This window comes from Cupressus sempervirens, chromosome 9 (genome assembly GCF_028749045.1).
Source record: "Cupressus sempervirens isolate cs-2001-9-10 chromosome 9, ASM2874904v1, whole genome shotgun sequence".
NCBI classification, from domain to species: domain Eukaryota; kingdom Viridiplantae; phylum Streptophyta; class Pinopsida; order Cupressales; family Cupressaceae; genus Cupressus; species Cupressus sempervirens.
In genome coordinates, this window is record NC_143126.1 from 87,777,254 (window position 1) to 87,849,342 (window position 72,089).

Genomic DNA, 72,089 nt, shown 5'->3' on the forward strand with positions numbered 1-72,089 from the left:
AATGACTTTGCATTTAAAATATTTAATTCATTAAAGAATTAAATAATATAAATGCAAAATAATTTGTAAGTTTTATATGTTTCTAATCTCTCAAAGGGGAAATATTTAGGGTTACAAAACCTTAGATAACAATAATATAAGGTCATTTTTGGCTTCAAGGGTGTTTCTCCTAAAAAACCCCATGGCGTTATTGCCCCTTGACCCCACCCTATACTACGACAGGGAGCGCACCTGGGGCATTGCCTCAGGACCCCATAGGGGTGCTACCCCCATAGAAATAATCTGAAGGGAAATCATGTTGAATAAACCTCTGAATCTAATTAGGCTCCATATCACAACACTACAAAGCTATCAAAGCTTTATCAAGTAGTTCGGGAATAATTAGAGAATCTCTTAAGGTTTTGGTCACAAACAAAAGGTAAAGAATGAAATTTTGTACCTAGCTACATACTGACTCACTCATTGTATACCTCTAGAATATAATATAATTTTAGTATAGATAGGTTACAAAGTTAGAATCTCAAAACAATTATTATGGGTACTTTTGAGACTCTGTTTATCTTGTATGTAGATCGAAAACACCATATTTATTATTTTATTTCTATGTACATTTAAATATTCCCTAATCTTCATGTGTATCCTTATTATCATTGTTCATTATGAAATTACATATTTAGCGAAGGATCATTGTTCAATTTAGTGTTTGATTTACTACTTGAGCATATTTGGGAATCTTTCTTTTGAATGTGTAATCTTGGATAAGAGAGGCAATACACACGCATGCACGCGCGCACCCACACACACACACACACACACACACATACCTATTTGCATTGAATCCTCAAAAATCTCCTAATGTTGCATTTTTTGACATTAGTATCTTGGAAATCCTGAACATCTTATTTCTATCATATTATTTTTTTACAAATCAACTTATCAGTTTTTGAATTTGAAATGAAACCAATTTTTCCTCCCTTCATGCTAGAGCCTTCTAGTCCTCAACCAATTCAAGCTTATAAAGACTATCTATTTGTCAATCCTAATAGAAATTCAAAATATAAAATATTGGTGAGCTTAGTAATCCTAAGGATATTTCCTGTCCTTTCCCTAGAAGTGGACTTTGTCCTACACCTTCCACACCTCCTCTATATGCTTTTCTTCTATCGCCTATATCCTATAATGTTCCATTGATGTTATCTCTCAACCTAGTGTGGTGCCTTTGTTCTTCCCCCTAAAAATGAAAAGGACCCTATGTTTATTTATCTTAAACCAAATCAATTCCCAAGTGAAAAATCAAATGCAACTATTGTGCTTGTAACTATCATCATAAATGTCATGGTAGATCCCTCAATCGTGCTTCCCAAAATCTTTCCTTCCCTAAGATACATAATGATATTTTGATATCATTTGAATGACATTAACATAGCCCAAAGGAAGAAGTTATTTGAAAAAGATAAAATTGAACAAACATGATAATTCTACTTGTATCTTATATCCTATCACAATTAATTTGGATGAAGAAGATACTCTTACTGATGATGATGATGATGATGATGATTTAAATCCTTTCAATGGAAATAATGATATTCATGATAATTATTGTGATGATATACATGATTTTATTGGTGTTAATCATGATTTACCAGCTATATTTGCAATATAATTATCTCTTTGTCCTAATGAAAAATAAAGTGATATATCTATATAACATGGTCCTTGTTTGGAACTGGCCATTTTTGGCATAATAAGTTAAGAAGTTGAAGGTGTTTATTGTTGGTATAAGGCTGACATAATCACAATAATAAGATATATTATTATTATTGATGTCAAACTACTCAGCATGTTGTTTTGACTTGTTACCACATATCTATATGAAGAAAGATTTAAGTTGCAAGATGAGTTATCGTACAAAGATAGGTGTGACTTCCACGTAATCTCATATATGAACAATTTGAGGCCATAGAAAATACCATCAGACCAGTTAAAAAAAGTGGTGCATGGTCTAAATAGTTCTAGGGAGAGTTGTCAAAGTAGAGGAAACGAGATGTTGCCAGTTAGCGAAAACAAGGAGTCTATCCAATTTGACCTAAATTAGTTCATGTCATTTCCTATTATTTGACTAGTTAAATGGAAGCCCTTAAATCTCTACATCAATGAGATCATTATGCTTAATAAAGTCTTCTAAATCTTGCATAATCTTTGTGAATTCATTCATCCCTCCCAATTTTTTAGAGGGGTAAGGAGGAGAGTTAAAGTTTCCCATACGTAGAAATTTATTGCCCCTATTATTATTTATGAAGGTAGAGATAGCCTCCCAAGTCTTAATTCTTCCAACTCTTGTGTTGGGAGTATGTACATCTAAGATGTACTAGTTTGTGAACTGTTGTAAAAAATTTCAATAGTGATAAAACCTTTATCTTTCCATAATTTTGTCCCTCAAACAACTCTAGGATTCCAAAGAATTGCCACACCTCCTAACGCCCCATCAACTATTAGAAATATTTAGAATAACTGAGAAGGGGGGTGAATCAGTTACAAAGGGTCAATATGTCACTCTTTCTCACTCTTTTGAAGTGAGCTCTATTAGGAGCCAACCTTATTAAATGTAACAAAATACACTATTAGATGTTACCTAGTTAGAGGATTTAATCACTATGTTAGGAGTGGCCTTGTAAGAGGACTTTGATCATTTCATTTAGAATATCACCTAGTTAAAGGATATACACAGATTGTTAAGTCTTCAAATGATTGTTAGGTCAACCTTTGTTAAAAGGATTTCAATACAAATTGTTTACAATGACTAGAAATAAAACAATAGGTTTTGATTTGTGTGATTACAACTCACTTTTATAGATTCAGATCTCTATTTGGTCTTCATGTTGGTTTACTAATAAGCCTTCCATTAACATCTTTGATCTTGATTTGATTAGACAACCTTCAAGCAATCAGTCCACTCTTCTTATCAACACTTAAGCCTTCAACTATAATGTACTTATCTATAACAACATCATATCTGTAAGCTTTATTTGTTAGCTTCACATTCACTCACACTCTTATGTGTTTATGATCAACCATGCTATGTATGTCTCTCTTCACATACAAGCTTCACACATACACACACTTGTACTCTCTCACTCTATTTGTTCAGATCTATACCTCTTTAAATAGGTAATTTTTTCTTTACCAGTTTCTACTTCCACCATAGATCTTAAGGTTTATGATCAAATTCAACTTGATTCACTATATCTGTCCATCTTCTTGATCTTCCTCTAGAAAGTTCTCTAGAATTCATCTGTTAGGTCTTTACCTAATCCTTTCCTTGAATTTAATAATACAACTCATCAATCTTATCTTCAACATGGTTTACATCTCCCAAGAAATCAACTGAGTCAGTTTGATTTCACCACTTCCTTGAACTCATTCTTATACTATCACTCAGAAATCTCTAAATTCTAGCACTCAGTCAACACTAAAATACTTGATCATTGTAAAGATTTATGGCTTGTCATCAATTTTCTTGCTTGGTCAATACTATATTTTCTTGGCACTAACTGTACCTCATTTTACAAAAGCATTACTCAACACTAACTATATTTTATAATTCTACTCAACTTTGCTTAACTTTCTTGACATAAACAATCACTTTTCTTTATCAAAGTCTATCTAATCAAATGTCCATTGTAATTTCATTTTCATAACTCAACCTTTCTTCTAGGTGCTATTGTTATGTGCAACTTCTCAAATCATCTTCATCAATCAAATAGATATGACATTTAGATTAGGTAGCAATATAATTCATCAATGGATTTGTCATCAATGACAAAACAACAATTGTTCCAATTGTAAGTTTCCAACAATCTCTCTCTTTAGCATTGGTGGCAACATCTCAAACATCTTAATACTAATTGTAGCTTAGTTGCCATACAATCCAAAAGATTTTGTTACTAATAGTCTCATTCTTATTTTCTAAATTGCTCTCTCTGAAATTTCTCTTTGGAGTAATTACCCCCTCTTTCTGTAATCTCTCCTTCTATAAGTTTCTGAGTTTCTCCCTCTTAAGTAATCTCTACCTCTTTGACAACAATGCCAAAGACATGTAGCTATCTCAGTGTGAAAGTCTTTCTACATCTAAATTATGTAGATTTAGCATGTTGGCTAATATTTTTCATCTTTCTATAACTATTATGTTATGTTGTATTGAATTATCTACCTTAGGCACTTCTCAAAGTAGAGATATATTGCATCATTGTGTAGGATATTCTGATTAGTATATGTGATGCAATGCACCTTGCCTTCTTAAGTAGCTTTGATTAGGGGAATCACCCCTAGTTTACCTCTAAGATATTCATGTGCACCTTTAGGTAAGGTTTTTGTGAATATGTTAGCAATATGTTCCTTGGTATTCACATATTCTAGCTTCACTTCTTTGTCTTGAACTAATTCCCTCAAGTAGTGATACTTGATAGCACTGTGCTTTGTCTTAATGTGCATTACTAGATTCTTTGAAATGTTGATAGCATTGGTGTTATCACAATTGTTGGTGTAAATAAGTATTTACTTATTACACTTACTTAAGTTTACTTAGGTTAATGCATTATTTAATTATTTTGCATTATTTTATTATTTTTATTTGTGAGACACTTAAGAGTTTGCACACCTTTTTGAGTTGTCATGTAGACAACACAGGAGTATGCAACTCTATTTAAGCACATGGTGTCTACAACACTATTTTGTGTGTCACACCCTTCTAGGCTTATCCTCTCATCACCACACTTACTTCCGTGCTTAATGGAGAATAACCCATATCTGGTGGACATGTGCTTGGTTGTATGACTTATCATGGTGCTGATTACGAGACATTCTAGATGTATCTCAGAGGCCTTTATATACAAGCACTTCTAGTGTACTTTTGGATTGCATTAATTATGGCATATTGAATACATTGTCATTCTGATCATACTCTCTCTCTCTCTTTGGTCTACTATGTGCTTGTGTTTGAGTTCTTAGTTCATGGGTGAATTTTTCCTTTAGGCAAATTCTTACATGGTATCAAAGCATAGAGACTTTCTCATCACATAGTCGTTCAAGACCACACTTGGTTCATCACCTCAACCCAAATCCAGAGTGCTGCAGAAATTGGGAGTGTCTAGCATCAAATCTGATGCAGGAGCATCTTGCATGAGAAAATTATTGAAAAAAAAAATTTGAAAAAAAAAAATCTTGAGGAGAGAGAAAGTGACGAAAATTAGAGGAGAAATAATAAAAATAAATAAAAAGGAGAAAAGAAAGGAAAAGAGGATTTTTATTTTCGAGGTGCATAGGTGGCATAATAGAAAAAAATAAAAAATAAATAGTTGTCATTCCATTTATCGAGGTGTGTGGGAAGAATTCTAGAAAGTTATGAATATTGTAGAAAGTTGTGGATATTGTAGAAGGTTATGGAAGTTGTAGAAGGTTGTGGAGGAATTCTAGAAGGTTGTGGATAAGTCATGTATTGGGTGGTAAGTGCCTATTTAAGCAAGGCATATGAGCATTTCTAATCAAGCTTGAGAAGGAGAAGCTTGAGAAGTAGAAGCTTGAGAAGTGGAAGCTCGAGAAGGAGAAGCTTGGGAAGTAGAAGCTTTGGAAGGAAAAGCTTGAATGTGTGAAAGTTGGAAGGTGTGAAGGCTTCAAGGTGTGAAAGAGAAAGAGGAAGTGAAGAGTGAGTTTTCCTGAGTCTGTGGACAGAGTGCTGAATGTGAGGTAGTTTACAACAAGATTATGGTGGAGTTGCGAGTGTAAACAAAGCGTCGAATGTGAGGCAGTTTACGCTTGGATCTTGGATAAGGTTGGAGAAGAGCTAGTGGCTATGGTTTAGAAACAAGGAGGTTGCTTGGTGGCTTCCGAGCACAAAGTTGAGATCTCAGAGGTTTCTACCAGAGTGTGGATCTGGACTGGCTTGGGTTTGGATTGGATCTTGAGAGATCTTGTAGAAATGTTATTGTAATTGCTATTGGATTTTCAAGTATAACAAAATTGTCTTCATATTGTTGCATTCTTGGTTGTGAGTTGGTAAGGGTGGTGTAGTACTTCATCAAGTGGTATTAGAGTGGCCCTTCATCAGTGGTATCAAAGCGTACCTTCATCAAGATTTGACCTCGCCATTACGTCCGAAATGCTAAACCTATAAAAATCGACTACAAACTTGGCTACTTTGGCCCAAAGTCAACTGTGAGGAAAAAAAATTTGCAAATTGGAATTTGGAGGCCTCAATTTGCACAACGGGTCATATGATTATTGTGAGTGGACAATTATTTTTCAAGCCGTAGCAGGTCGTACTACACATTCTGGAGACCTAAACTTCGCCGACGGGCCAAGCCCAACCCATACAACCTGTGGCTCTTTGTTTTATTGCTCGCAATGCTTGTTTTTTAAACAATTTAATTGTTGTCACCCCACCAATGTGGGATATATAAATCCCACTTTCGTGGTATCTACAGTATATTCTGGGCACTATTAAAACCTGGTGGTTTCACATTTTTTGGCACACGACTCTCAACACTCTGGCAATGGACTGTTACCTCCCACATAGTGATTAATTTTCCCAGTAGACTGCAAGTTCCCCGCAACTCCCATTCCAGCTCATCGTCAAAGATTTGACTGTCGCAGAGGGTTTCCATGATTCTAGCAATAGTGAAGGTGACTATGGTTTCAAACTCCAATGAGTGATAATCCACCTCTTGCCAGTGGTTTCGACTTTTAATACTTTAGTTTCTACTGTCCGTGGTATTGGCAACGGTTTTGGCGAGTGGGATGCTAGTGGTTTAGGTGACAACATTTCCCGCCCAGCTGCTTTCCTTCTCACCCATGACTCCTTCGGTGAGCGCTTGAAGACCTTTGGTGATGGTAGATTTATTTTAAAGGACAGCAATTACATTGCCACATGTCCTCTCACGGTAAAGCCTCCACGCGGATCTAGCACCCAAACACGTCACTAGTCACTCAGACCTTGCCACGTGTACTTGATGACATGTCGTCAAATTTGAGACTATCACATCACCTGTGGAACCCAGTCACTGCCATGTCAGCATATTCCGTACAGTATGAAATTCCAATCAACAGCCCCATCATCTGCCACGTCATCACACGGTGCAGGTTTTTTTGCTAACAACATCAATTCCCTATGTTAAATTTGATGACCATTTGACCGTCATTTTTGGGTGTTTTACAACTACATTGATGGTCATTTGACTGTCAAATTTAGCATCACAGTTTCTCTTCTAGACCCCTCTCCAGATTGCTTTTCAGTTTGGTAGCCTGACTTTGCAAGCCCATATCTTGGACATCCGGACTCTGATTTAGGTGCAATTTTTTTTGAAATTGGGTAGAATTTCTTAAATTTTCTAGTGGTGGTGTTGTTTTATTGTTTTGGTGCACATATTTTGCAAAAATTCCTTTTTTTGGTGACTATACCTGCATAATCCTACGTTTTGCAACTTTAGAAGCTCCGTACGGGCACATTTGATCACTTTTTTAGGTTCTTTTTTTTTTGAAAGTGCATATTTTTCCGTCTACTTTCTAGATCTAAAGTTAGATTCTGGGTTGTGTGGACCAAATTCTCACTTTCAGAATTAGGCCTTTTTTGGCATTGTAAAGCTTTGATTCTTTTTCAAAATTTTTGTAAATCTAAGCTACAATGCTTAAGTGATAGATTTAAGCCTCATAAGGCTGTTGTAAAATCAAAATCAAAAAGTCCACTTTTTTCATTTTGACAAGTAGCCCATTGTAAACACACTACTTATAAAATGCCAAAAGCATCTTTTTTGGGGGGGTCTTTTGATTGAATGAAAAGGGGGGGTGTGTACTATGTTTTTTGTGTCTCTATTGTGTGCTCTTCTCATTTCTGCATCATGGGTTTTAAATGTCCTCCTTTAACTTTACGCAACTATTCTACATGGAAAGATATTGCATGGAGTAGATTAATGGAGAAAGGATATAGTCTATATGTTGATGGTACAATTACCGAACCTATTAATGCTAAAGAACTCATTGATTGAAAAAGACAAGACCAACAAGCTTTAAGTGTTATCAGGAGTTGTGTACATGGGGATCTTCTCTTTCACATTAAAAATTGTTCAAAATCTAAAGAAGCTTGGGATAAACTTGAATAGTTGTATGGTAAAGCGGATGAATAAAAGGGATTTCAGATTGAGGATGATCTACTTCTCTTGGATCCTAAGAATTATGACACAATTCAGGATTATATCATCAAAGTCAATGAGTCTAGGGCACTTCTTAAAGATTGTGAAAATCCCATGAAGGATGACAGGTTGATTCATCATATCCTAAAAAGGCTACCTTCTGAGTACGCTAACTTCATTTCGAGTTTTAATACTCATAGGTTGACCATGGGATCTGCTTACCAAAAGCCTTACTTTGATGGATTTGTAGACATGTTGATTGTAGAACAATCTCAGTTGGTGGATTTTGGACTTCTCAACTCATCAAAGACCAAAGCCTTGGTGGCTAGTGATGATCACAAATCAACTCAAGGGGGAAAAAGCAACAACAACAAGAAGCAGTGGAAGTAGAAAACACAATCTGAGACACAACAATCCTCCTCTCAACAAGGCGGTTCTTCTTCAAACAAGAAGGGAAGTAATGAAAAGAAGGACAAACTCTTTTTTTCACACTGCAAAAACCCAAATCATGACGAGCATCATTGCAAGACAAAAAGAATCAATGAGTTAGAAAATCTACTCAAGAAGAACAAGATTCATGTGCTAGGTACTTCCAAGGATTCAACTCCAACCTCTTGAAAAGGTAAAGGTCAAACACTTATGGCAAACACAAGTTCTTCAGAATGGATACTTGACTCATGTGCCTCTTACCATATGGGTTCTTCAAAGGAAGACTTTCCTTCATTGAAGCAATCACAAGTGCCCCACATCTTCGTGGGAGATGATGCTAAGATGGAAGTTGAATGGAAAGGACATGTGGAAATGGAAAATGGGGAATTCAAAGATGTTCTCTATGTTCCAAATCTAAGCTCCAATCTACTATCAATTTACCAAATCACTCACCTTGGAGATGGTCATAAGGTTGAGTTCCTTCCAGATTTTGTAATGGTGTGAAGTCTCAAAGATGATTCATTGGTAGCAGTTGGGAAAGTCAATGATGACAAGAGGCTTTATTCCTTCTCCCACTTTGTGCCTAAGAGTCCTTCCCAAGCCTTGTTAACTCACTCTACTTCAAACATCAACCTATGGCATGACCGGTTTGTTCACCTTGACTTTCGCTCTCTTCAGCAACTTTGCTCTAAACATATGGTCAAAGGTTTACCTAATATCAACTTTTCTAAGGGAGAGTGTTCATCTTGTTCAATGGATATAAATCTCAAGAAGAAGTATAATAAAGGGAAGTCTTCTCGAGCTCCAGTTGTTCTTCAGCTAGTTCACATGGTATTAGCGGGACCCTTTGCAGTGACTTTAGTAAGCCAAGGCCACTACATACTCACATTTGTTGATGACTTTTTGAGATTCACTTGGGTCTTCTTCCTTCATCATAAGAATGAAGTGGTTCATACGCTTCAAGACTCCAAGACTCATGTTGAACACAAGTCAAGGAAAGCCATCAAAGTATTAAGGGTGGACAATGAGAATAGATATGTAGACAAAAGACTTAAGAACTTTTGTAGAATTGAGGGGATTGATCTTCAAAACTCACCAGGATTCAGTCTGCATAAGATAGATGTTGTAGCTATGAGGATTAGGACTCTCAAGACCATGGTAAGTTGCATGATTAAGGCCAAGTCTCTTGATTCTACACTTGAAGTTGAAGCCATTAGCAGTGCTACTCACATACTTAAGAAGTCTCCTCATCCAGCCTTAGATGGCAAGACTACTTTTGAGGCATGGTGTGGTAGAAAACCAGTTGTAAGTCACCTTAGAGTCTTTGGTTGTTCAGCATGGGCAAACCTTTCTTCGAGGAGTTGCAAGGCACCGGCACCTAGGCCTTGTACTTTCATCGGCTATGAAGACAATGTGAAGGCTTACAAACTAATGGATCTAGAGACTCACGAGATTTTTGTGGAGAAGGATGTTCACTTTGAGGAAATTTTCCCAGATTATCCTCTAATTCTCTCTGCACATCATACACAATAGAAACTAATAGTGACACCAGTAATAGTGCTTCAACAGGTTCAGACATGTGGAGTTCTATTGACAGTTGTAGTGAGAGGTCACATCAGTTCAGTCCACATGCTTACATTGCCACAGTGAAAGGTCCATCTCAATATGGTACATCTCGTCTTCCAACTCTAGCTTTAGTTGACTTGGGAGACAGACTTGAGGACTTACATCTTCTCATTGATGAAGGTGATCTTTCTAGAATTGTTGTAAGGGCTCACTCTAACCCTTATGTCCATTCTCTACATGATCAATCTATACAGGTTGGCATGATTGTGGATCCTTATGAATAGCAATTAGTGGAGGTCTCTTTGTCAGTAGAGGAGACAGATGGTTCAGTGGAACAGGTTCAACAGACATCCTTGCCCAATCTGCATTCATCTTTTTAGTACAGTTGGAAGGGGTGAACTTCAACATCAATACAGGGATAATTGAGCAGGTTTCAAGGCCAGCATACATATTCAGGAGTGTACCTTTGGCATTGTTTCTTTGTAAGGGGAAGAACACCATTCTGCATTCTTGGACCAGCTTCTTCATCAGAGTAGCTTTCACTTGTCAGCATTCTTCTTTTGGGGGGGGAGCCTATTCTGTCTCTCTTCCTTCTCTCATTCTCTTATGTATATACTGGATGTATGTCGTAATGGGGGGGTCTTGATTACTCCATCCATCAATGCATCCTTCTTTATCTCTCTTTTTTGGGGGAGGGTTTTTCCCATGAGGTTTTCCCTCTTTCCCCACTTTATGAGAGATTTGCATTTTCATTATATACATGGGTACCTAACATGGCCTAGTAGTCGGGACCCATTATGCATCTTCATCCTAGTTCATACACTTAAGGGCATTCCCCTAAGTTGCACTTAAGGGGGGGTGTTGGTGTAAATAAGTATTTACTTATTACACTTACTTAAGTTTACTTAGGTTAATGCATTATTTAATTATTTTGCATTATTTTATTATTTTTATTTGTAAGACACTTAGGAGTTTGCACACCTTTTTGAGTTGTCATGTAGACAACACAGGAATACGTAACTCTATTTAAACACATGGTGTCTACAACACTGTTTTGCATGTCACACCTTTGTAGGCTTATCCTCTCATCACCGCACTTACTTTCATGCTTAATGGAGGATAACCCATATCTAGTGGACATGTGCTTGGTTGTATGACTTATCATGGTGCTGATTACGAGACATTCTAGATGTATCTCAGCGACCTTTATATACAGGCACTCTTAGTGTACTTTTGGATTGCATTAGTTATGGCATATTGAATACATTGTCATTTTGATCATACTCTCTCTCTCTTTGGTCTACTGTGTGCTTATGTTTGAGTTCTTAGTTCCTGGGTGAATTTTACCTTTAGGCAAATTCTTACAACAATAGATAGCCCCTAGATTTGTGATTTCTTCTTTCATACCTTTCAGTAACTATTTGATCCACATAATATTTGAATAGTTCACTGCAGCTGCCACATACTTGGATTCAGCTGTAGATTGGGAAATACAATTTTCCTTCTTGCTTGTCCATGACACCAATCTCTTTCCTATAAAGAATGCACCTCCAGTAGTTATTTTTCTATCATCAATATTTCCTACCCAATTTGAGTCAACAAACACCCTTAGTTCAAACTTATCATTTCTTTTGTAATACAATCCATAGCCTCTTGTACCTTTCAGATATTTCATTATTCTTTTCACCGTCATCATGTGATTCTCATTAGGATTTTCTAGAAATCTAGCAACTATCCAAAGTTCCAAAGCAATATGTGGTCTACTGTGAACAACATATTGCAATATTCCAATCATGGATTTGTATAGGGTTTGGCTCATGTCAATAGAATCATCAGTCGTAGATAGCTTATGTCCAATAGACATAGGTGTACTCACTAGCTTTGAATATTCCATATTAAATTTCTTTAGTATCTCCTTGATATATTTTAATTGTGTAATGAAAATACCAAACTTCATTTGACACACTTGTAGTCCAACGAAGAATTTGATTTCACCAAACATAGACATTTCAAATTCCTTCTTCATCTCATCAACAAATCATTTGCATAAAGCTTCTCTTCGTCCAAATATAATATCATCAAAAAATATTTCAAATAACAATACTTCATTGTTCTTACCATTCTTCAAATATAGGTTACCATTATCATTTGTCCTTTCAAAACTAATCTTCACCAAATAGTTGTGTAATCTTTCATACCATGCTCTTGGGGCTTGCTTCAATCCATAGAGGGCTTTGTTCAATTTAAATACCATGGCCTTCTTGTTTGGGTCAAAAAATCCTTCAATTTGTTCAATGTATACTTCTTCCTTTAGTATACCATTTCAAAATGTAGATTTGACATCCATTTGATATACTTTAAAGTTTTTGTAGGCTGAGTATGCAAGTAGAGTTTTGACTCCTTCAAGTCTTGCCACTGGAGCAAACGTTTCTCCATAATCAACTCCTTCTTGAGCATAACCCTTGCATACCAATCTTGCCTTATTTCTTGTTACTTCTCCATTCTCATTGATAATGTTCCTAAAAACCCACTTTGTCCTAGTGACATTTTTTTCTTTAGGTCTTAGCATTAAGGTCCAAGTATTGTTCTTCTCAATCTGGTCAATTTATTCGTTCATTGCCTAGATCCAATCTTCATTATCTAAAGAATCCTTTATTAAGTTGGGCTCAAACTCATAATGTAAGCATGTATTATCTTTGAGTCCTCTTCTTATCATAACATGTGATTCAACATCACCAATGATTTGTTTAGGTTTATGATGTCTTCTCACATATTTTGTTAGCATAGGTAGTTTCCTTCTCTGATCTTTTACAAGTTCATCTTGAAAATTAATGTCAAGCTCATTTTCCCTTCCTTGCTCTGGTTTAGGTTCAGGTTTTTCATGCTTGGAATTTTCTACCTAATGGTTGACATTACCTATCTGAGACTCGACATCTTTAGTCTATTGCTCAGCACCCACTTTCTATTGCTCGACAATTTGCATTTGCATTCTACCATTTCTTGTCTAATGGGAACTTGCAGCTTGACTTGTTTTTTCACTTTGATTTTTGGGAGCATCATCATCCACATAGATGGATGTACTATAGCCTTCAGGTTCTTCATTACATGAGGTGTCACTTTTTTCTACAAACTCATCAACTCTCACATTTGCACTTTCCACAACTTTGTTAGTGTTAGAATTTAAGCACTTATAAGCTTTGCTTTAGTGGAATAACCTAGGAATAAGCCTTCATCACTTTTTTCATTAAGATTTCCATTCCTATCATCTTTTAGTAAATAGCATCTACTACCAAAGAGTTTCAAATATTTAACATTAGAAGCATAACCATACCATTGTTCAAAAGGTGTAGCATTTGTACCTTTATTGACTTGTACTCTATTCAAGGTATAAACAATAGTACTAACTACTTCTCTCCAATATATATGTGATACATTCTTCTCCATCATTAATGTTCTTGCACAATCCATTATTGATCTATTTCTTCTTTCAGCTCTTCCATTCTAAGGAGGGGTCCTTGGTGTTGGCATCTATCTTTTGATTCTTCTATCATTGCATAATGTGTTGTGTGCTAGAAAATGTGACCTACAAGAAGCATGGGTTAACAAACAAACACTAGTTTAAAACTTTCAAAATGCATCAAACACTCATCAAAACGCAAGGAATAAATATCAACTAATGCTTGCTTGGGTTTTGCAACCCTAAGCAACCAACAAATCTAACCTTCTAGCCACCTCTACAGCTCAACAAAGGCACCCATGAGAGGCCTTGTTGGTGTGTTAGGATGGGGAGGTATGTTTGGTGTGCTCTCCCAAACACAACAATAATGAAATCTCTTGAGTGAGTGAGTGCAAGTGTGTATGCAAGCAAGATATGTATCTAGACTAAATGAGATGAAAAATACCTCAAGAAATGGCTATGGAGAGAGCCATTCTTGAAGGCATTCAAAGATGAAGATGATATGCAATGAAAGAACTAACTAGATATGCAAACTATGATAAAAATGCAAGCTAAAATGAAGCTACAAATGCATGTAGAAACTAGATTAACAATGCATGATGTAAACTAAATCAGCTACCAAATTGTTAGTATGAACCTACAAAATCACTATGAGAACTCTACCAATGCAAGCTCAAACTACCATGAAAGCTCAAACTATGAATGCAAACTCAAATCTCAAACCAACATGATAACAATGCAATAAAAATGAGATGCAAATTCTTGAGACAAGCCTTCTATTTATAGGCTTGAGGGAGGGCTTGGTGAGGTGGCATCCAAGTAGGTGCCACATAAGGTGACATGCAAGCCATGCAAATGGTCAAGAATTCAAAGTTTGCTCACACATGTGTGAAAAACTTGAGAAGAAGAGTGGGAGACAAGAGTGTGTAGGCATGCCATCTCACACATGTGTGAGCACACTCTTAGGTTAATGAGGGGGATTAGAGAGATGATTAGGAATGATTAAGTGGGATTAGAGAATAAATAGGCTTAAGAGGATGAAAATGATGGGTGTAGACTAGGCTCTAGGTTAGGCTTAAGACTAAATTAAATGAAATTTAGTTTAATCATAGATTTAGAGAAATTAATAGGATGTGGGAAATTTAAATAAATAAAATTTATTTAAAAAGAGGGAAAGATGGAGGATCATGTGTTAAATTAATTTAACACATTAGAGCTAGGAGTATTTAAATTAAATTTAAATACTTAGGAGAATGAACTTATTTAATTAATTAATATAATTAAATAAGTAGAAGAATGTGAACAATGTAATTAATTAATCAATAATTAATTACAATGTCATGGGCGATATTAATAAATTAATATAGTCTTTAGGGACGATTTTAAGCGTCTACATGTATCAAACTCATGTGAAATGAATTCACCACCTCTATCAGATCTCAAACACTTCAGACTGTTCCCTGTTTCTTTTTCAACTCTAGCTAAATAACACTTAAATAACTCAAAAGCATTAGATTTAGCTTTAAGAAACATCACAATCATCATTCTAGAGTAGTCATCCACAAATAGAATGAAAATTTGATCTCCACGGTAACTTTGAACACCAATGGGTCCACATAGGTCAGTATGAACCAATTCCAAAATATCATTAGTAGTATATGTTTTGCTCTTAAAACTAGACTTTGTCATCTTTCCCAATTGATATTGTTTACACATAGCATTTTTAGGCTTCTTTAGTTTAGGCAACCCTCTTACTTTTTTCATCTTACTGATATTCACCAAATTGTCAAAGTTCACTTGACATAATCTCTTGTGCCTTAACCAAACATCTTCTTATTGTGTAAACAAACATGTCTCATTTAATAGGTCTATATAGAATAAGTTACCTCTTGTCTACTCATTAGTTCCAATTAGCTTACCATCGCCATCGTGTATCTTGGCCTTTCTATTTTGAAATTCAACTTTGTAACTTGATTTCTTTAGCTATGAAACACTCAAAAAATTGTAGTTAAGTCCTTCAACCCAGTAAGCATTGTCACATGTTATCTTGTTAATCAGTTGAATAGTACCTTTACCTTTTATAACACATGGGATATCATTACCAAATTTAACACATCCACCATTGAATGGACCAATCTCTACAAATTTATATTTATCACCATTCATATGATTGGAACATCCATTAGCAAATATCCATCTATCACTTTTGTTCACATAAGAAATTAATGTAGTTTTATCATCTTCATCGGAATCTTCTTTCATAACAACATAGACAACTTCATTATTACTATTCCTAGATTCATTATCAGTCTTTTCTTCAGTAATATAACAAGATTTCTTACCTTTGTCATCCTTTCTTCTCTTGTAGTCTTTATCATTTCTTCTTCCTCTATACTTTCTTTCCTTCCTTTCATCCTTATCATCTCTGTTAGGACATCTAGCAACAATATGACCAACTTTGTTGCATAAAAAATAAATGATAGGTAATTTACCTTTGTATTTACCTCTTCCTCTTCCAAACCTTTGTGCAATGAGGGCTTCAAGTTCATCAATCTCATCATTAGAACTATCACTTTCACTCTTCACATATTTTTCTTTCTTCATCCTAAGAACTAGTTGTGACATGAAAGCAGATTCAATAGTAGCAGGTGTGTAGTTATCAAATTTAGACATCTCAAAAGTAGTATGTCTACCAATTACACCTTCTAAGGTCAAATTGTTACTTGGTGTGCATCTCAGTTCTTGGATTGCAGAGACTCTAATAGCATAAATAGGGAGTAGAGTCCTCAATACCTTACTTATAACTATTTCATCTTTAATTTCTCCATTTTCCCCTCAAATAGCATTAAAAACCTCTTTAACTCTTATGTAGTATTGTACTATGTACTCACCTTCCATCATTCTCACATGTCATCAAATTTACCTCTCACAATTTCTAATTTTGTTCTTAGAACATTGCCATCACCTCCATATATGATCTTCAATTTGTCCCACATCTTCTTTGCACTATCACACTCTTTTAGGTCATCAAACTCAACATAGCTTTGGGCTAAGGCAATCTCCAATATTTCTTGGTTGTGTTCTAGTTTATGTTTCAGTTGTTCAACAATTAGTTGTGTAATTGCTACCTTTACATATTCATTGTCCTAAAAATTGACAATAGCATCAGTGTTACTGGATATGTGCAACATCATCAAGGTCTACCATGTAGGAAAGTTCTCCTTGTTCAACTTGGGTACATCTCTCTTATTAGTCATGATCTTTAGGTTTAAGTACCTTAAAAAATCTCTTTGTAAGCACTCAGCTCTTATACCAATTGTTAGAAATGTTTAGAATAACTGGGGGGGGTGAATCAATTACTCAAGGTCAATATGTACCACTTGAATAATTAAACAATAAATACTTCATTGTTTTACTAATCTTGTTGTTGCTCGGTCTATACTGTAAAACCATCATAAACATATCTTGCATTGCATAATGAAAACATTATCAAATGTAAACACAAAGAATTCATCACAATTTTGACACTAGGATTTTACGTGGAAACTCAATTTTAGAAAAACCACTAGCAACACATCACTCTTTCGAAGTGAGCTCTATTAGGAGTGTCCTTGTAAGAGGACTTTTATCATTCCATTTATAATGTCACCACGTTAAAGGATTTACACAAACTATTAAGTCTTCAAATGTTAGGTCAACCTCTATTAAAAGGATTTCAATTCAAACTATTTACAATGACTAGAAAGAAAATAGTAGGTTTTTTATCAGTGCGATTACAACTCACTTTTGTAGAATTAGATATTTGTTCAATCCTTATGAAGGTTTACTAATAAGCCTTCCATTGACATCTCTAATTTTGATTTTCTTGGACACCCTTCAAGCAATCAGCCCACTCTTATCATCAACACCTAAGCCTTCTTCTCTAATGTACTTATCAATAACAACATCATATATGCAAGCTTTTCGTATTAGCTTCACATTCACTCACACTCTTGTTTGTTTATGATCAACCTTGCTCTGTATGTCTCTCTTCACATACAAGCTTTGCACATGCACACACATGTACTCACTTGCTCTATTTGTTCAACTTTGTACCTCTTTAAATAAGCAATTTGTGCTTTACCATTTTCTACATCCACCATAGATCTTAGGGTTTACGATCAGATTTAATTTGATTCACTGTATCTATCCATCTTCTTGATCTTCTTCTAGAAACTTCTCTAAGATTCATCTATTAGGTCTTTACCTAATCCTTTCCTTGAATTTAATGATACAACTCATCAATCTTATCTTCAACGTAGTTACATCTCCCAAGAAATTAACTGAGTTAGCTTGATCTCATGATTCCCTTGAATTCATTCTTATACTATCACTTGGCAATCTCTAAATTCTAGCACTTGGTCATGACTAAAATACTAGGCCATTGTAAAGCTTTCTGACTTGACATCAACTTTCTTACTTGGTTGATGCTAATGTTTGGTCAACACTATATTTTCTTGACACTAACTATAGCTTAGTTGATACTAGGATTACTTGGCACTAACTATATTTTATACTTCTACTCAGCTTTGCTTAGCTTTCTTGACATAAAAAATAACTTTTCTTTATTCTAAATCTATATAATCAAACGCCCATTGTAACTTCCTTTTTATAACTCAACCTTTCCTCTAGATGCTATTGTTATGATAAACTTTTCAAACCTTCTTCATCAATCAAATAGATATGAAATTTAGATTAGGTAAAAGTATATGTCATCAATATATTTGACATCAATGACAAAACAACAATTGTTCAAATTGTAAGTTTCCAACATTAGCATCAGTATAGCTAGCCATAGCCCGATTCCATATTATATCAACTAATTTGGAAAAAGCAAAAGAGTATGTTTTTACTTCCTAAATAAGAGGAATATCAATCCTTAAAGAATAAATTGACTTCTTGAGAGAAAATTGTTTTTGAGGACCATGTAGTCCTCTCAATTCCATGAAAGAAACTTCATTTCTTACCTTTCATAACATTGTCCAAGGTTGATTGCTTTCCATTTAACAATCTCTCTTGTCATTTTCTTAGTCCTTGTACTCTTGTTGGGTGATCTCTCCTGGTTCACCTCTATGCCCGCATTCACTTTCTTACCTACTATGGTCTTTTTCTTCTAAATATGCCACTCATTAGCTTCACTGTCATGCTGAGATGAGGGAGTGGAGAACATGTCATACACCAAGAGATTGGTCATCTCCTTAAGTGGTGGTGATAGGACCTTTAACATGGACTCATTTTTAGGAGGACTGTGATAAAAAATATCTCCCCATTTATGTTGTTCCACTCTCATGGAAATACTAGATTTCATAGTTCCCATCCCATTATTCCCTTCTTCCATACCTATCAGATCTAAGATCTCTCCTTCTTCCAAGAGGGTAACCCTCTAGGTAGATCTCTTCTTCATTTCTTTATTTGGAGTCTTCAACAAGTCATCAACCCTTGTAAGAAGGGGTATTCATCAACTTTGTTTTGTTCAACATTCACCTTAAGTTCAACACCAATCTCTTTCTATCCAATCTTCTCTTCGGAGTTATTCTAAAAAGCAAGACTAAATCTCCACTTGGCCACTCTTCTCAATCTAAGGCTCTTAGTTGCCTCCCTTACCATCCTTGGAAGGGGGATGGGAAGAGGATTCCCCTTTCAATGATTCTTCCAAGAATATCCTTGGAGAACCCACCTTCTCCTTCTCCTTGGTTTGAAGAGCCTTACAATCAACAACCACATGACTAAACTTTGAACAATTTTGGTAGTACAACCCAACAATCTCATAGACTAAGAGTTGATGCATCCTCCCCCATTTTGTGTTAAGGGTAACAAATTTAGGAAGTGATTTGTTAATCGCCACATTAACAAAGAATTGGGCATAGACAAACCTTTAGTTTTGAATAGTAATAGTATCAACCGAGACAAAATGACCAAAGGAATTTGCTTTCCATCTAAATATTTTTTCAACCTAAAACTCCAAAGGTAAACCTATAAGTCTTATCCAAACTAGGACTAACATGTTCAATCCCAAAGCTAGATCAAATCCAGGGTGCCATTTAGCGATTGCCAAGATGTGCTTCCCATAATACCAAGTTCCAGAGAGAACCATTGACATGTCAATTATCACAATAAATTTGAAGAGGAACAACCCACTAGGCATAACAGAGACACCAACACTTCCCTTTCAATTTTTAGAACCCATTTCCTTACCATTTCAATTGAGGCTCTAAAAGAAATGAAATGTCCCACTAGGTAGAGCTGCAGGGAAGAAGAAATATAATCCATCACATTGTCAATAAGGAAAATTTCTATGCAATTTGCTCCAAGATAAATCTTGGGATCTTCATATGGAGGGGGACTAGTGCTATTTATTGTGATGTGGAGCCTAATTAGACTCAGAGGTTTTATTCGGTGTGGTTTTCACCCCATATTATTTCTAGAGGGGTTTGGGGGTTGTGCCCCCAAGACAAGGTCAAGGGGCAATTCCCCAGGTGTGCTCCCTGTCACAGTACAAGGTGGGATCGAGGGACAATGCCCCCGAAGTCAAAAATGCCTTTATATTGTAAAAGGCATCGACTGTTATTTTTCCTATTAGATGACTTATTCTAGCCCTAATTTTGTAAGTGGCAAAAGCTTGTATAAAAAAGGCTTATTGTTAGGGATTTCATAATGTAATGGTGATATTGTAGCTTCTTGCAGTGGTATTTAGTTGTAAGGGATTGTAGATTGTAATCATTGGATAATAATAATATTGGACTTGTTGTTGGTGGACATAGCTCGGGGATTGGGTGTGTATATGAGGATTAGTAATGCAAAGAACACTAAATATCAAATCAAAAGTATTCATAAAACTAAATAAACGTAACTTCAAGATAGACTAAGATGAGCTCTCAATTGAGAATATGAGCCATTAATGGGCTCTCTCAATGAGAAGCTCTCTTGTTGAGTAGCTTTGTCTAATTAGATAGGATGTATGCTCGATTCTCCAAAGGCTTCAATGATGTTCTTGATGGATTTTGGCTTGGGTGAATGGATTTGATGTAAAATGGCATTGTGGCTTTACTTCATGATCAAAATGGAATTACTTTGTTACTATGGGTGATTGTGTTAAAATGGCTTGGGAGAGGATTCCTTAAATAGGCAAAGGGCTTCAGGGATCAAGGGCTAGGATGCAAGGATGGGAGAAAGCTTATGGAAGGTTTAGATTGAATGAGAGGAGAGTACATGGATTGTGCTTCCTTACAGCCAATTAGGGAGTGACACATGTCACAGGGTCATTGGTTAGAGCAAGAGGGGTTGAGGGTCAACAAAGGAGGCTCAAAGCTCATAAAGACCCTCATAATGGCTTGTAAGAGAAATGAATGGGCTTGTAAGAGTCATTTATTGCTTTGTGGGCTTCATAAAGTTTTATGGTTGGGATATTTGTGAGAGAGTTGAGATATTTTGACTTGGGTTGGATTAAGAAAGTCTTAAGTTTGACTTTGGAATGTGCAAAGGATTAAGGCTTGGATTAGGCTTGGGTTAAGATTAGATTAGGCTTGTTAGAGATGGGCAAGTGGATGGCATTTAATGAGGGTGGGTGAAGGAGGAGATATTTTTTGGCTTTGGCTTGGGTTAGCAAGTCTTAACCCATGTTTAGAGAATGTGACAAGGTTAGTGGGGGATTAGGATTAGGGTCAAAGATAAGGATTGACATCTTCTAGAAGAGTCTAGGCTTTGGATGAGGATGAAGACTTTCTAGAAGAGTCTAGAACTTCCTAGGATGAGGATAAATAAGGTTTTTAGGAAATAAATAAAGTTTTATTTATTTCAAGGGTTTGGGTTGAGGAGATATTTATTAAAATAGTTTTAATAAATCATGGAGTGTGATCCAAAATAGTAATGCTAAAATCTTATACACAATATAATGCAAAAGTAACCACAAATCAAATATCATTTTTTGTACCTTCGTAAAGGAGAAATGTGAGACAACATCATAAGATCCTCAAGTTTCAAAATCAATATTTTAGTGTATACATTTTTCTTTTCGTCCCTATCCATTAGTTATTGTGCTTTCAAGCATATTATTGGTAGTGTTCACTCGTGAGATTTCATGGCAATCATGTACATTGTTGTCATATTTGGTAGAACAATCATATCAGTTGATTGTATTTTGAATCTTTCTATTGTAAGCTACTAATCCAATTGTGTTATATGACTTGATATTGTCATATAATTATTTCTTTTATGTACAATCATTCATTTGATTGTTACTATTTTCCATGTAATAACTTTGTGCATAACATATCCTACAACATGTATCATTAATACTCAAAAGTTAGAACAACATTCTCAAATAGCTAAGTTGCATATATAAATAACCAAAATAGAAATCTATATATACTAATCTAGATGTGTGAAGTTAACCACCCCCACCCCCACCCAAATTACCGCTTTTAAGATGCCCCAAAAAATGACAAACATGTACTAATAGCTGATAACACATGGTACTTGTAGTCAATCAGACATACTAATAGTTGATCATTTTTTAGCTTTCTTGGTTGTTGATTGGTCCATTTGTGCAAAAAGTACTATTTTTTTTTTTGGTGGGCAACTATTGGGGGTGAACAATACAAGTTCTAGATGAACATTTTGAAATGGCAATTTTTGACCACTTCGCACTCTATGAGCTCTACAAAGAGCTCTATAAATGTGGAAAAGCCAAAATGTAGGTTTAAGTTTTTTTACTCATCTACATAGGTTCACTGAAGAAATCGACAAATTTCAACGTACATATTAGAATTTCTAGATACCTGAAGTTTATTGGGCAGTTACTAGATCATCTCCCCTATTACAAATTTTATATATAGATAACCTACTTGTGTGTGCCCTCGGCTAAATAGCAGAACAAATGCACTTGATTTGACTATTTGTTGAATTTACTAATTAACTAGCTTATATATACCTCTATATATATTACGCCAAGAGTAATCGTTCTCGAGGCGCCTATTTTTATTTAATCCCAAAGTTATTTTAATCGAAGTTGGGATTTATGAAAATAAAAATAGGTGCCTCGAGAATGATTACTCTCGGCGTAATATATATAGAGGTATATATAAGCTAGTGGCAGTCGCGACGCAATAGGAAAAATATTTACTTATTATTTTTTATTTTGATAAGGTTATTATAAAATTGTTAATTAATTTTTAATTAGAGTTGTATGAAGTTACTATAAAATTATGCTTCAAATTTTTTTTAAAATTTTAATATAAGGAGTTTAATTTAGATAAAAAAATATATTTTTTATTTTTGGGATATTGTAATTTAAAATGTTATAGTCATACGTAGATATATATATATATATATATATATATATATATATATATATATATATATATATATATATATATATATATATATATATATATATATATATATATATATATATATATATAGAGGTATATTCTATCCCCCCCCCTCTCTCTCCCTGCTCTCTAGATACACCTCTCTCTCTCTCTCTCGATACTCCCCCTAATCTATCTCTGTCCATCTCTCTAGATACACCCCCTACTCTCTCTCTCTCTCTCTCTCTCTCTCTCTCTCTCTCTCTATATATATATATATATATCCAATTATAAAAAATATAATATTATTTCTAGTTTCTAGTACATATAGGGTTAGGTTAAGGTATATAATTTACTAAATGCTTAGTACAGTCATATATAGAGTAAGAGTTAGAGTTAGGATCCAAGGTTTATAGTTTTATTTATATGACACTAATGTTATGGTTAAGGTTAGTACATGGTTAAATGTTACACTAAAATAAGGGACATGGTTAAGGGAAGTATGAGATTTAGGTGTAGTGTTGGAGTATTTGGAGTACAACTATGGTCAAATTTGGGATATATGTTATACTAATTTTGAATCTGAATCTATGTCTACATCTAAATCTAAATAGAAAATAGAAATCTCCCCAGCAAAAAAATTACTCCAAAACTTCAATCTATTCCTGTTCAAAAACTCCAATCTAATCCTCCAATAATCTCCACCTCTTCCTACTTGCAAAAACATAAAATGAAAATGAAATGAGGAGCCTTTGTTTTATAGCTTGTGAGAGACTCCTCATCTCCCCCAACAGACATCTCTTCATATTCCATGATTTTATTTCAAATTCCCCCACTCTGCATTAAAAAAAAGCATGAATCTGCATGCAATATTATATTTAACAAAAAAAAAAATCATATTGAAATTGGTTTGCCCCTATTTTTTCGGGCCCTATTTTTTAGGGACATATTTTTTGGGCCTATTTTTTTGGGTCCTACTTTTTCGGACCCTATTTTTTCGGGCCTATTATTTCGGCCTCCATTTGGCATCCTTTCGGCCAGCTATTATTTCGGGTGTATTTTTTATTTTATGATTTAATAATTTAATATTTAATTTAGAAGTTTGTAACTCCTACTTTTTCTTTTTTATTGACAAGGAATCTTGGCATATTCTTGTGCTGGGCATTTGTGTTGCCATTGTATAAAACGCCTCTCTGCGTAATCAAAGAATCATGGTTTTGTAACTTCTTAATTAACTAGCTATATATACCTCTATATATATTACGCCGAGATTAATCGTTCTCGAGGCGCCTATTTTTATTTAATCCCAAAGTTATTTTAATCGAAGTTGGGATTAATGAAAATAAAAATAGGCGCCTCGAGAACGATTAATCTCGGCGTAATATATATAGAGGTATATATAGCTAGTGGCAGTCGCGGCGCAATAGGAAAAATATTTACTTTTTATTTTTTATTTTGATAAGGTTACTATAAAATTGTTAATTAATTTTTAATTAGAGTTGTATGAAGTTAGTATTAAATTATGCTTCAAAATATTTTTAAAAATTTAATATAAGGAGTTTAATATAGATTAAAAATATATTTTTTATTTTTGGGATATTGTAATGTAAAATGTTATAGTCATACATAGATATATGGTTAGGGACAAAGTTACCATTATAGTTGATGTTAACCTTAGGGATAGAATTAGGGTTAGGGTTAGCATTAGAGTTAGGGTTAGGGTTTGAGCTATGGTTAAGGTTAGGGATAGAGTTATGGTTATGGTTATTGATAGAGTTATGGTTATGGTTTAGATTAGAGTTATGTTTATGCTTAAGGGTAGGGTTAATGTTATGGTCATGGTTAAGGTTAGGGTTAGAGTTATGGTTATGATTAGGGTTAGTGTTAGGGTTATAGTAAGGCTAACGTTAGGGTTAGGGTTAAGGTTTGAGTCAAGGTTAAGGTTAGAGTTTAAAGGGTTAGGGTTTGAGTTAGGATCAAAATTAAGGTTAGGGTTAAGGTTAGAGTCCAATTATGGTAGAGTCAAATCCAAAGTTAGAGTTATGCTCATGGTTAAGGCTAGGGTCAGACTTATGCTTATAGTTAGGGTTAGGGATAGGGTTAGAATCCAATTATGGTAGAGTTAGAATTAGGGTTAGAGTTAGGGGTAGAGTTATGCTTATGGTTAATGTTAGGTTTAGAGTAATGCTCATGGTTAAGGTTAGGGTTAGAGTCATCATTATGGTTATGGTTAGGGTTATAGTGGGGATAGGGTTAGGGATAGGGTTTGAGTCAAATATATCTTTTAATTTAATATAAGGAATTTAATTTAGATAAAAAAAATTTTTTTTTTGGGATATTGTAATGTAAAATGTTATAGTCATACGTAGATATATGGTTAGGGACAAAGTTAACATTACAGTTAATGTTAACCTCAGGGATAGAATTAGGGTTAGGGTTAGCATTAGGGTTAGGGTTGGAGTTAGGGTTAGGGTTTGAGCTATGGTTAAGGTCAAGGATAGAATTATGGTTATGGTTATCATTAGAGTTATGGTTAAGGTTCAGATTAGAGTTATGTTTATGGTTAAGGTTAGGGTTAGAGTTATGGCCATGGTTAAGGTTAGGGTTAGAGTTATGGTTATGGTTATGATTAGGGTTAGGGTTATAGTAATGCCAGGGTTAGGGTTAGGGTTAAGGTTTGAATCAAGGTTAAGGTTAGAGTTAGGGTTAGGGTTTGAGTTAGGATCAAAATTAAGGTTAGGGTTAGGGTTAGTGTCCAATTATGGTAGAGTCAGATCTAGAGTTAGAGTTATGCTCATGGTTAAGGCTAGGGTTATGCTCATGGTTAAGGCTAGTGTTAGAGGAAGGGTTATATTTAGAAGTTTTCTTATGGTCACAGTTATATTTAGGAGGGGAGTAAGGGTTGGGATTTTAGATTATATTTATTATTATATAAGGTGCCCTATATAATAATATGTATATTCCCACCGTCATGGATAAGGTTAGGGAAAGAAGTAGGACCATGGTTATTAGTGTTACATTTAGAATTTCATTTAGGAGGGCATTGTGTGCTATTTTTTCCCCCTATTCAACCCATCACTGATGTCTGATCTGAGAGACCTTAAATGGGATAGGTTCTTTGCAGAGGGTTAACATCGCTAAATTTGGCGGCTAACATTTTGTGTTGGCTCGATTTCTTCATTGACCACGCTGGATCATTTTTTCTTGGTTGGGTTGATTCATGCTGCGAGATTCGATAACTCTTATTTCTTCGCGAGCTATCTTCCCATCTTCCCAAAAGTGCAAGATGTTGCCATGCATTCCCATTCTAACTTTTCTTTATATGCTAGTGTCTTCGAAACACTCTAAAGCCTAGAATTGCACAAGATGCTACCATGCATCTCCATTCTGATGCATCGTCATGCTACATTGTTTCTTCAATTCTCTGAAGCCCAAAATTGCATCATGCTACCACGCATTGCCTTTCCAACATTTCCTCACTCCACAATTCTTTCATGAGTCTTTGAGACCCAAAATTGTGCCACATGGAGGGGGTTCACACCTTTTGTGCTATCTTCTTCGTTTGTTGGGAGGAATCTCTTCACTACATCTTAATCATACATTGGAAATAAAGCCAATCTTGATCGACGAATGTGACTTAATCCTTCATTGGGAGGAGTTTCCTTGTTGCATCTTAGTCATCCTTTTTGAGGGGAGAATCTACATCGACGGTTGTGATTTAATCCTTCATTGGTGAGGATTCACGATGCATCTATGCCGTCTATTTCGAGAGGAAGACCTTCATCGATGACCATCATTCATTTTTGGGGAAACCAAATTCCCCCTTGGAATCAACCTTGCATTATTTGTGGAAGGTTAAGACATCATGTTATCTCTTTTCATAGTTTTTTGCTAGCAACATGAATGTCTTTCCTCTTCTTTCCATGAGTCTCCATTCTAGCGCCTCCTTACGCTGCATTGTTTCTGCAATGCTCTAAAGCCCAAAATTGCGTCATGCTACTACATGTCACCTTTCTGACATTTCCTCACTCTGTAGTGCTTTCGCGAGGCTCCAAGACCCAGAATTGTGCCATGTAGTGGGGGTCCCCACCTTTTGTGCTATGGTTACAATTTAGATTTTAGGGTTATGGTTAGTATCAAGGTCAATTCTAGAGTTTATAGAATATTTAGAGTTAAGATTAGGGATTAAATATACATGAGGGTTAGCATTGGATTGTATGATAATTAAAGTTAGGATTATAGTTAGATATATCATTTAGATTAGGTTTTAGTCAGGGTTTAATTAGACTTAAGATTAGGGTGAGGATCAAGGTGAAGTCTATATTAGGGTTCATATCATGGTAGGATTGAAACTAATGTTAGGGTTAACATTGAAATTATGATTAGGGGTAAGGTGAAGATTTATATTTGGTCATGATTGTGGTTTGTGCTAGGATTAGGTTCTAAGCTATTATTAATTTTATGATTGTACCTTTAGGGTTAGGGTTTTGTTTAAGTTTATGATTATGGTTACAACTATGGTTTATGGTTCAAGTTTAAAGTTGGGAATGTGATTAGGATCAGGGATTAGTAAATTTTTTAAGAGTTCGGTTATAGGTTTACACCATGGTTAGGACCTTGGGACTGGATTTAGAGTTTAATATCATGGTTATCCATATAGGTAGGTTTAGGATTTTGATCAATATTTTGGAGTTTGTTTTTACATTATGGTTAAGGGTTAGATTTTAGGGTTAGGACTATAACCAATATTAGTGTGTAGGTTTTTGGTTTAGATTATGGTTTGGACTAAGATTTTCGTTATGATTAGAGTTTAGAATATCAATAGGGATATGTTTTAGTGCTATAATTATAGTTTAATGTTGGATTATAGTTATATTGTACATCATTGTTGGGGCTAGGGCTAAGGTAGGGGTTGTTGTTAGGGTTAACTAAGGATGACAATTAGGATGGTTTATCTTTTCAAGTAGAAAAAAAAACTCATATTGATTCAAAAACAAAGAATTTATACTTCGAAAATATTTTTCTATGTCATAATAGATTCATTTATTTTAATTATTGTATTAGTTAATTAGTTGTTTGATGTTTCAAAGTAAACATGGCTTATTTTATTTAAATTTAAATAATATTATTGTTTTGAATTGAATTTAGCTTAATTGTTAATGATCATATTTATATTTCTAATATTAACTCCAATTTGATAAAGGACCAAATATATTTTTGGTATTTTTGTAAACAAACTTGCTTAACACTTCCCTATTTCAAAGTTAATAAAATATCATTTCTATTGTCTTAGATTTGAGAGTAAGTATATTAAATAAGTAATAATAAATGAACATTATGATTAATATATTTCTAAAATAAAAATATATTACTTAAAAAATTGTTTACTTTAGATGAATAAAGTACTCATTTACTTGTAAATTTTAAAAATAGAAATTAATCTACATATATATAAAATATTTATTCTTTTTCCTATTTGCATACAAATTAATTAAAATCTAAACTTTAATCTACATAAATATTTTTAAAATATATATCCATCAATAAATAGTTTAGAATAAAGTCAAATCTAAAAATTAGACACATATAGAATCTTTTTAATTTCTATATACATGTTTTTCTAATTTATTTCTACAAACATGCAACTGATATTTCTATTATCCATTTTTTTCCATTTAAAAAAAATCTAGATGTAAATAGAATTTTTTTAGATGCATGCAATCTTTCTAATTTTTTCTACATACATATATTAACATTTCTATTTTATATTTTGTTTTTACATTATGGTTATTTCAATCAAAATATGTAGATGTAAATAGAATTCTTTTCAAAAAGATTTATTTAAATTTAAATAATATTATTGTTTTGAACTGAATTTAGCTTAATTGTTAATGATCATATTTATATTTCTAATATTAACTCCAATTTGATCAAAGACCAAATATATTTTTGGTATTTTTGTAAACGAACTTGCTTAACACTTCCCTATTTCAAAGTTAATAAAATATCATTTCTATTGTCTTAGATTTGAGAGTAAGTATATTAAATAAGTAATAATAAATGAACATTATGATTAATATATTTCTAAAATAAAAATATATTACTTAAAAACTTGTTTACTTTAAATGAATAAAGTACTCATTTACTTGTAAATTTTAAAAATAGAAATTAATCTACATATATATAAAATATTTATTCTTTTTCTTATTTGCATACAAATTAATTAAAATCTAAACTTTAAACTACATAAATATTTTTAAAATATATTTCCATCAATAATTAGTTTAGAATAAAGTAAAATCTAAAAATTAGACACATATAGAATCTTTTTAATTTCTAGATACATGTTTTTCTAATTTATTTCTACAAACATGCAACTGATATTTCTATTATCCATTTTTTTCCATTCTAAAAAAATCTAGATGTAAATAGAATTTTTTTAGATGCATGCAATCTTTCTAATTTTTTCTACATACATATATTAACATTTCTATTTTATATTTTGTTTTTACATTATGGTTATTTCAATCAAAATATCTAGATGTAAATAGAATTCTTTTCAAAAAATCTAGATGTATATAGAATTCTTTTAATTTTTTACATACATAAAATCTTTCTAATTTTTTTCTACATACATGAAAGAATAATTTCTATTTTCTATTTTTTATTTTCTATTTTAAAAAAAAAGCTATCATAAAGATTGATAAAAAAATTGATTGCATATGCATTCTTTATTTTGTGCACTAAACGCACAAAATAAACTATATAGATTAAAACTTCCCGTGCTGGGCATGAGAATATACAATAGAAATATCAGTTAGCAAGAATAGTCGGCCATAAGCAATCAAATCTGCCTTGCCACTGGAAATAGCTTCGTTACCATCATCCCGATCATAACCCCCTGTAGCCAAAAATGTTCCCTTGAATGCTGTTCTTATGGGAATCAGGCTCTTTTCACTCGCTATTGTCGTCTGCGAATTATCAATCTTGGGCTCAAAGAAATGAGCGTACAATATCTTATATTTATTCAGAGCCTCTGCCATGTGAAGTCCCAGTGCCTCTGGATTTGAGTCATACGCTTCTGCATGATCCGAAAATGGAGAAAGCCGAATTCCCACATGCTCTGCTCCGATTTCCTCCACCACTGCTTCCACAACTTCAAGTGCAAATCTGCAACGATTCTTCAATGTTTCGCCATAGCCATCTGTTCGATCATTCACGCTATCCTTCATGAACTGGTCCACAAGGTACCCATGCGCCCCATGGATCTCAACACCATCAAACCCTATTCGTAAAAGGACTAATTATGTCAACAAAAGGAACATTCTCTTCTTCAAACCAAGATAGATCAGAATAAAAAAACATGCCTGCATCTATTGCATTCCTGGCAGCATTTCGAAAATCAGCAACTATATTGGGAATTTCCTCTGTTTTCAGAGGCCGGGGAGGAAAGAAATCTGCCACATCCTTTCGATTCGGAAGAGGGATCTTTCCAGAGATTGGTTTGCTTGTGGAGGAAACTGGAGATTGGCCATTAGGCTGATAATCTGCATTCCAATGCACCCATTAAATACACAATACACTGTTTGTTGTGGAGGAGAGCCAACCAAATTGAAATTAATTAAAATTGAAATCTAAATCAAAGTAGAATATTATAACTAATTTTGAATTTCAATTTACATCTACATCTAAATCTAAATGAAAATGTAAATAAAAAATAGAAATCTCACCTGCAAAAATGTTACTCCAAAACTTCAATTTACTCCTATTCAAAAACTCCAATCTAATCCTCCAATAACCTCCACCTCTTCCTTCCTGCAAAAACATAAAATGAAAATGAAATGAGGAGCCTTGGTTTTATAACTTCTGAGAGGCTCCTCATATCCCCCAACAGACGTCTCTTCACATTCCACGAATTTGTTTCAAATTCCCCCACTCCCCGCAAAAAAAAAGCATAAATGTGCATGCAAAATTATATTTAACAAAAAAAAAAATCATATTGAAATTATTTCGCCCCTATTTTTTCGGGCCCTATTTTTTCGGGTCCTACTTTTTCGGGCCCTACTTTTTCGGGCCTATTATTTCGGCCTCCATTTGGCTTCCTATTATTTCGGCCAGCTATTATTTCGAAAATTCTTTTTTAATATTTAATTTGAAAGTTTGTAACTGCTCCCAATTCTTTTTTATTGACAGGAATCTTGGCATATTCTCGTGCTGGGCATTTGTGCTGCCATTGTATAGAACGCCTCTCGGCGTAATTAATAAATTCAATAAATAGTCAAATCAGGTGCATTTATTCGACTGCATAGGTGTCGCCCTTGTGTGTCCCACATTCATATAAATTATTTCTTTAATGGCAAAAAGAGTATTCTTCCTTGACCACGTTTGCCGACCACGTTTAGGCGTCTCGTTTTGTGTGCAAAAGCGTTTGTCTCCTGATTTGTTCAATCAACTTATATTCGTACAACTTTAACAACCTAACGTTCAATTTTCCTCATGAAGTATGATTACGTTTCTCTCCTTCACAACGCATTCCTAGGCAGTCAGTTTTCTCTTTACAAATGTTATAATATTTTGACTAAATCTATAACAAACTTTTGACTAAACAAAATAAACATTAAAATATATTTACATGGAATGCCAATTTTTTCGCAAGAAAGTTAGGAGTGACTCATAGAGATAGATATTTCAACGGCTCCATTCACTCATATTTTATGTGTGACAATAAAGTTCGGATGAAAAAAAGGACCACCTCAACATTTCATTCATAATAGATGGAGGCCTACTCCTACAATCCCAAGGAGGAGTTGGGTACTTGTAGTCATAGTCCTAGTGTTCCCTAATCTGCCGTCATGATGCACTTCAGTGTCTCTTCCCCCTGCTCTTTTTACACTCCCAATATCCAACACAATCAATCAAATGGGAACCTCATCATTCCCATCTAGGGTAAAGTTTTCAACAACAATACCTATCAAGTTTGAAACATTTATGACTTTGCATGGCATATGTTTTTTTGGGGACTATTTGAGCCATGAAAAAGTAGGATCATATAAGCTATTTCTGGTATTCTTTATTAAGATATGACAGGAGATCTATGAGACAATGTATTTTGTATATATATGGAAAGTAGATGCTATACAATGTATTAAATTAGAGAATAGATATTTTATATGACAAGATATTCTGAAACCATGTTCTAACTCATTTTCATATACTCATGATTAAAGATATAGTGGCAGAGATAGTGGATATCTGGATGAGAGCAAATATCAATTAGTAATAAGATATTTGCACAATCTACAATAACAAGATGTAGTCATTTTTAGATTAAATTGTAATAAGATTTTAGCATCAATGCTTTGAAGTTGGATCACACTTCGCAATGCATCATTAGGATGAAAAGGGAGAAGAGAAAGAAAATCATGGAGTGTGATCCAAAATGTTGATATTAAAATCTTATACGCAATTTAATCTAGAAGTAGCCACAAATCAAATATCAACTTTTGCAACTTCATGAAGGAGAATTGTGAGACAACATCAAGAGTTCTTCAAGTTTCAAATTCAATATTTCAATGTGCACATTTTTCTTCTCGTCCCTATCCATAGTTATTCTACTTTCAAGCATATTGTTCATACACTTCATTCATCAGATTTCATGACAATCATGTACATTGTCATATTCAGTGAAACAATTAGATCAAATGGTTGTATTTTGAATCTTTGAAATGTGAGCTATTAATCCATCTGTGTTATATGACTTGATATCATATTTTTTTCAAAAAAAAATTGGATTGCTATATATTTATCTCCTAATAACTTTATGTGCATGACATATCCTACAACATGCACTGTCACTACTCAAAAGCTAGAACAATGACTTCAAATAATTAAGTTGCATGCATAAATAACCAAAATACAAAATCCAATATTCCATAAATGTCAATGAGCCCTTGGTCTAGCAGTGAAGTTGAAAGGTTCTTAAAGAGCCCACCGAGAATCAAGTCTTGTTGAGTGGGTGACTCCAACAATGAAAAGAGATGAAGCCAGGATCGTGCCCCGCCTGTACTCCCGTGAACTACGTAAAAAACAAATCCATAAATAGACCATAACCACTAGTGGTACACTTCCCTTCATAACCCTAATTACAAAGAAGGAAAGAGGAAAAGCCCCAAATGAATAAAGTAAAAGGAATCTGTTGTGCGGTGGGGCCCCGGGTGCAATCAGTGTAAGAGAAGGGGGTGAATGGAGATAGGAATCCAATAATAATAATAATAATAAATGAATGAATGATGGATGGAAAGCGCAAGTCCGCGTGAATGAGGTGAGGTCAAAGCGGGTGAAAGCGACTGGTGTCCTTATTCACGTGTGAAATCGCCAGCAAGGTCAACAGAGGCGGGCCCCACGCCTAACAAGGACAAAAATCATTTTATTATTATTTTATTATATTAAATAAACAAAGGACAAAAATCTTCCGCCTCGGATGTCTGCAGATTCGGCATTGTTTACCAACCTCGTTTTCTTTAATTTCTTCTTTAATCGAGTATTTTTCCCTCGTTGAAGGCGGCGGTGTTTCCCAAACCAATCAAAGTGTGGTTTTACATTAGAACCCCATGTTGTTATTATTATTATGATAAATGGGGAATATTTGTCCCAAGGGAAACTTACATTACTTCATCTAACTACTTGAGATGTTTTTTAAATTACAAAGTTAGGAAAATCGAACATATTCATGTTGGATTGTTCTTTTTTATTTGCCAAGTTGGCCTCAACGTGTTGTGTACTCATTTTTTTGGGGATTTCAAGGTGTGACCATGTAGACCTTATTAGAAAGTCTTAACATCGTGAAATTTATTTCTTGCGAATGAAAAGTTTGGGAAAAGAGAGTTCAACTTAAATTTACATTAGTTTTGGTGTTTTTTTGCGAGGTCATTTAGATTTAATTAGTGTTAAGTGTATTATTAATTTCCATGAGAGATAGGTTTATGTGAACTACTATTCATGAAACATGGTCAATGAGTGTTATTCAAAAACTACACATTTGAATAGATAGCAATATCACAATTTGACTTACTTTTGAAAATATCTCCTATTTATCAAAAGGAAAGGTCCTTTTATAGGCTACATGACAAGACTATCTATCTTTAGATCTATAGATGACATAGTAATATAAGACTATCTCGTACTTTTGGGTCTATAGATGACTTATAGAAGGATAGGACTATTCTTTTATTTGCATGGATTTGATGGTGGTTAAATCATCCTTTGAATTTGATCACGTATACTTTTTTTTATTGAAATCTAGCCTAAGTCACTTCCAGGATGAGATTAATCTCTACCCAAATGAAAACAATAGAGTAAGTTCGAGCAAAGAGAATCGAACCCGAATCTACATAGAAAATGATAGGAAATGTATTTTTAGAGTCTATTGTACCTGACTATCTAGTTTTTGGTTTGTATGTCATGTCCCCAAATTTTAATGTAATATTTTAATTTAATTAATTAATTAATTGGTCCTAAAATTTAAATAATATAATAAAAGGACCTTTAATTAGTTACTTTAATTAATTAAGATGGGGCCCAAGTTAATAATATGTGTATTTGTGGTTCTAATTGATTTAGTATATCTTAGACCCATTTTTTTATTTTTTTATTCCTGTAGGTGTGGTCGTCAGCTATCGTTGTAAACCATTAGGAAGTTCCTCCGAAGGGTATTTAAGCACATGTTGGTAATAGTTTGTATGTGATTTAGATTACTTCTTTGTAATGTGAATTCCTGTTGGAGTTCAGTATTGTTCCCCATTTCAGAAGTGAAAGATCTTCTATGTTTGGTTTTCTCTAATTTTGGTGCTATTCAACCCTCACCTATTTCGTCTATGTATTTCTTGGCTCAAATCTAACAAATCTAAACAATTTTATTATTAGCAAATATATATTCTCCATTGAAGTGCAATTGCTTATATTAGATTTTGTCTGTGGGTTTGGTGTTGCATATTCAACTTCCATTAGTATGTGTTTTGTCACTCTTCCCCACCGTACCTGTCCACCTTCAGATATCTCAACTCTGTACACCATTCCATCCTCACTGTGCAGATGTCCTTCCATCATCCTCTTTGTGTCTTGCTACCGTACGACATTCCCTAATCATCGTACAACCCCCCTCCACAACTATTGTATGACCACCTCCTCCACTATCATATAACCCTGCTATACTACTATACAACCCTACTCCAATAATGTACGTCATTGCTCCACCATCGTACAACATTGCTCCATAACTTCCATACAACCTTTTATGTTGTGTTTAATCTACTCCCACATTACTATATGACCTTCCTAAAGTGCACATGACACACTTTATGACTAGCTTATCTCCTTGGAAGTGACATTGGGAATGAATCATTATAGTGGTATCAGAGCCGATGATTCTGCTAGTCTTTTGGGAGAATGGAGAGCTTTGACTTGGATTACACTATGGCTCAATTTCTAGTTGATTAGAGGGCACATATGTTAGTTGAATACTCCAAGAATACTTTTGTGTGCCAACTATTGGATGGTCAAGTATAGGATGACAGATACAAGGTGGTTGGTGAAATCATTTACCACAAAAACACAGTCTACTTGGTACTTGATACCAAGATGAAGGAAATGATTATGGAAGAAGGTGCTTGCACAAATATCATTGAACCAACGTCCAACGATCAACTTGATGGAAATTTAGGTTCTACCAACAACCATTTGAATAAGAAAGCTCTATTTGTAGTTGTTCATCCTCCTAGTGATGTGGATTTGGTTGAGAAATATTTGTAGGAGCAATCTTTACAGTAGGTTGATTATGAAGTCTACTCCCAGGTGGCAATCATGATGGAGTACACTGTCATGTCCCCAATTTTTGCCCTTTCTTAATGACAACATTTCTAGCAAGGTTGGTCTATTATTTGGTTCACATAGGCCAGCAAACCATAGAGGGAACCAACCCAGGGGCTTTGAGAGTCATGCATGAGCTTCCCAAGTAGTTTGGAGCAGTAGACAACAATTCCCTACAATTTAGGAGGGATTCCTAATTTGTAGAGATTGACTAGGAGTGGTCTAGGAGGCATTTGGAGACCTCAGCGAACATTTTGGAGACTTAGAGTGCATATCCTATTTTTTAGGAGGAACTCTCAGTTTAGTGATAGTTCTCTCAAAGGTGCATGCAGTAGAGGAATCATTGGAACTCAATTTTGGTTGATTGGGGCTCTCTCCTACATTTTAGGAGCATCCCTAGATTTTAGGGATGGACTGTCAGTTGACCCATCTTGTCCGGCATCAGTCACAGACAGGTGACAAGGTTAGATTCATGTTTGATTGGTTATTTTGGGCCTTTTGGGACCATTTGGGAAATATTTTAATATATTTAAATATTTCCTAAGTTGGTGATTAAATAAATTAAAATAAGGTTTATAATATAACCATTTTGGAGTAATAAGGAGATTTTGGCTTCAGTTGATCAGGTACACCTATGTGTTATAGCTCGTTGGAAAGGTCTTGAATTATTATACATGATTTTTACTATTTGTAGACTTTTTGGTGCCTTCAGCTATGGAATTTTAATAAAGTAATGTTTTTCCTATAGCATGGATGACTTTAATTGGGAAAATGTTATTTTATTATATTTTATTTAAAGGGAAAAGTGTAATTTCCCTTTAGGGTTCAATTTACAATTGGAAGGGGATATAAGGAGATGGAGACCTAATTTCTTATTATCTTTTGCATATTGAAAAACTTGCTTTTGTGAATTGGCTTTGAGAGAGCAATTCTTCATCTGGGACGCAAACCCCAAGTTCTAGATTGGCTGGGACGTAGCCCTCAGTAGTTATTGGCATTGGATTCTTCAGACAGTGTGCATTGCTATCAGGGATAGAGTACGCCATTCTTTATTGTGGATTCAGGTTGCAGATTTATGGTTTCAGCGTTACAGATTGATTCTTTCAACTGGGACGTGATTCTTTGCAGTCTTAGGGCCGCCATTTGTAGCAATTTGGCATCATTGTTGGATGTAAGCTCCTTGGAACTGCATTGGATTTATTATTTGGCTTTATAAATTAAAAATCTGCCTGGTACGATTTATAGCAATTCTGATTTGGCTCTGTGCTCTTATTTATTTTCAGTCTCCTCTCATGTTTATTGTTCATTATTTATTACTATTGTGAAAACTATCAAAAAACAAAAAACAAAAACAAAACCTTCTGCAACTTCTGTCTATTCTCAAAGACCATCAAAGAAATCACAGGAAAATATAGTTTATTAGTTTAAAAACTACAACATATCAGCAAGGGCATCTATTAGGGATCTTTCAGTGGTATTAGAGCCTACATCCTGCCAGCCTGTAGGGTTGTGAGAAATTGTCACAACAAATTTTGGCATCTGGGTATTGGATAAAAGGTTTTGATAATTCATTTTAGCATCTGGGTACTGGCTTAAAAGTTTTGATAATTCATTTTGGCATCTGGGTATTGGATAAAAAGTTATGATAATTCATTTTAGCATCTGGGTATTGGCTTAAAAGTTTTGATAATTCATTTTGGCATCTGGGTATTGGATAAAAGGTTTTGATAATTCATTTCAGCATCTGGGTACTGGCTAAAAAATTTTGATAATTCATTTTGGCATCTAGGTACTGGCTAAAAAATTTCGATAATTCATTTTGGCATCTGGGTACTGGATCAAAAGTTTTGATAATTCATATTAGCAGTATAGGGTCGATTTTTGCTCTGGCATGTTAGTTTCAGTTGGTCAGCATGGTAGTTCATTATGGAAAAATTGTTAAGAGATATAACCCTGTGGAAAGAATGGGAACAGTCACAACAAAAATTCAAGCTTCAATTGCAGCAGTTCAATGATTCTATGTCAAGGAAATTTGGACATGCTAGTGGATCATAATCTTCTTCTAGAAAGGATCCATTGCCACTAGACAAGAAAACGGAAGTAATTAGCATACTTGAGGAGTATAATACTCTTCCTCAATATGATAGGGGGAACTTTCATTTCAAAGATTACATTGGCATGCATCCAAAAATTTGTCATAAGGTTAAGCTTGCAAAAAAGGAATACCATGCCATAGTTGATGATATGTTTTCATGTGAGAAAGAAGATTTGTGTCAACCTATCCATGTTCATGATAAAAACACCATAATGGATCAGTTACTTGCAAAGTATGCAGAAGAAAGGCATGAAGATGTGTTATCATTTGAGTTGCAGCCTATGAAAAACAAAAGTTAGTCATCATGTGGGATTCCTAAAGAAGAAATAACTCTAGATCAGGAGGAGACACATAGCACACCATTGATTCATCAAGTTGATCATAAAATGGAAGAGATTACAATCATGGATCCGTCCATTAGGGATGTTGAAAGCATGTCTCCAAGGTTTGATCCCTATTCTAATTTTTGCAATAGTAGCTTTAGTCATGTGGTATCATCCATTTCACATGAAGGTAATGAGGTTGTTGAGTCTTCCTATGATGGTACTCAGGTTAATTGTGTTGCACATGAGATTTATATTGTGGATTCAAACTACAAAGGTTTTGATTGTGTTTACCCCACCTTGGAAGATGTGAAAAAGGCTCAAGAGACGTGCAATGGATGGTCACATAGAGCTAAGAAGGCCAAGATGCTTGTTGCCCAAGCAAGACAACACTTACAAGAGGTCAAGGAAAGATGCAATCAGCTTGATAATGCAAGAAGACAAAGAGAGTCATACATTAGATCCTTATTTCTTCCAAAGGAAGAAAGTGAGGATGTTGAGCATACAAGGGAAGAGCTTCTTGAGGTAAGTCCACAAGAAGAGCATGTTGAGATGTGTGAAGAGGAAAGAGTTATGATTTAGAAAATTCAGTTTGGTCTAGTTTGCAACATGAAGTTTATGACATTCCTCTTTTAAAGAGCCCCTTAAAGGCTCCAAACAATTATGATATTAGTTTCACACTTGATGGACCAACCACAAGTGTTATTTTCATTTGTGTGGAATGGAATATTATTGATTCTGATTTGGTTAGTCATGCATCATCTACAATGGAAGGACAATTGTTAAGATCATATGAAGCATCTTTTCTTAAAGAGATGATTAGGGAGACTAAGAGGCTGCTTACTAAGAAGATATTGCATTTTGGTAATGTTTGGTTTGTTTGGCATACTACACCTTGGAGTTTGTTAGTAATGGAAAACATATCAGTTATGGAGATAGAGGTATGGATCAGATTTTGGCAGCTGAGGCAATGAATGGGACATGTTATATTCGTTTGAACACACCCCATGGACCAACACCTTTAAAGGAGTCACCTACCTTAGAAGGAGAGGCAAGAGAAGACCACAAAAACATTGTGGAAAGGTATGAACATACTTCTAATTTTCTGACTTTGAACAACAATTCTCTTTCATCTCATGAGTCAAACTTTGAACCTTGGGTTGGTTACATTCAAGTTGGGGTGTTCAAGTGTGAAGTTGATACTTCCCTACCAAGAGTTGATGACATATTAAGTTGCATACCTAGTGGACCAGCCACAAAGAGCCTGTCTTTGTTGAGAATTAGAAACATCTCTCAATCATCAATGGGTTTATCACCTCGTCTATATGATAGGGCAGCGATGTACCTTTTGATTGAAGATTCAGACTTTTTAAATATTGCATTGGGCTTTCAAGATCAGAATATAAGGGACTTCGTTGGTTACATGGTTAAACAAAACATTTACTTAACAACCTTTAATGAAGGCACACTAATTTGTGGAAATATAGGTAAAGTTGCAGCAGCTGTTTGGAAGAGTTGGAAAAGTATTCAACAAACTTTCCTTGCCGATGATTGGCTCATTTGTGAATTCCTAAGAGCATTGGTTGCTGGTAGTAATTGTGGCTTCATTTGGAGTGAAGTTCTTAGTTGGTTGGATGAGGTACAGTTTCACAACAACAACATAATGAGTATCAGCATGCCGGAGGGATGTGTCAGTGCAAAGATTTGGGATCTTGGTATCAACATGTGTTGGGCATTTCTTCAGTGGATTCATATTGAGTTGCTTCACTTTTGGTATACATATGTTTACATCAGAGTAGTGCAGTGCAGGATAGTGTTTCTAGAAGATGGAATTACAAACCTTCCAAGATGGCTTGGGACCCTGGGATCATTCTTGGTTATGGTATGGACTTTCCTAATGTTTGTGAAGTTGGATTGACATTGCTTGAGGACAAGCAATCTTTGGGAAGGGAGGACTGTCATGTCCCCAATTTATGCCCTTCCTTAGTGACAACATTTCTAGCAAGGTTGGTCTATTATTTAGTTCTCATAGGCCAACAAACCATAGAGGGAACCAACCCAGGGGCTTTGAGAGTCATGCATGAGCTTCCCAAGTAGTTTGGAGCAGTAGACAACAATTTCCTACAATTTAGGAGGGATTCCTAATTTGTAGAGATTGACTAGGAGTGGTCTAGGAGGCATTTGGAGACCTCGGCGAACATTTTGGAGACTTAGAGTGCATATCCTATTTTTTAGGAGGAACTCCTAGTTTAGTGATAGTTCTCTCAGAGGTGCACACAGTAGAGGAGTCATTGGGACTCAATTTTGGTTGATTGGGGCTCTCTCCTACTTTTTAAGAGCACCCTTAGATTTTAGGGATGGACTGCCAGTCAACCCATCTTGTCCGGCATCAGTCACAGACAAGTGACAAGGTTAGATTCATGTTTGATTGGTCATTTTGGGCATTTTGGAACCATTTGGGAAATATTTTAATATATTTAAATATTTCCTAAGTTGGTGATTAAATAAATTAAAATAAGGTTAATAATATAACCATTTTGGAGTAATAAGGAGATTTTGGCTTCAGTTAATCAGGTACACCTATGTGTTATAGCTCGTTGGAAAGGTCTCGAATTATTATACATGATTTTTACTATCTATAGAATTTTTGGTGCCTTCAGGTATGGAATTTTAATAAAGTAATGTTTTTCCTTAGCATGGATTACTTTAATTGGGAAAATGTTATTTTATTATATTTTATTTAAAGGGCAAAGTGTAATTTCCCTTTAGGGTTCAATTTACAATTGGAAGGGGATATAAGGAGATGGAGACCTAATTTTTTATTATCTTTTGCATATTGAAAAACTTGTTTTTGTGAATTGGCTCTGAGAGAGCAATTCTTCATCTAGGACGCAAACCCCAAATTTTGGATTGGCTGGGACGTAGCCCTCAGCAGTTATTGGCATTGGATTCTTTAGATAGTGTGCGTTTCTATCAGGGATAAAGTACACCATTCTTTATTGTGGATTCAGGTTGCAGATTTATGGTTTCAGCATTACAGATTGATTCTTTCAGCTGGGACGTGATTCCTTGCAGTCTTACGGTTGTCATTTGCAGCAGTTTGGCATCATTGTTGGATGTAAGCTCCTTGGAACTGCATTGGATTTATTATTTGGCTTTATAAATTAGAAATCTTCCTGGTACGATTTATAGAAATTCTGATTTGGCTCTATGTTCTTATTTATTTTCAGTCTCCTCTCATGTTTATTGTTCATTATTTATTACTATTGTGAAAACTATCAAAAAACACAAAACAAAAACAAAACCTTCTGCAACTTCTGTCTATTCTCAAAGACCATCAAAGAAATCACAGGAAAATATAGTTTATTAATTTAAAAACTACAGCAGATCAGCAAGGGCATCAATTAGGGATCTTTCATACATAGGCAAATTGTAAGTTTAGGATCATGGTGACTCAGGACACACCAATATTCATATCAGAGTAGTGCAACGAAAGTTTGATGGCAATGTGGTGTTGTGGAGGATTGATGTCATCTCACCTACACATTTGATTTGGGACCCTAGAGCTATTGTCATTTTGTCTTATGATGGATTGCTTAAGGGCAAGCAATCTTTTGACAGCATGGATTTGTCATGTCCCCAAATTTTAATGTAATAATTAAATTAAATTAATTAATTGGCCCTAGAATTCAAATAATATAATAAAAGGACTTTTAATTAGTTACTTTAATTAATTAAGATGTGACCCAAGTTAATAATATGTGTATTTGTGGTTCTAATTGATTTAGTATATCTTAGGCCCAATGTTATTTTATTGTTTCCATAGGTGTGGTCGTCAGCTATCTTTGTAAATCCTCAAGAAGTTCCTCCGAAGGGTATTTAAGCATGACATGTTGGTAGTAGTTGGTATGTGATTTAGATTATTTCTTTGTACTATGAATTCCTATTGGATTTTAATATTGTTCACCATTTTGGAATTGAAAGATCTTTCCTATATGGTTTTCTCTAGTTTTGGTGGGATTCAAGCCTCACCCTATTCCATTTGTGTATTTCTTGGCTCAAATATAGAAAATCTGAACAATATTATTATTAGCAAATGTATATTCTCCATTGAAGTGCAATTGCTTGTATTGGATTTCGTCTGTGTGTTTGGTACTATGTATTCAACTTCCATTAATATGTGTTTCATCACTCTTCCCCACTGTACCTATCCACCTTTGGATATCTCAACTTCATACACCCTTCCATCTTTACCGTATGGACATCCCTCCATCATCCTCTTTGTGTCTTGATACCATACAACATTCTCTAATCACCGTATAGGCCCCCTTCACAACTACCATACGACCACCTCCTCCACTACTGTATGACCTTGCTACACTACCATACAACCATGCTCCACTACCATATGAAATTTCTCCGCCACCATACGAAATTGCTTCATAACTTATGTATGATCTTTTCTATTGTGTTTAATTTGCTCCCACATTACTATACGACCTTCCTATAGTGCACAAAACACACCGTACAACCGGCTTATCTCCTTGGAGGTGATGTTGGGAATGGATCATTACATTGTAGATGACTTATAGTAATATAGGACTAGCTCTTATATTCCTTGTAGGAGAAATCTCATTGTCCTACAAATGAGACCCTTTGCCAACTACACCACCTATTTGATCTGATTCTAATATCTTTTTATTTACACATAATGTTGGTTAAATGGTATTTATGATAGATCTGTAAGAGAAAATGAATTAACAAGGAAAAGTATAAACCTTTATTTCTTTTCTCTTTTATTGGAAAAAGGATACTAAAATTATATTACAATATTTGAACCAAAAACTTGAGAATAATAATGCATCCCTATAAAGAGTTTGTGGATACAAAAATCTTGTTCCTTTCTTATGATACTTTGTGTTCATATGTGAAATATAAATTTTCTTTTCTTTTGTTTTTTTGTTAAAGATAAACATTGATATTGAGCCCCACTTATGAATAATTTAGATTATAATAATAGCCTTGTTTGCATGTTATAATTGTTTAAATGGTTGTTTTGGAATCTTTTTTTTTTAATACTATCAAATTTTCACAATTCGTGAGACTATCACTCTCCCTTTTCATTTGATTGTGTAAACATTTATTTTTCCATTCAAAGAAATTATGTTGTACATTTTATTTTCCATTAGAACAACATGACTAGATTGGAACACATTGAACATTTCCTTTTCCATTCAAATAATGTGATCATATTGGAACACGTTGAACATTTCGCTTTGCTATCAAAAAATGTGTTTAGATCGATATATTATACATTTCCTTTTCCATGCCAAAAGTATGATTCAGATTATGTTGATATAAGGCTAGTTTTACTAATAATTGTTGTTGGTGGTAATACATAATGGAAGGGCTTTCCCTAGTCAAAACACTAAATAATTTTTGGAGGTTTTATTAAATGATTTGTGTTTTCTAGGTTAATCTTATATTAAGGGTGAATACATATCTATAGGTAGGTCTATTGCCATTTGTTTCTCCTATTGAATCAAAAATCATGAATTTCTATATATCTGATATTTTGATCAAATTTAGACATTAGTGGTAGTAAGTTAAACATTGGGACATTATTGACAATACATTAAATATTTAGATATATTTCAAGGTACTTGAAGACCTTCTTCAGAAAGTGTCAATTTTTTTTCTTTTTCAAATCAGCTATATCTGATTAGAACTCTCATAACTTATGTAGTATTTAATTTGGTGTAGACCCCATCATGTATATAGGACTACATAATGAACTTTCATATAATAATACATGAATCATATTTTCACTCTCATTTGTCAAAGGTAAAGCTACTCGATTAAGAAATATATTTTCAATGAGACATAGAGTGTTATATGAGTCTATTACACCTTAGAGCTAATAGATTATGAAAGACCCAGGCCTCAATTGGTATGTGATCTCTTCTGTGCTGGGGGGAAATAAGAGTAGTACCTTTGATAACCTAAGGCACTATAATAAAGAAGAGGATATCCCTCCCTGCTCTTGGTTATATGCTTATGGTCATGCAGGAGTAGGGAGGTTGACTAAACCGACTGGAGCGGCGAGGAAATTAGCTTCGTCATTTGGATCAAGAACTTTCTTTGTGGTACCTTAAAATAGTAGGGAAAGTAGACTTAGGGTGAATAATCTATGATAAAATGAATGAAACACAACCAAATGCAAAGAAACAAAGTGATACTTTCTTATTTTTCTTTTTCTTTTTTAATTACCAAAATTTTTGAAGAATGACATTATTTTTTACTACTACAAAAATAGGTTTTAAAGGGACTCGAAACCCTTTACAAAGAAATTATGAAAGATTAAGCATTAGAGCACCCTAATATGAAGTAGGAAAACATGACAACATTCATAACAATGGATAGACCAAGAAAAAATCAGCACCAAACCATCCAAACAAAAATCTTGCACAAAGCCAATAAAACATGATTCACAAAAAATAGAACAGGAATAAGGTTAACTAAGGTTTTTTGGGTCATGACAAAATTTTCTTCCATTTGGCTCATTCCCTAAGCCACAATCTTTAGCTACTAAATCTCTTGAGGCAATCAAACAACTTTCTCCTTTAAACTACCTCTAGTTCTTTTACCTAGGTCTTTCACTTCATAAACAACCATCTCTTTATCCCACGCAAGGTTGAATCACCTTATCCTAGTAAGGGAGCTACAACTTTTCTAATAAGACTCTCATATTCTTTACAAACGACTTCATGATTTTGAGATTGTACTCCATGATCATTTTGAGAAAATCTCTTGTCTTATCAACCCACTAACTCATGTTTTCCATCAAGTTTCCTCATAGATCTCGCTAGCCTTCCCTGATTCTTCCATATAATCCATAATCAACTTCTTTCCATCAAAAACCCATAAGGCATAAGAGGAGAGATCAAGAATAGTGGATTGTCGAGCCTCTTGCATCCAAATCCCTCCTTTTGTTGTATTTCCTCAAACTTAGTTGAGAGAGAAAGATACTTCAAGTTAAGGCTTTTGATTTCGTGGAAGTCATATCTTATTACCTTGAGGGAGTGTAGTGAGGTGGCTATAGCAGTTTGTGAAATCCCCAAGGGTACCTCACATTTGTCCTCAAAATCATTATACTAAAGTTCAAAAGAGGAAGCCCTATGAGTGCCTTTCTTTTAGAGTAATGGCTCAAAATCCTCAGACTCAAATGAAAAGATAGGAACATCATGATCTATAGAGCTCTCAAAATCAGCAAACACTAGAACTTTTCCCTTACTCGCTTCATCTTTCTTAGCACTACAAGCTTCAACAATAATAGACTCTTTCACCATTTTAGCCTTTTTACTAATTCTAGTCTTCACAGTAGGAGTGATCAAGCCTGCATCAATATGTTCACTCTTGTTGGCTTTATTATTAGTATTCTTAGAATCAATCTTTTCTTAATGTGCAAGGGAGTAGGATCAACAAACCCTTCCTTGTCCTCTTTGGTATCCATCCTCTCCTCCCCCACAAAATTTTGAGGTCTACAAGTACCATCCTTGATGGTAAAATATGTATTCTTTCTACTTCAAGGGTTGGGGTAACCACCTCATCAATCTCTTTAATTTTCATACTATCATCATCATTATACTTTCTCTTTTTAGGAGTGTCAATCCCCTTCTTAATAGGAGAGAATTTCAATTTTTTTAGTAAAGGAGGGGGGCATTATCGTCCTCCTCTATCTCCCATCCCTTCTCAAACTCTTCCATTTTTTCTTTCCCCTTATCATCAACAATCACAATATTCTTAAGGTGGGAATTAGGATCCCTAGCACAAAATACTTGAAGATTAATATAATAATAAGAATGATGTTGTTAATTTATATTATAAGATTATACTTTTCTTTACATCTATCATATCATTATTCAATTAGTTCATGTATATCAATATACTATTTTTATACACCTACACAACACATATTCTTAAGGAGCTCAATAAACATTTCAATGACACTTTATTTGGCTAGTCAAATGTTGTACATCTCTTCATTTATAATAATTTATTTGAATATACATTTTTTATTATTTTTGTTCAACATAGACATCTAGTCATTTATTACACTAACTTTTAGCAACATAATTTGATGTTAATCTAGCTATGAGGAGATATACTATATCATATAATTCATCTAGTAACAACATCAAATGTCTTGAAAAAGAAGAAAATCATCTATTATGATCATTAAAATTAACATAATTGTAAAAGACATGCCACATGAGGTAACCACAAAAGAGTTTTATTTTTGAAAAAGGAAAGGAAACAAAATAAATATTAGACACAACTTAGCATCAAGGGTTGCATAGGTAGGAACAAGTCAAATGAGCCTAGAAACATAATGAGCCAACACATAATATGAAAATTACAACGCTATACAATTTCAAATATTACATTTTGCTCCCATTTTAGCAAGGTGATTACATTATATTATAAGGTACACTAAGTCACATAAAACATTGATTAGTCATGGGGGAGATCATTGATATGGCTAAAATGTTTTATGATGACAAGTTTTGTCATTGATGTCAACATATGCTATGTAGTATTTAGAAGAGTGACGATTTAGACTCAAATTTTGTATGTTGTAGGCTACTGATTATTATAGTACAAATAATGTTTGAAAGCCCTAAATATATGTGAATGGTTTTGTATTATAGAGTGAGTGTAGATCTTATGTCTAAGGTCACTTCTCTTTATGTGTTGTATTGAATAAGTGTCAATTATGTTGGTGAAGGTTAGTTGCAAGCTAGTGGATAGGAAATTATGCTAGAGGCAATTGCAGTAGTTTGGATATAACTTATTGGAAAGATAGACTTAATGTTTGTGAGCATATAAGATATTAAAAGACTGTGCAATGCATGTATGTTAGGATTTGTTGAGGTTCATAACAAAAGGGGTGCTAACATGTAGTGTGTGGTATATTATTCCAAAAAATGACAGGATGGTGTAATGTGTTAATATTTATTACAAGCATTGACTATGGTTCCCATTGTATGGATTAATTTATGCATTAATTGTATAATTATTTAATAAGGTGTTTATGTCTTAGTGTGGTTCTATTTATTTAATTGTGTATTGGGGAATTCCTAATAGGCCGACCTAATTTCTTATTTGTAATTAGTATAAAGGAAATTTCCATCATTTATAATGTATGGGATGTGTGGAATGGTTTTCATATATGCGAGTTTTGGTGTTGGAATAACAAAGTAGAGCTAAAATATTGTTAGATACTTTGAGAAGAGATATGGGCAGAAGCTATCATTTCTAGTGGACTTCAAAGGAACTGTAAAGACAAGTGTATTGTCATTCATTCAATGCATACTTATTGGATTTGTAGATCTAGAAGGTGGCTTTAACCTTCACCACTAAGGTATTGAGTCTTATTTATTGAAGGTGGATTTAGCTTTCATCCTTTGGGTAGTGTACTTGGGCAGTGAGCCTTTTGTTCTCATCAACTCCTAACAAGTTTGGGAACTTTTTGACAAGCTTTCAAGTCCTTTTAATAGGGATCACTCCTTCAACAAGGACAATTGTACTAAATGCATTGTATCAACTCCTAATAGGGTATGATCTTTTAACATGGATATTTATATATGAGTACAAGATCTAGTGGGTACCATCCTAATCAAGTTTTTTTTTCCTTAACCAAGGTTTTCCTCAAGAACCAAAATCATTATGTTATGGTGTTGGCTTTCTTGTTGTTTTGCATTTCTATATTGTTAATTGGTGATCAATTTTACAAGTTTGAATTTCATTGTTATTATCCATAATTGATTCACCCCCAACCCCGCTCTTAGTTGTGAGGTGTGAAATTTATTTACTAACAATACCATCATGTCACTTTCTAGAAATATTTTAAAATATTTTTAGTAAGTTTCACTATTCAAAAAATAGAAGTTGGGACCTATGAATAGACCAAAAATTATTGGTTTTTTTGGTGATAGGGTCAAGTCAAAGATAATATTTATTATCAGAGGATAATTAAAATTAAAAATATCCAAATATGGGACATGTATACTTCTACCACACATCTTTCTAATTGAGGGCTTCTATGTGTTGACAAGTTGGAGATGGTGGGTGCAAATTAAGACTACAAAATCACATATTTTGTACATGTGGCATTATTAATTCTATGTTGAGTCATGCTCTGGGTTTTGAAAGATGTCCTCTTCACTAGATGCCATAAATTTGATGTGAAGAGTAATGTGGACTAAGATGTATCTCATGGTGATCATAAGTTGTGGTTAGAGGTCATGAGGTGGAAAAGATCCTTTTATTGCTAGAAATCTATATATTATATTAATTAGTTTATTATCAAATATCTCATTTGCAAGGGTGTTGTAATGAAAGAAAATAGTGTGTGAGGGCAATTTACTTAGATGTATGGATAGACAATGAAGCTCACACCTAGATATACTCTCATACATTGGAGGGAAGATGGCCCACTAGGATCAAGAAGGCTCAAGTGTTGAGTGGATGAACTGATCCTTTGTTGTTATGGGAGATTAATATGCAAACAAAATATGAAAATATAAGATTTAGGGAAAGATGGAGAGAGAAATGATTTTTTCATATATAGACTTATTGCAGACTAAGAACCCAATCTAAGACTAGATCTAGGTTATAGAAATATCAACTGACCTAGGATCCAAATTTCAACCTAAAGCAGGAGGTTACGGGTAACCAAGAGGTCACTTAGGTGAGTCTATTTTCCTTTGACCATACACTTTTTCATGAAATGATAATAATACTTTTAACTCTCAATCAAACCTAGATTCGTCGCTCCTTTCACACATTTTCTAGTTGTTTCTTGTACACTGAACAATAGGGAAGAGTGTTGTAGAAATGGGTTTTCCTAATTCAAACCCTAGTTTTAGAATAAACCATAATATTGAATTGAAATGCACTTAAAATGTAAGTATACTAACATATACAAATGCTATATTTGAGAAACAAGATGTCTTAAACCTTGATGATGCAAATGTTATTGAAATGAGATCACAAGTGTTGATGCAATGGCACAACTCCATGAAAAATCTAAAAATAAATCATAAAATATATACTTTAATGAATGTTGTTAAATCTTTCCATAATGAAGGGTTTAGTGGGATGAATGCCTTGAATTAATGATTTCTCCATGAATGCTTAGAGTGGAATGAGTTTTGAATGTTTGTTTGTTATTGGGAATGGATTGGATTAGATGCTAAAGTAAGGGAGGTAACATCTAGCTTATATACCTCTCCAAGCAATTTTGAAGCTCAAAAGTGAAAGGAGGACAACTTGGATTTGAGGATGTTGCTAGAATCAAAATATTTTTACCTAATTAAAATTTGGGGCCTTTTCTTAGATACACAATAAACTCTTAGGTTATGGGTGACACTTGACCGACCTAGTCACCCTTAACTACTAAAAAAAGATCCAAATTTGGGTCAAGGGTCCTATTCAATATGTGGATACTAGAAACATGCATGAAATCAAGGTGTGATGATAAAAACACATTTTGAAGGGGGCGGGGGGGGGGGGGGGGGGTGTGGGGGGGGTGGTGCATGCTTAAATGGACCTATGCAAGAAGGAAACCAAGTACATGGATATAAATTACAGTGCTACAAAAGTAACAAAAAGAATAATGGTAATTCACCTAAAACTTATTACAAAGTAAATGTTGCAAAGTAAAAGAATACCAAGAACTAAGGGTGGAAGTTAAAAGGCTAAATGGAAAGGTTTTTGAATAATCAAGAATGATAATGAAACGACTAAATGAGAAAGGTTGGGTGTATGAAAAACCCATAAGGATGAATATGACTATGCTAAACATCTAAAATCTAGTGATTATGTTATTAGTTTGACTAAAAAGTGACCACACGTGCAGGATCAGCAATGTGGACACTTTGAGTAAGAATAGAAATAAGTAGTTAATTATGAACTTGATATTATAATGAGAGTATGGGTCTATTTTTTAGTGGTCATTTAAATGTGCAAATGTCATTGTTAACAATTAGGATTAGGCCACACAAAAAATGGAGGACCTTAATAATCATAAACATAATTTCCTTCAGGATAAAATATAATCAAGGAAACCCAAGATAAATATAAAGGTATTAAAAATAATTTATTATGCTTGTGTTATTGCTAGTAAATCATATGAGAAATTTAAAAATACAATTCTTGCTAGAGAGAGATCTAAAATCGAAACATTTTCAAGAGCTATATTCATGGATTAAAATAGTGGAGATAAGAGAGAACGTAAAGAGACTAGGAATGTAGAATAGTTGTCAGGATTCAACCTAGGTTTTCCAAGGTTATCCATCAATAGAAACCTATCAAAAAAAGCTATTGTACAATGAACTATTGGTGGATTCTAATATATCACTCTAGCATACAAGAACAATAAGCTTCTAAAAGTTTGGCACATCAGAAAAATATGAGATAATTGTGGAAGATGTGTTGGTCTATATAGAACCATTAAGGAAACACAAAAGAACAACATATAACTTGGCATTGGGAAGGCTATGAAATGGTCTGAATGATCCTAAAAATACATTGATTATTACAAATGCTAAACAAGCACAAAGTTCAATGTGGAAATTGAAATATGTGGAATTGATCTAGAGTAGACTATAGAAATGATATAGCATAAGATAGAAACTTCATTCAAACTAACTAATAAGGTAAAATAATATAATCTAAAATCTATATCGAATCCCATTAGTCATCTTAAGAGAAGCAACTAGATGTGAATATTCTTGTTGTTGAAAATTTTGATCAAACAAAACCTCTTCTTCACATATTTTAAATTGACACATAAGTTAAATAAGAACACTCTATGATTGGTTTTACATCAACATTATAAAGGACCACAAAATCATCATGTGGATCTCACAATGTGAAATGCAGTGAGAAATATAAGATGTATATTAGAACCTTGATTAGGCATGACCACAAATGAAATTATTCCTTGAATCATGTAAAGAAATATACTTATTATAATTGATCTTATATATACCTCATGTACAAAATACTCCTTCAAATGTAAATTATTGTACTAATTATGTGATGGAAAAAAGGTTTATACATATAGTTTCAAATTCTAATTACGAGATACTACTAAATGATTTATCCTATCAATTACACCCTAAACACATATCATATTGTTATTTATGAGATCCTAAACCCATGTGTTGATTCCATACACATTGTACATCATTACCATCAACAACATCATAATTATGAAATGCAATTTCATAGAAATCCTTACTATATTTTTAAGCATATTGCATTTGTCAATTTTTTTGATATAACCTATATTGCCTCTTTACATGTGGATTGGACACCATATTTTTAATTGTATTGTATCTATCAAATTGTTGAATATAACTCAAGGATCATTTGTTATATGCTCTCCTTAATAATTTCATCTTTTAAAGGATTTATATACTCTCTCTCGATCATTAATGTTTATGATTATTAATATTATTTAACTTTTTTCTTCCAAAAGATTATTGATGGTTATCAATATTGAACCAAATATTTTCTTCAAATAATTAAAGGATAGTTTCTTTATTCACCTTATTTCTTCTTTGAAACTGAGTAATTATGAGTCTCATAATAAAATTATATATACAATGAGATCTTCAAATTAGTGATAGTTTTTTTAATAAAAAATTTCAAGTGCATTGTATTTGTCAAGTTCTTCAATAGAACTTAAAATAGAGGATTATTTTATTTTTATATGCCCTCCTCATTAAGTTTACCTCTATAGAGACTTGTATAGCTCTATATAGATCTTCAATACTTATGATTATTAATATCATTTAGCTTTTCTCTTTCAAGAGATTACTAATTGTTACCAATATCTAACCAAATACTTCACTTGTACAATACTTTACACTTGAATGTCTTCAATACTTATGATTGTTAAGATCATTTAGCTTTTCTCTTTCAAGAGATTACTAATTGTTACCAATATCTAACCAAATACTTTACTTGTACAATACTTTACACTTGAAGGTCTTCTTCTTTATTCACCTTATCTCTTCTTTGAAATTGAGTAGTTATAAAACTCAAAATAAATTCATAAATGCATCAAGATCTATAAAATATTCTAAAAATATGATTTATTTTCATATAATTAATCTTTGATGCATACTTCTTATTGTTTTCTCTATAAATTTTGTTAAAATTATACTTAGAGCCTTTAATTTTTTAATAATTCCAATATTTACTTTATTATTTCATTTTATTTGTTATAGACCTTCACTTAAGAGTGTATTCATGATATGACCATTTTAAGCATAAAATTGACACATGTTTCCAAAATTAATTATAAATATAAAGTTTCTATAGTTCATAATATTAATATTACATTTAGCTATATTTGACTAGTATTTAATATAACAATACTATCTACTTACTATGTTTGAGATGTGTTATACAAATATATTGATGGGATGTGGAGACTTGTACTAAAAAATATTCCTTGTATATAAAATACATCTAGAAATATCTTCTAGTTACATTTATTTTTATTCAATTTCTCACATGTAAATGCAAAAGATGCTTTTAGAAAGAAGACAATTTTTTTTTATGCTAAAATATCTATATATATTTTTTAATAAGGTAGATCAAGATTTTAGACTGAATGCATTAGGTGGGGCCATAATCAGAGGACCTCACCCTTAACATGAACACTCAAAACCAGTTACTCCCACAAGTATCGTAGCTCAACAAAGTTGAACCACGAGCATGCACATTTACAAAGTCACTTGACATGAATGTTAAATGTACATTAGTGCTATAATTCACAACCTACATGAACATTTGCAAAGTCATTTGACATGAATCTCAAACAAATCAATACTAGAATTTACAATTTGTGAACACATTAGATTAACGAAGGCCAAAGTCTACAATCAAAATAACCCTACAAAAGATGTCAAGTGCTTTAATGCTATAGAACTTGCAACATGCAAGCACATTGGGTTAGTGGAAACCTAAGCCTATAATCACAATGGCCCAACAAAAGTTTGAACCTTATTGGAAACTTCTATAATAGCATAACTTAGTTATCACACTATGGGGTAGGATTGTAAATTGCACCTTGTACTTATTTCACACTTACACATTGCATTCAATGCATTTATGAGAAAACCTATGAATGTGATTTCATGATTTCTACTTCGTGGGTAAAAATAGTTTGCAGCTTGTGGTTTTTTTGGGGGAAGATATTGGGCAAATGGGACCGTAACATGTAAATATTTATGTGGTATGATAACATCACAACGAATTTAAACATTCAAATGAGAATATCTCACATACTTTGTCATTGATGCCTATCGCACCAACCAAATGTGCTTCTAATGACTATCCCTGCCAATTCTAAGCAACAAAATTCCTCTCCTCATTTTTCCATTCTTGGATAATATATCTCATCATGTCTTCATCTCTTTCTCTCTCATAATGAGGTTCTATCAATTTGATCTCAACTCTTTAACACTCATGACGACTAACTCCTCTAAATGCAAATCTATCGTGTATATTGTCTGAAGAGGAAATCCAAAAACTATTGGTAACATTCTTGTACATGTCATTTAACAATCTTGTAGTTTATACATTGTACAACACTACATTTCTATATTATCAAACAATTTTAAAGTTGCATTCTTTAATCAAGTGGACATAAAATCCAAGTTTTAGTATTTATTTATCAATTCACTTGAACCGAGGGCTATATGCTTGTTGAGCTTCTCTATAGAAAATAACGAATCCCCTCCTTTGCAAAGATTAATCCCATAAATATGCAATATTATTATTAAAACCATGCTTAAAAAATAATTACGACATGACAAATCTGATAAATAATAATTTTTCTATGTGCTTACAATAATCAATTACACAAATTCCAATAACTACTCGAGTATAGTACCTTTATCCCGTTCGGCAACGACTCGGTGACCAACGCCATTTTCGTCTTTCCCCATCCACCGCTGTAATTTTCACATAATTTAATTAGCTTTCTCCGACGAGACAGAAATTGTCAAAAGTTTTGTGTATAGTTCACGCTCACGCGGAGGATAAAAATTCAAAGGACAGACCAGTCTCAATTAAATTCCGTGTTGGAGACGCCCGGCATTTTTTGGGGGAATATAAAGAGCTTCTGTTCTGCCCATGTGTTCAACGGTTAACGAAGAAGAAATTTAAGTGTTTGGGCAGATAAGGTCAGTAGAGGCAGGCATTAGAAATATTGAAATTTGACCTTATTTCGAGCTGAGATCACTTTATGTATGATTTTACAGAGGGTGATTGGATTTTCTTGAAAGTCAGGTTTCGATTCCCTTGTTTTTGTTAAGTGGTTTGTTTTTTTTTTAATAAATCATGGCCACAATTGATATGGCTGGGGAGGCGCAGCCATTTTTTCATGATTTTTTGGGGATGGCACCAAATGGAGATGCAACAAAGCAGCCGCAGGAGATTGCTGGTTTCCGCATTCGAAACGGATCTCGCCATGCTTCTGCTTATGCTCAGCCTGACCTAGAGGGGGAAGCTTCTGTGAAATCTTCTTCAAGGGCTATTATTGACATTTGTGCTGAGAACAGCGTGTGTTCTGCACCGGCAAGGCTTACAGGGGGGCCGTCTCTCGCTTTTGCTGACCCTAGTTGTTCAAGTAGGGATTCAGGTGCGGAATCGAACTCCTTCAGGGCATTTTGGTTGTCAGATTTGGGGAAATTTTGTAGTGTTGATTTTGTGCGTGTCTAGGATTTGTATCCATTGCCGAGATTTGCAGGCCTGTTCTGTCGAAATTTTAAGTTCATAGGTTTTATTTGCAGGCCTTTTTGCCAAGATTTTCAGACCTTTTCTGTTGAAATTAAAAAAAATGGAAAAAAGATACTTGGCGTGTCTGTGGCGTACCCATTACGAAGATTTCTAGGCCCTTTTAACTGAACTGAAATTTTTTCTTTATAAGTTTTGGGCGTGTGGCAGTCCACCGCATTGAAAGGTTTACAGATCCCTTTCGTTCAATTTTGGATTCGCAGTGATTTGAATCCGGGACCTTTTGAACCTTAGGGCATTAAGTGATTAGTTTTAGGGATTTGAATTGCTTTGTTCTCTTTTTCCGAAAATTTCATTGAGATTGTTGTATTGATTCTCGTATTTTTTTTCATAACAGAGAGATTGGCGGTGGATAAGTCGAGAGGTGGGATTCAGTCACATGGCAATAGAAGTGCCTTCCGTAGGCCTGAGAACGAAAGCAAGTCAGCCGGGAAGAAGAGGGATAGTCCGCCATCTACCAGTGCAAACACTATTGAGCAACATACAATTCAGATGACGGTGGATAGAACAGAGACTACTCGTTCCCCTAAGGTAAGGGTCATTTTGTCTTTTAAGACTTGTTCGGGGCTTTTATGTCATTGTGTCTAGATCTATGTCAGATTCTCACAATCATTATATCATGAAAATTTGATTTGTAGGGAAAGTTTAGTCGTGTATAGAGGTTATTGAATGTCTGGCTGTTATTCAATATGATGTCTTTTTCTGTGACATCCAGATGGCCAAATTTGAGGCTAGGGAAGAGAGGATACCAAATTTCAAACAACATAATGGGGATGATTTTCATCTGGCAATGCAACCCCCCAAACCAGCTTTATCTTGCCCCAGTTTACTGCAACCATCATCTTCCAAGCCCGATGTAACGGTTTCCAAGCGGTGGGAGAGCCATTCATTATATGGCCCTTCTCGCCTTGGCAGATCGGGAGGATACGATGAAAAGATATCTTGCACTACAGCTGCAGATAATGCTACCCTGCCTCCTTTCGCGCAGCCTGCAGCAGATGAGGGTTCTCGGACTGGATTGCAGGGATCCGGCATTGCAAACCTGGTTAGCAATGCTCCTTGGACAACAAATTGTAAAAGTGCGGGTGCCCCTGGGCTTTCAGGCTCTAAGTCAAAACCTTGGTCGTCCAAGAGTGCTGGATCAGATTCTGTTCTTCCACCCAGGTATATTTGGTTTTCTTCTTTGCAAAAATTTGAATTCTACTTTGCTAAGTTGAGGGACTAATTCAGAGGACACTGTATTATAGCCTCAAAACCAATTGAAAGTTGTAACACGCTTCTGGCCCTTTTTACGCCCTCCCATGCCTTACCAACAATGATAAAACTGGTGCAATTTTCAAATTCAAGGCTTTTGCTTATCTGCTTTCTAATCAAGAACCTTGATACTTCTCAATTGAACTCCATCATCCAACGGTGCTTATAAATGTTTCTGGATATTCCTGAGCTTATTTTGAAAGTCGGAGAAAAAATGGTCTGAGTTGTTAGAATTGTTTCAGAGAATCTGGAGTTGAGTAGTTGATTTGGTTAGATTCTGTAGTGTGCACCAGACTTCGTAATTTTCCATGTGTAAACACAATTTAAGGATGACATTGAGCTATTTAAAGTCTAGATTATTTTACCATCAGTCTGCATGATAATGGGAACTTTTCCTCACAACTCATGAGCACTGTAATTGACTATAGCTACCTGGAGTCGAATAATGAAATATTGGTTCCCTTACTAGGAGCTAAATGACATATTGGTTTGTGTCAAAATTTTCAAGATTAAATTCTATACCAATCCATTAATGATATTCAGTCCGTCCTGCTACTTAGTTTTGGAGGACATTTTGCGGAGGTGACCATCCATCATATGTATTGAAAAAATAATTAGCAGAAACTGAGAAGAGAGTCTTTCCATTGTTAGAGTGGGGTTGCCATTGCACCCAAAGACCGATCTGTCAGTGCCCGAACAGTCGCTCAACTTATATTACATAGGATGTGGTTAAGCCCTTGTCTTGAATTCCAAGGGGTGCGCTGAACAGTTTGTCAGCAGTCTCCCCCAGCATTACCTGAAAGTCTGAGGATTCAAACCTGTGATCAAGCTCTGAATACCACTTGTTAGAGTGGGGTTGCCATTGCAACAAAAGGCCGATTTGTCAGTGCACTATACAACCACTCAACTTATAGTAGACAGGAGGCAAATATCAATCTGTTAGTGACCTATGCAACTACTCAATTTATAGTACATAGGGGAAGATTAAGCCCTTGTCACAAATCCCAAGGGGAGTGCTGAACATTTTGGTGTTTTTATTTATCATTTTTAACCATTGATGATGTTGCTTCTGATGATGTTGCTTCTAGATTTGATTGTGTAAGTTTTTTTATCATCAACGTTTCGGATCACACTCTGTGATCCATCATCAGGATGAGAGAAGGATGATATTATTAATTTTTTACCATATTAAGCTTGCATATTCTGTTAGATGAAGATCCATATTTTGCATCATGATGCCTCCGTATCTTACTTGGCCTGAATTTTTTGTTACAGCCGACAGATAGGTGCATCAGCTAGCAGCCAGTTGACAATCTTTTACGGAGGACAGGCCCATGTTTTTGATGATGTTTCTGCTGAAAAGGTAAGCAGTATATACCTGAGTGGCCTATGACACAAAATTTATTTGCTTCTAAATATTTTCTGAAATAGTCTAATAGATCCCTAGGAGCTCCCATGTGATATAAATATGTTCATTCAGTGCATTGAATGCTTTTCTCGTCCATTGATTATAATTTATTAATACACATATTTTACGTCTCTCTGTAGATCTTTTATTGCTGGTTGATAAAACTTTTGCTGTTGTTTTGAACACAGGCAGATGCAATTATTGGATTAGCAGGCTCAAGTGGGCGATCCTGGTCTACAACTTATTCTTCACAGACAAGATCTAGCTTACAAACGTCTGCTACTGTACCATTCGCAGGTCCGAGTACTAATCAACGTACCTTAAGGAGCTTGCAGGAATCTTCAGGCTAAGAATATTGAAGATTATCACCAACTTAAGGGTGGTGTATTTGTAGCTGATTTACTGCTTCCTTCATTCAGCCATCATCATTGTTTCTCTGAATATCTTATATTTCCTTGATGGAAGTTAAATATAGAATTCTTCCCTCTTTTTGTAAAAAAGTCAATCAATTTCCACTATAATCTCTGGAAAACATTTTGCCTGGGATTTTGCTACATGTATTATTAGTGCCTTAGTTGTCATGGATGGTATCATCCAAATTTAATTGAAGCATAATATTTATCAGAAGGAAGAGTATATTTAACCGCTGGTCAATTTTCAAACTTTACACATGTAGCCGCTAGATATGTTGTGTAAGTCACGAAGCTGCACATAGCTTTGAATTCATCACTGTTTGTTCCCATAACAAAACTAACCATAAAGTTTACCCACAATAAAACTTTTGCATTTCAAACTGCTTTGGTTTACAGGGGAAAATCAAAGGTAAAGCACCTGAAGATTTTTTTATGGGCAGCAGCAGAACAGATTTTTAAAGTGAAATTGGTTTGAGGATAATTCAAGTGTTGATTATTGCTCTATATTATACAGATAGTCTCCTCATTTTGTATGATTTGCTCTCAAGATTTTCTCCTCAAAGCTATACAATGCCCACATATATCAAGCCCCTTACTAGAAGACAATTGCATCCATAATGAGCCATGGTAAAAGTCTAAATTAGGCGAAGTAAAAACATTTAAAAGAGCAAATTAATAATAAAAAGATGCAATATCCTGCCAGTATTGTTTAATATAATATGTTATGTCAGTACATTCATTGACCTATCTATCTCCTATATTTTGAATGGCTTGGTTCTCATTTGAAGTTAAAAATTTAGTGTGTGCCAGGTAGACTAATTCTACCTATTCAACACACTGTAAGTTGCTGAAGTGTTGTTAGAATTTGACAATCCATGCAACTTTTTTACCGATCTTAATATTTTCCGGCGTCAATAGTTTTGCAGAACTTGCTCAGTTTTTCCAAACTTTGTGGGGCAACAGCTTCTTTCTGTCCATCTGTATTGTCTCAACTTTCCCTTTATTTGGCTTCCCTATCACAACAAAATATTGAAAATAATTTTAGATTGGATTGATATCAATCTCCTTTCACAAAGTGACAACATGATGGCATTTGTATTTGGTCATTTCAAGATTTACATGCTTTAATCTTCTTCTGTTACAACTCAGTTTTAGTATTTAATATTCCATGTAAATAGACTGTTGATTAATTATCTAGTTATTTTACCCATCTGAAGATCTAATTTGTATTTTGCAACTTTTGCTTCACTCGCTCTATTAATTCTGCATTGAACATCTGAAATTAATGAGATAAAACCTGTTTGTTGTGAGGACATGCCATTTTGTAGATAAATAAACTGGTTAAAAATGTAGTGTGCTAGTGACAAACGTGCATCGCATTGTACTGGATACTCTCCAAGCATAATCCCAGATCCTTTTATTTGCCACTCCTGTTTCATTTAATGCTGGTCATAGCCATTTTGAAACTTGTTCTCGCTTGTCTTGAGTTGCCTAAAGAATATCTTGACATAGCATGCAAGAAACACTAAAAACTATTTTGTAGCAATGGCTTTAAAGGTGTCTTTTAACTGGTTAGTTCCTTACCCAGTGATTATTATCGACATAAACAAGAATTTTGTTTAGTTTTGAGATTATTATACATGAATATGTTATAGCAGCATAGGGTCTTCACCTATTGTATTCAAATTCTTGTGGCCTGTGTATTAAAAAGGTGAGTTTAAATTCATGAACCCATTGTATTAGAAGAAGTTGAATTTAAAGTCTCCTAGCCAGCCTGAGGCAGTGCACAACCCAGCATCTACATATTAAGGCCATAAAACTGAAAATTATTGAAACTATTATTAAATTCCTTAATAAAGGACTGAATCTACCCAAGATAAGAAATGTTATTTTGCTATATTTGAGGTAGACAAATAAATGAAGCCCCATCAAATACCAATGGATGCATTTATAGATTTACAGATTCCTAATTGTTTTTACAGAATCCTCCTCCAAATTCAAGTACTCTGTCTCAGTATGTTATGGGTATTTTATTTTATTTCTCTAATTTATCAAAAATAATTTGAAGATGTTAAGAAGTTTTTCAATCTGGTACAATTATTTTATTTGTGAGTATTTTTTAGATTTTATGGTCAAACGGTCAATAATAATTTTATATTTCATTTATAACTAAAAATTGTAAATTGTTGTCTTATGATTGTCTTGTTTTTAAATGCATTTTTGTGGCTGTATAGCTACTGGCGTTTTTATTGGCTAAAATTGACCATTGACTGTTAAATTTAAATAATGCTTACGAATAGCTATAGACTATATGTCAAATGTTCTAGAATAACTCAAAACTATTATAAGACAGTCAAAGAAAAATTATTAAATAATAATTTTAGAAGTAGTGAGTAGTTATGCCATGAATTTAAGATGGATGAATACCATTATTAATTAAGATGTTTCATATGACACAATTATGATATTCTTGTCTTATTTTTTATTGACTTGTATTGTATAAATAAAAAATAATTTTTAAATTGATTAATTTAAATATTTGTTGGTCATATGAGTCAATTCATTTGTCAAAATCGATTCACTTGTAATTTAAATATTATTTAATTTGATTGTCAAATAGTCAACAACTATTTCATTTCATTCACATAAAAAATAGTAAATAGTTGTCCTATTTTTACTAGTCAAAATTAATTATTGACTTAAATGAATTATGTTTGAAAAATAATTATAAATTATAAATTATTTGTCAAATGTCCATAATAATTCAAAATTATATAGAAAAAAGATAACACAAAAAATTCAAGGTCCTCGAGATTGAATAGAAAACCTAAACACCAACTTTGGAGACCAAGCATCCTAGATCGACCACCACCCCAAATACATCATTATAATTATATATCAAAAAAGATCCAAACTACCAAAACTGGACACACCAAATCCAAACCCAAAATACCTATAAAAAAAAAATCTAGGCTCAAACTAGAAACTCCCATAGCACACTCATTGGAGCCACCCCTAAATATCTTTCTTGGACAAATTCAAGATGAACATCCCTCCACGCTCTTCTTCCCTAGCTTCATTTTTTATACTTTCCCACCAGCTGCAAAAACTACCATGTGCTGCAGTGGCAGAGCAGAAAAATGCTACCAGAGGCAACATCGTTGAAATGCAATAGGAAACTAATGTTATGTTTTATGTTTGTTTTAATTTTTAATGTTTTCAATAATGTCCTACATGTGGTGGCATAACTGGAGTAGCAATTCGATGAGCTCTCCAAATATAGCCACCTAGGACCAGGAGTGATGTAGTTTTTAAAATAGAGTAGTTGTTTAATTCGTAATTGAGTCTTCAATAATTAAAAGAATCCCATCAGGAAGTCGGTTACAGTTTTTTAGAGTATCCAAAAGACGTTTTTAGAATATTATTCTTCTTGGACAAAAGACGTTTTTTTAAAATTCTTTCTGGATAGAAAGAAAACGTTTCAGATTCCCTCCAGTTGGAAAGAAAAGTCGGTTTTTTAAAAGCTGTCTTGTGGAAAGAACGACAGTGAGGATCAGAGAAAAATAGAAAGTTTCCTGTTTTTGGAGTGGATTGGTTATTTCGGGTATCTTTTCCAGTTGATAGGATAATTTTACTATTCATTTTTTTTGGGGAGCCGACATTCTGAAAAAAACGAGGAATGTATTGTAGCAGACAGTTTGTATGCAAGTTATTTATTTTTCTTCCTCCAAAACTTCAAAACTTTCTGAGTTCCTTTCCAGGGAATCGATCTGTGAGATCGCATATGTAAGTTAAATCATTTGTCATGTGGATCGATTCAACTCCCTGTGTTTGATTCTAAGTTCACAGAAGAATATGTATATAAATCATTCTTTTCGGATGATTTTTTTTCTTGATTAGTGCCATGGTCGACATAGGCAACCACACGGGATTCTATTCCTTTTGTTTGTTTTTGCCAATTTTATAAGTAACACAAGTATCCACACGGGATTCTATATGAGAACCAATTGAATGTTTTATTTATTAATCACCGATTTGTGAGTAATACAGCAGAGATGTGATATCAAATATGGGAAAAGAAAGATGTCTTAACGTTGAAGGATAATGTATCTCAATGTTTTTATATTCGAGTGTGTTCAGGAAGAATGCTCAATCCTGGTCTATGTTCTCAATCACAGAAGAGAAAAAAAGGTTGGGTCGATTTGTGCTGAATGGGGCACGATTTTCAGTAAATTTTATGTCACAAGTTCCATGCAAATATGTTGAGCGGTTAGAAAATACAAGGGTGGTGACAAGAGACTCCTGAAGTTCACATCGAAGATTCTCATGAATGTATATCTATATAAAGAAAATAGTTGAACTTGGTTTTAGGTTTGTGCTAGTGGGTGTATGTGCCCCTTGAAGCAACTCAGTTGAGTGAGTGATTCCTCCTGAGTTTTCCAAGGTGTGGCTCTGCATCACCATGCTCGACAAAGAAGCACTCTTAACTGAAGTGGACTTCATCTTGCGCCTTCGCTTGCGCATAGTTTCTTCCTATTGCTCCTTGTATCAATGGAGAAAAAACTTGAGCCGAACCTAGCCAACCTAAGCCCCTTAAATTTGTTCTTGTATGGGCTTGGAGGAGCTCTACAACATCAAGGGTTGGAGGTCATCCTCCTTCCCACCTACCACTTGCTACGAACCTTGTCCGATATTTATTCCCACCCTAGGAACTGTAAGTTCCACAATTCCCTTCAAGCCCACTACCACACAACACAAGTGCACATAACCATCCTTCCCTCCTCCCGAATTCCAAGCATCAATGCCCATGTGAGAAAGAGAGATGTTATGTCTTGATTTTTTCTAGGCCGAATATTGTTGTTCAAGTATTCTTCCTTGAAGATGCAACAAATGTAGACCCAAAACTACAGATCATCAAAATGGAAAAGCTCGATCATACGTTTCACAAAGATCACACTGCAAAAGCATGTTGTTGGTTTTGTGAACTCAAAGAAAAGTTGGCATCCATTTTTAGCCACTCCACCTCCAACTTAGAAAATGCATGCAAACACTAGCCTTGGCTGAGTGCCACCTCCATACATAAAACCCTTGGAAAACTCTAGAACACACTTCTTGACACCATCAAAAAGCTTGAAGGCCCTCTCTACTCCTACGCTCAACATAATAAATGGGAAACAATGTCAAAGAAAAGTTGGCATCCATTTTTAGCCACTCCACCTCCAACTTAGAAAATGCATGCAAACACCAGCCTTGGCTGAGTGACACCTCCATACATAAAATCCTTGGAAAACTCTAGAACACACTTCTTGACACCATCAAAAAGTTTGAAGGCCCTCTCTACTCCTACGCTCAACATAATAAATGGGAAATAATGTCACTTCACTTCAAATTTGCAACATCTCATAGTTTGTCCTTCCACAAACCAAACAATTCCTCAAAATGGAAGATGGCCCACTGCCTACTAGGGAAAAGATTTCCCAAAACTATCACATCATCAAATGCACAAAAGGATTAGTTGCATCCCCAAGAACTAACATCAAAATTTCTAAGGTCTTAAAAAAGGTCATCTGAAGCCTTTGTGCCATGTCTTGCCACACTCCAAATTTAGAAAATCGGGTTGCTTCAACGTTAGCTTCACGAAACACGCAGGACACCTCAAACTCTTCAAAAGAATCAACCAAAGTTCTAATTCTTTGAATGTGCTTGTTCAAATGCCTCACATTAGTCTCACCCTTGATACCCCCATTGATCACAATATGAGAATCCCCTTCCAAGCATAACTTGCAAGCCTATAGATCATTTGCCATCAAAATAACATTAATTGTTGTCAAGCATTCAACCTCATTATTTGTCTCATTGGGGAGTTGTTTAGCTTTAATAGCAAGAGTATATCCCCATTCATCTCTTGTATTGAATTTCGGACCTAAAGGACGTGGATTGTCTTTCAACACACCTTAGATCTATCACACATAAAAGGTTTAGCCCTCAAAAGTCAATTAACATGCCTACCCTCTAAAAAGAAATTATTAGAAAGAAATTTCTGAAGTAATGAATAGTCATACTCCATAAATTTTAAATTTATGAATATTATTATTAATTAAAATGTTTCATATGATATTATTACAACACTTTGACTTTCTTTAATTAACTTAATATTTTATTAATAAAAACAATTAATTTTAAACCAACTCACTTCAATAATTTTCCTTTTTAATGGAAATCATCTACTTATTTAAAATTGAATACATATTTTATTGATTGATATATTTCATTGTTATCATCACTTAATTTTATATTTTATGAATACAAATTATTATTTTTAAACCAACTCATTTAAATAATTTGTTTTTAACATCATTGAATTAACAATCAAAACTTTATTTTTATCTAAGAAAAATAAGCTATTAAAATGATCTATCATAACATCTACTTGTTGACACCGTTTTAACAAATTTTTAGAACAATTAAAAAATAAGAAAAATTACTAATTTCTCAATACTTTATTCTCTATAGATTTGTTTTAATTATTATTGAAAAATAAGCATAATGAACAAACTAATTCTCCTTTAAAAAACATCTAAAACCAACATCGTGACTCGCAGCGGTCAAATGAACAGTTACAAACTTGACATATAAACATGCAAAATTTAGCTGGGGTTGGAACATTTCCTTGTAATTAAATATTAAAAACTATAGAAAAGATATCTAGTATTTGACGTTTAAACTGCACAATGTTTTTGATATGATATTTAGTGCGTTCCACATAGGGTTGCTCGTGCACATCCTTGTTCTTTACGAAATTCTCAATATACTAAACAATTCAATGGCTAAACATTTTTGAAAATAATGATAACTATAAAATAATCATAAGTGTTGTATGGCTATAAATTGTAGTAGTTTGAGATTCCAATCCTACCATTTCAATTTTTTATAATTACATAAAATTAGATATATTTTTAATTAAAAAATAAAATTATTAGTTATTTAAAAAATAAATAATTTATCAAATTTTAAATATACTATTTTAAAATTTCTTTGATTGCATTTTAGAATTTTTTTTTAAAAAAATGTAATTATCAATATTATATTTACATATCTTATAATTCTTAAAAATAGAATTATAGCGAGAAAGATCTCTCTTTTGTTTAGTAGAGATTTCAAGTTGATCATGTCTATTTTGGCACAACATATACATTGTAAGCTACCTTTTTTTGGAGTTGACTTTGTTTTTGTTTTGCATCAATGTTTCATATCACATTCTGTCATCCATCATTAGGATGAGAGAATAACTACATTTGAAATAAGAGAATTGGATGAAATTAACTTTGATAGGGCTACTAGGGGATGTCTAGGACCTTTGGGAGCAGGTTGTGTTGTTTGGAATCAAGAATGAAGGATATTGGCTATCAGATGAACCCAACAAAGAGGATGAGTTCTAAGCGACCTGGATAGCAATCTAGTTACATAGATGGATGGGCTACAAGTAGGTTCAACTAGAGGGAGATTCATTGACCATTATAAACACCATTCATCACAAGAAAATAAGAGGTATTGATAGATGACAATAGATGGAAGGTATTCAATATTGGGGAGTAAGAGATATTGGAGGTTGCTAAGCTCATCTTTGGAGAGGTTTTCTTGAAGTTGACCAAATGTTTTTAGGGTGAATACAAATATAGCTTCCATGTCTTAGTGTGGCTTTTGGAGGCCAAGGGAAAGGATGAAAAAACTTTTGTCAAATTCTTAATGTTAAGCTAGCCAAAGCTTGTTGGAGCTTCGATATGCAACCAGTGTTGTATGGTGATACAGAGCTCTGGCCAAAGCTACCAATGCCTTATAATGATCCATCGATCTCCTTCATCATCATATAGATGAGAGTAGATGAAGAGACCAGGTAACTCTAGTTGAGGGGTCAAGTAGAGTTGAAAGGAGATTGTTGGTGTACTAAGGATAATATAATAAATCCAACCCTTGGTATTGGTTATGACTATAGAGGAGAATAAAGAAGAGGAACAAGTGTTTAAAAAAGAGACCAGTCCAAGTCACTAGGTTGTTTAGGCTCGTCATAAGGTGACAATTCTTATTTTGTTTAACACCATTTGTATAGTTTGTCTTTTATTCTTGAAGACACTTTTTGTAACTAGGGTATAGCCCACTTGGTGCCCCATTTTTTATATCTGAAAAAGAAGAAATACTTAAATAAAAGTACAATATGAAGATTTTTTAATGACCATAACTATAATAATAGATTGAGAAGAACCTCCTTATAGCAATATCGTGAGAATGCTCGAAATAACAGAATACAAAGTGATAGCAGAACTCAAAATAAATCTACTGATCGCAGGCCACTTCGAGGGGGTAACCTCCTTTGAGCAAGCTCAATACAATAAATTCGTCCGTACCCATCAAGGGCCTCAACCTATTCTTATATACTGGGTACGATCTAGAAAAGTAATACTACCTATGCATGTGGGATAATAAAATAAACTCACGGGACGACTTACAAAGCATATGCGTCCAACAACTCTACTCTAACAAAATAAACAGAAGGAACACACAGGTTCCTAACATCCCCTCTCCCTTAGAAAAAAGCTTTGTCCTCAAAGCTTAAGGTGTGGAAATTGTTGTTGAATCTGAAGAAGGGGTTCCCAGGTAGCATCCTCTGGTTGCATGCCATGCCACTGAATCAAGACCTCAGAGATGGAGCGAGAGCGAAGCTGGCGAGTGCGCTGGTCAATGATTGCTACCGGCTCCAGGATAATGGATCCTTCCGTATCCATTTCAGGGAGAGTAGTTTGTGCTCTGACAGTGGTACCCAGAACTTTCTTTAGACAAGAAACATGAAAAACTGGATGAATGCAGGAAGAAGGAGGAAGTTCCAGTTTATAAGCAACTGAACCAATCTTCTGCAGAACCTGATAAGGCCCATAAAATTTTGGGGCCAGCTTATGACGCCCTTTCAGCTTTAGGGAGGATTGTTTGTATGGCTGTAGACGAAGAAAAACCATATCCCCAACTTGAAATGAGCGCTCAGAACGGTGTTGATCTGCTTGCTGTTTCATCCGATTACGGGCCATGTGAAGATTATCCTGTAAGGTACGAAGAATCTGATCCCTGCTGCGGAGAACTATGTCAACTGCCTGGACTGGTGAGCTGTTGGGAGTGTAGGGAAGGAGCACTGGAGGTGCCTGACCATAGACTGCTTCATATGGAGTCATTTTAGAGGCAGTGTGGTAAGAGGTATTGTACCACCATTCAGCTAAAGGGAGCCACTTGGCCCACTGATGTTGCTGTTCGGAAGTGAAGCAACGAAGATAAGTTTCCAAGCATTTATTGACAATTTCCGTTTGACCATCAGTTTGTGGGTGATAGCCCGAACTCATCTTCAGTTTGGTGCCAGTTTTCTGAAACAGTTCAGTCCAAAAATGACTAGTAAAAGTTGCATCACGATCAGAGACAATGGAAGAAGGGAGTCCATGAAGACGAAATATCTGGTCCATGAAGATTTGTGCAACAGAGGAGGCAGTATAGGGGTGGCTGAGGGCACAAAAATGACTATATTTCGAGAGACGATCAACCACAACCAAGATCACTGTCTTGCCACCGGATTTAGGAAGCCCTTCAATGAAATCCATAGAAATATTAGTCCAAATCCGTGTAGGGATGGGCAATGGTTCGAGCAAGCCAGGAAGGAGGGTCGTTTCACCCTTGTGGCGTTGGCAAGTATCACATTCAGCCACCATCTGTTGAATCATCTATTTCATTCCTTTCCAAAAGAAGTTTCTCCTTGCTCGCTCATAAGTTTTGAGGAAGCCTGAGTGCCCTGCTGAAGGAGAAGCATGGAGTTCATAAAAAATAGCCTGATGTAGAGCTGGGTTCTGAGGAAGCACTAGCCGACCCTTGTATCGAAGAGAAGCACCATCCCAAGAGTAATGTGGTATAGCAGAAGGATTATTGGCTAGCTGGTGAATGATTTGAGATAAAGAAGAGTCACTATCATAGCCCTGCTGAATAGACGCTAACCAATTGGGAATGGGCTTAGAAATAGCGGAAAGGGAAGCTTGATTATCAAATGTGCGAGAAAGAGCATCTGCCACAATATTCTCCTTACCCTTCTTGTAGGTGATCTCATAATCATACCCCATGAGTTTGCTGACCCATTTCTGTTGTGTAGGAGAGGATACCCGTTGTTCCAGTAAGTATTTCAGACTTTGGTGATCGGTTCTGATGCAAAAATGACTCCCTAAGAGGTATGGCCGCCACTTCTGTACAGCATGCAAAATAGCCATCATTTCTTTTTCATAAGTAGAGAGGGCTAGATTCTTACCAGAGAGGGCTTTGCTAGTGAACGCAATAGGATGGTCATCTTGCAGGAGAACAGCACCCAATCCATTGCTGCAAGCATCACTCTCAATAGTGAAGGGTTTGGAAAAATCTGGCATCGCGAGAACAGGTGTACTGCACATAGCCTGTTTCAGTTGTTCAAATGCAGTCTCAGCAACAGGGGTCCAGGAGAAGGCATCCTTTTTTAACAGAGCTGTCAATGGTGCTGCAATTTTCCCGTAATCTTTGACAAACTTGCGGTAGTAGCCAGTCAACCCCAAAAAACCCCGAAGGCTCTTGAGAGTTTTAGGATGCGGCCAAGTTTTCATGGCATCTATTTTTGTAGGATCCACCCGCACTCCATGGTGTGCAACAATATGCCCGAGATACTCCACTTCCTCCTGGCCAAACACACATTTAGATAGTTTTGCACAGAGTTGATGATCAGAGAGAAGTTGCAAGACAAGCTTCAGATGATGGAGATGCTCAGCCCAAGTTTTGCTATATATGAGGATATCATCAAAGAAGACCAGAATGAATTTCCGGAGGTATGGTCGAAATATGTTATTCATCACTGCCTGAAATGTTGAAGGAGCATTCGTGAGGCCAAAGGGCATGACTAAAAATTCATAGTGACCATCATGTGTGCGGAAGGCAGTTTTAGGTATATCCTCCTCATTAACCCGAATTTGATGATACCCAGAACGAAGATCTAACTTGGAGAAAAAATGAGCCCCATGAAGTTCATCAAGAAGTTCATCAACAACTGGAATGGGAAACTTGTCCTTTATAGTGAGATGATTAAGTGCTCGGAAATCAATGCAGAGTCGCCATGACCCATCTTTTTTGCGAACAAGCAGAACTGGAGAAGAAAAGGAACTGGTACTAGGGCGAATAATACCTTGCTTCAGTAAGTCACGGACAAGTATCTCGATTTCGGTCTTCTGATGAAATGGGTAGCGGTAGGGCCTGATGTTGGGCGGAACACTGCCAGGAAGGAGCTGAATACGGTGGTCCTCTGGACGAGAAGGAGGTAATCCCACAGGTTCAGCAAATATACCAGAATACTTGTCCAAAATGTGTTGGAGATCGGCAGGAGTGCTAGAGACTGCTGATGGCTGCATCTGAATGGAATGGAGCTGAGCGATGACACCATGTGAATTCTTCTTAAGAAGTTTTTCCATACGGTGTGAACTGATGATGCTGAGAGACCCTGGTTGTAAGCCTTTCAAAGTGTGTTGGTGCCCCTCGGCTGAAAATTGCATCCAAAGTTCAGCAAAATCCCAGAGAATGGGGCCAAGAGTGCGTAACCATTGGGCACCCAAAACCACATCACAGCCACCTAAGGGTAAGGCAAACATGTCAGAGCGCATGTTATAATCTCCAATAGAGAGACGCACATTGCGACATTTCCCTTTACAAGGTAAAGTGCCCCCATTGGCAATCATGACTTCAAAGCTAGAGCAGGGATGGATAAAGCAATCAGCCTGTTTGGCTATGCATGGATCAATGAAGTTATGAGTGCTACCAGAATCAATGAGTATAGTAAGAGGGATCTTCTTGAAGAAACCCTGGACCCGCATGGTTTGTGGAGTAGTGACTCCTGCCAAAGCATGGACAGATATCTCTGGTGGAGCTTCTGGGGAAGGAGGTTCAGGCTGGTGAGGCTCAACCTCAGCATCCACTGTTTCCTGAGCATCTACATATTCTTCCAGTTCCGGTGGAGAATCCACATCCAAGAGATAGAGCTTTTGCTGAACACATCTATGGCCCCGAGACCATTTCTCATCACAATTATAACAAAGCCCTTTGTCTCGCCTAACTCGCATCTCTGTTTCAGACAAGTGCTTGATCGGAGTAGTTCTGGGAGCTGGTATGACTGGAGGGTTGTGAGAACCTGTATTTTTGAATGGAACAAAATTAGATCTGGAGCGTTGTAGAGCACTAATCTTGTCTTCCGCTAACTTAGCCAACCCAAGGGCTTCCATCATTGTAGTAGGTCGAAACATTTTGACTTCTGAGCGAAGTGCATCCTTCAGACCACTGACAAAACAACTACGGAAGAATTCATCAGACAAGCCCTCTGTGTGATTAGCTAATTTTTCAAACTCTGTCTGGTATTCTCTTACAGTGCCTGTTTGACACAGTTTAGTGAGTGCTCCTGTGAAATCATCAAAGGAACTAGGGCCAAAGCGCTCCAAAATGAGGGTGCACAATTCGCTCCACGTTGGGCCTACATTAGCCTTGATGTACCAACGGAACCATTGAAGAGCTTCATGTTCCAAATGAAAAGATGCAAGGGAGACTTTGTGGTTATCCAAAGTATTATGCAAGCTGAAATACTGCTCTGCCCTATAGATCCATCCAGTCGGATCAGAACCATCGAAGCGTGGAAAATCAAGCTTTGGTCCACGGAAATTGCCAGAAGAGGACCCAGTATCTCCTGAATGGTTTCGGCTCATGGCTGACTGCTGAAAGTTAAGACCCAGAATTTTGTCATCCAGATCTTGAAGTCTGGTTTTGAGGGATGCAATTTCTTCTTCCATGATTTTTGCTCCTGTACGCGTAACAACCATAAAACAAGGTTTTTTTTTTTTTTTTTTTTTTTGAAATGGGTAGAAGATGAGAAACAAAAACTTTTTTAGTTACGGAAAACTTGGATTTGGGTAAAACTCATATAGGAAATGGGTGTTCGACGGGTGGTGGGAGACTATCTGGGGACAAGGGAAAAAGAAAAATGAGGGTTTCAAGGGTAGGGAGGCGAAATGAGGCGAACAGTCCAAGAGGGATAAGGGAGCAAAATGAGGAATTGAATCTTGTGGCTCAGTTTGGTGGCGATTGGATGAGAGGTGAAAAAGATAGGGCAAACCCTAAAATTAGATAAATGAGGGTTTTAGGGCTTTGATATGTAAAATTTGGGGTTGGGTCGCCAAGGAAGGAAGTATGCGAAATGATATTGCAGACGTTCTGCGGAAGTATGAGCAGAAACAGAAAGCAAACAAGGAAGCTACGACTAAAAAACAGAAAAAATTTTACTCTTTTTTTTTTTTTTTTTTTTTTTTTTTTTTCTTCTGAACAGTCGACTTAAAAAAATTCACTCACAGACAGAACAACTGAAAAGAGTTATTGCAATAACAAGAGATATTAGAAGTGAGAGGAACCTGAAGGCCACGACAGAAAAAATTTGATGTAATTTCCACCCAGCGAGCCCAAGAGAGTGCTCTGATACCAGATGAGAAGAACCTCCTTATAGCAATATCGTGAGAATGCTCGAAATAACAGAATACAAAGTGATAGCAGAACTCAAAATAAATCTACTGATCGCAGGCCACTTCGAGGGGGTAACCTCCTTTGAGCAAGCTCAATACAATAAATTCGTCCGTACCCATCAAGGGCCTCAACCTATTCTTATATACTGGGTACGATCTAGAAAAGTAATACTACCTATGCATGTGGGATAATAAAATAAACTCACGGGACGACTTACAAAGCATATGCGTCCAACAACTCTACTCTAACAAAATAAACAGAAGGAACACACAGGTTCCT

General features: G+C 34.8%; 1 protein-coding gene and 1 pseudogene across 1 annotated transcript; one reads left to right on the forward strand and one right to left on the reverse strand.

Annotated features, from left to right (window-relative positions):
• Positions 1-29,749: 29,749 nt before the first annotated feature.
• LOC149537751 (putative 12-oxophytodienoate reductase 11 pseudogene) lies at positions 29,750-54,292 on the reverse strand (annotated as a pseudogene).
• A 195-nt stretch (positions 54,293-54,487) lies between these two features.
• LOC149537752 (uncharacterized) lies at positions 54,488-58,431 on the forward strand. Its single transcript, XM_089799132.1, has 5 exons — positions 54,488-54,987; positions 55,480-55,673; positions 55,858-56,306; positions 57,672-57,759; positions 57,993-58,431. Exons 1-5 carry the CDS (start codon positions 54,687-54,689, stop codon positions 58,152-58,154), a joined length of 1,194 nt encoding a protein of 397 aa, XP_089655258.1. The 5' UTR covers positions 54,488-54,686; the 3' UTR covers positions 58,155-58,431.
• The last annotated feature ends 13,658 nt before the right edge of the window (positions 58,432-72,089 follow it).

Coding starts and splice junctions, on each gene's coding strand:
- LOC149537752 (XM_089799132.1), top strand. CDS start 54,687: ATGGCCACAATTGATATGGCTGGGGAGGCGCAGCCATTTTTTCATGAT. Junction 55,674..55,857: donor AGACTACTCGTTCCCCTAAG/GTAAGGGTCATT, acceptor TGTGACATCCAG/ATGGCCAAATTTGAGGCTAG. Junction 56,307..57,671: donor GATTCTGTTCTTCCACCCAG/GTATATTTGGTT, acceptor TTTTTGTTACAG/CCGACAGATAGGTGCATCAG.